At 38.0% G+C, this 71,837-nt stretch overlaps 7 protein-coding genes across 7 annotated transcripts; 4 read left to right on the top strand and 3 right to left on the bottom strand.

The window, feature by feature from the left end:
* Window positions 1–7,620: 7,620 nt before the first annotated feature.
* Window positions 7,621–8,516, bottom strand: LOC141613120 (uncharacterized). The gene is made up of 2 exons (XM_074431857.1): window positions 7,745–8,516; window positions 7,621–7,640 (listed from the first exon to the last, which is right to left on the bottom strand). The coding sequence occupies exons 1-2, from the start codon at window positions 8,514–8,516 to the stop codon at window positions 7,621–7,623; spliced, it is 792 nt and encodes a 263-aa protein (XP_074287958.1).
* A 5,358-nt stretch (window positions 8,517–13,874) lies between these two features.
* LOC141611412 (uncharacterized) lies at window positions 13,875–18,364 on the top strand. Its single transcript, XM_074429939.1, has 4 exons — window positions 13,875–14,307; window positions 15,215–17,121; window positions 17,259–17,825; window positions 18,021–18,364. Exons 1-4 carry the CDS (start codon window positions 14,103–14,105, stop codon window positions 18,087–18,089), a joined length of 2,748 nt encoding a protein of 915 aa, XP_074286040.1. The 5' UTR covers window positions 13,875–14,102; the 3' UTR covers window positions 18,090–18,364.
* A 6,532-nt stretch (window positions 18,365–24,896) lies between these two features.
* Window positions 24,897–26,392, top strand: LOC141613564 (putative F-box/LRR-repeat protein 9). Its single transcript, XM_074432301.1, has 2 exons — window positions 24,897–25,374; window positions 25,727–26,392. The coding sequence occupies exons 1-2, from the start codon at window positions 24,977–24,979 to the stop codon at window positions 26,241–26,243; spliced, it is 915 nt and encodes a 304-aa protein (XP_074288402.1). The 5' UTR covers window positions 24,897–24,976; the 3' UTR covers window positions 26,244–26,392.
* Window positions 26,393–41,124: 14,732 nt separating this feature from the next.
* Window positions 41,125–42,910, top strand: LOC141613558 (putative F-box/LRR-repeat protein 9). Its single transcript, XM_074432295.1, has 2 exons — window positions 41,125–41,618; window positions 41,973–42,910. Exons 1-2 carry the CDS (start codon window positions 41,221–41,223, stop codon window positions 42,553–42,555), a joined length of 981 nt encoding a protein of 326 aa, XP_074288396.1. The 5' UTR covers window positions 41,125–41,220; the 3' UTR covers window positions 42,556–42,910.
* Window positions 42,911–47,368: 4,458 nt separating this feature from the next.
* On the top strand, window positions 47,369–50,642 carry LOC141613554 (putative F-box/LRR-repeat protein 9). The gene is made up of 2 exons (XM_074432290.1): window positions 47,369–47,946; window positions 49,516–50,642. The coding sequence occupies exons 1-2, from the start codon at window positions 47,459–47,461 to the stop codon at window positions 50,147–50,149; spliced, it is 1,122 nt and encodes a 373-aa protein (XP_074288391.1). The 5' UTR covers window positions 47,369–47,458; the 3' UTR covers window positions 50,150–50,642.
* A 10,900-nt stretch (window positions 50,643–61,542) lies between these two features.
* Window positions 61,543–62,568, bottom strand: LOC141613119 (uncharacterized). Its single transcript, XM_074431856.1, has 3 exons — window positions 62,531–62,568; window positions 62,079–62,487; window positions 61,543–61,977 (listed from the first exon to the last, which is right to left on the bottom strand). The coding sequence occupies exons 1-3, from the start codon at window positions 62,566–62,568 to the stop codon at window positions 61,543–61,545; spliced, it is 882 nt and encodes a 293-aa protein (XP_074287957.1).
* On the bottom strand, window positions 62,565–64,895 carry LOC141613118 (uncharacterized). The gene is made up of 3 exons (XM_074431854.1): window positions 64,466–64,895; window positions 62,945–64,174; window positions 62,565–62,839 (listed from the first exon to the last, which is right to left on the bottom strand). Exons 1-3 carry the CDS (start codon window positions 64,893–64,895, stop codon window positions 62,565–62,567), a joined length of 1,935 nt encoding a protein of 644 aa, XP_074287955.1.
* Between the last annotated feature and the right edge of the window lie 6,942 nt (window positions 64,896–71,837).

Below are 71,837 nucleotides of genomic sequence, written 5' to 3'. Positions count from 1 at the left end.
GGACAATTCTACTATTTATATGTAGTATGTTCACCACATCTTATTATTTTGCAATGTGTGACATATAATATACTAAGAATTACATCATCTTTTTCGCACCTAATTCGACGACATCCAATTCGATTTAATAACGTTTTGTTCTTTAGATTTTCCCCCCTTAACTGATGTATGAACTCTTTTTGTAATAAGTCTTTTAATTTAAGTCCATATTTAAACAAAAAAAAGGTTGAAGACGGATAATTCCGTCTTAAATAAAAATTCGTGGATAATATAATACAAATAAATTTGGTATTAAAACTACATAAGCTGTTATGGCCTATGGATTTTTTAGGAAAATATTTTTGTAGCATTTTATCATGAATGTGTTGACAGTTTCTAGAGTTAATATGGTAGCTGAACCTTGAGCTCTTTGCTATACTTGGATTTCTTTAACTGTTGTCTGCTTAATTGTTTGACTAATATTCAGTGAGTTGGTCCCATTGTAATGAAATCATACCTAACTCATTTTTATATTCTCATTCCCATTAAATTGAATTAATCAATATTAATCGCTATTAAAACTTATTAATTATGGAGATCATGCATACTTATTGTTACATTTGTTAGTTAGTCTTATCGGTGTTCGATTGTTATATTAAAGTATAATATAATTAGATAATTGAATCAAGAAAATCAAGGTCACTTGTATCAATTTAATTGTTAGAGCATAACAAATGTAACATATAAGACAACTGTAACAAATAAGAGCTTTTTAAGACAATACTTAAGAGACTCAAAAGATTATGGGTTCATATTTAAGTTCAAAGGATGACTCATATATATAATCATAGGCTCATCACACCTTATGTTAAATCTTTCGATGTGGGATAATTCTATTATTTATAATTGGATGACCACACCTTATGGTAATTTTCCAATATGGGACGATTCTACTATTTATACGTAGTATGTTCATCACACTTACATTATTTTTTCAAAATGCGTGACATATAATATACAAAGAAGCACGTCTTCTTTTTCTCGCCTAGTTCGACATTCTATACTGTCTAATCATACTTTTTTTTCTTTTTTTTGTGTGCAAATGATATGAAATTCATACTCTAATAATTTTCCTTTTTTTATTCCAAATATAATTATATATTTTTTTTACGATAGTTTTTTATCAAATGAAATGTAAAATGTTTTAATATAAAAATTATAAACATGGCTTGGATATATAATATAGGAAATATATATTATAATAATTAAAAAATATCAACTTTATTTTTTATATCATATTGTGGAGATATGATACAAACTTACTTTTAAGAGCTCTTTAAGATAATACTTAAGAGACTCAAAATATTTGGGTTAATACCTAAGTTTCAAGAATGCCTCATATTTATAATCATAGGATTAACCCACTTTGTTAATCTTTCGATGTGGGACAATTCTATTATTTATACGTAGTATATTCTCCACACCTACATTATTTTCCAATGTGGGACATATAATGTATTAAGAACTAAGAGGTACACTATCTTTAGTATGTGCAAATGAAATAAAATTTATACTCTAATAATAGCATTTTTTATCACGAATCTAATTATATTATATTCATAATTTTTTTAACAATACTTTGTTGTCATATGAAATGAAAAAGTTTTTATATAAAAATTGGAAATATCACTTAAATATAATTTAGGAAATATATATATATTATAATAATTAAAAGATTCTCCACTTTATTTTTTACATCAAAAATTATTATTTATGATACTTTCCTAAATTGATTTTTGATGATGTGGACACTCTAGAATCGCTCGAAAAAAGCCTCTTTCATAAATATATACTAGATTTAAAGCCCGTGCAATGCACGGGCCTATTAGTAATAACTCTTATTCTATTTGTGCTATATTAAGGACCTATGTAATTCTCAATTACATAAATAGAAAGGTGACTTTTCAATATCTGAATCAACCAAAACATTTTTGACGTATTCTTTTAAGAACTATTTTCAAAGCGTTATATCCACAATAAATCTCCTTGCATTATTAAAATATTTACAAAAAATGGGGAATAGCGACGGAGAAATTTCCACAAACCCTCCATTATACGTCGCCAAGTGTTGTTTACGATGGACTTGCGACGAATTTCACCCGTGATTAATTTTGTTGTTAAAACTGCGCCGCGAGAACCTATTTCCATCCATTACAAAATAAATTTTTTGACAGTTTTGACGTCGTCTATATGTCGTTAGTGGCCTTGTTTGTAGTGGTGAATAACAACTACAATAAATATAACGGTTTTCATTTATACTTTACTTATCAAAACCTCTATTCCAACATATGAAGCTTATTATAAGCTCATCTGGCTAAGTAGTTTAGTCAATATCACGTATCGTGTGAGGATGATAAAATTTATTACCTAATACTATAAACATAAGAATTTTATTTTTATGGATTAAATTTTAGAATTTGACATCATCTATCCATCAGGATAATAAACTATGTAATTTTTTAAAATTTCTATTTGTATTTTATCCTTTGATTGAATTATACCCCTTAATGCTTATCTTTATGAGTGTTTGGCTCTTCTAACATATATAAAAATCTCATCAGAAATTATTGTATAAGATGGTTTTACAACGTGAAACGGTCCTTGTATATAAACACACTCCATTATTAATAATAGTAATAAACTAATGATTTTCTTATAGAAAAGGTCCGCCTTACATGTAAGACCGTCTTATTCTAGAACTTGTTTACATAATTATATACTCCATAAATACTTCAATAAAATTTTAATATAAACAGTTTGGAGTTTCTCAATTCTCAGTACTCTTTAGTAGCTTTGAACTTGGTAACATCGCTCAAAAGTGTTTTATAGTGTAGGTCGGTCATTTTATATGCAGAAAAAACTCATTGATATATAATACTCCGTAAAACAAATGATAAGACGATCCTATTTAATAATTTATGGCGTATGAGTATCTCTTACTGTATTTTTTTTTTTGGTAAAATGTGAGATATATATATTATGATATAAAACAAGATTACATATGGTGAGTAAGCATCAATTAATCAACTAAAGCATACAATTCTTTCTGCCTTAACCAATCTAAATCCGACTTTGTTAAAACCTTGTAGTCCCTTCCTCGCACTCTAGCTTTGACATCTTCAAAGACCTGGTCTGCTAACCTTTCAGGCCTGATCAGGACCCCTTCCATGTTGCTTTTATTCCTCTGCTGCCAAACATGATAGACCACACCCCACACCAGAGCTGCTTGTATTCCTTGTTGCAGTTTCGTGCCTGTCAGCTGTGTGCACCATACAATCATATCATTTACTGGAAAATTGATTTGCATCTTCTGACTGATAGCCTGTATGACTCTCCTACTGTAACTGCATTCACACAGTAGATGATCTATGCATTCAGGCTCCTGCCCACAAAGCAAACACCTATCATCAATATCCAGACCATATCCAATCAGCTTGTCTCTTGTCCTCAGAGCTCCATGTGCAAATAACCAGCCTATGAACTGATGCTTGGTATCACATGATCATTCCAAAGCCATTTATACCAGATAACCTTTGGTTTTCTCCCCTTTAGCCATTCATAACAGTCACTAGGGGAGTACTCAGTCTGAGCATTCCAGTTACCAGTAGCATAACCAGGGAGCATTTCCTCCTTTACCTTGCATATTCTTCTCCAAATCCAGCTAGAGCTTACAGTAGGTGTATATTCCAGCCAATCCCTCCCTTTTAGATAGTTCTTTTGCACCCACTTCACCCATATAGAGTCCTTCTTCTCAGTTATCCAGTGCACTAGCCTGCCAATCATAGCTTTATTCATGATTTCCTGATCTTTCAAGCCTAAACCTCCCTCTTCTTTTGGTCTGCAAATTTTATCCCAGGCTACCATTGGCACTCTCCTGTATTCTGCACTACTATCCCACAGGAAGTTCCTACATGTGGCTTCAATCCTACTAATGATCCCTTTTGGGATTATGAACATTGAAGCCCAATACGAATGTAGAGAGGAAAGAACAGCCTTGACTAGCACCAATCTCCCAGCATAGGAGAATTTCTTTGCCCCATAATTATGGATTCTGCTGCATATCTTCTCAACCAGGCACTCACAATCACTCTTCTTCATCCTGGTGGTCTGTATTGGCATCCCCAAGTACTTGAATGGCAACCGTCCCTCAACAAACCCTGAAACTCTCAATATATCCTGTTTTATATGCTCAGGTACACCCTGGAAATAAGCATTTGACTTGGTGGCACTTACCTTCAACCCAGAAGCATTGGAGAAGGTGGAAAAAGACTTTAGCAGGAGCATCATGGAATGAGCATCACCCTTACTAAAGAGTAGAACATCATCTGCAAACATCAAATTTGCTAATTTCAGTTCTTTGCAAAGAGGGTGATAGTTGAAATCAAACTTGTTAGCTGCATACTTCAGAGTCCTTGTCAGGTATTCCATGCATAAGGTAAAGATTAGAGGGGATAGTGGATCTCCTTGTCTAAGTCCCCTCTTGCCCTGAAAATACCCAAACATATCCCCATTTAATGAGAGTGAGAAACTGGCAGTGCTGATACATTGCAGAATCATAATTTTGAAATCATCAGGGAATAAGAACTCATCTAACAGTTGTTCAACAAAGGAACACTCTACTGTGTCATACGCTTTTTGCAAATCTATCTTTAACATACACCTAGGAGTAGCATTTGGCCTTTCATATAATCTGATTAGGTCTTGACAAATAAGAATGTTCTCCTGAATGCTCCTATTCTGAATGAAAGCTCCCTGATTTTGATCAATAATACAAGGCAACACCTCTGCTAGCCTAGCACATAGAAGCTTTGATATAATTTTGTAGATGACATTACAGCAGGCTATTGGACGAAACTGCATTACATTTTGGGGTCTCTCACATTTGGGTATGAGTGTGAGAGTTGTTGCATTGATTTGCCTAAGAAGTCTTTTCTGGATAAAGAAATCTTTGATAGCAGTGATGACATCTCCACCTACCACCTCCCAAGCATCTTTGAAAAATTTACTCGTGTATCCATCAGGTCCAGGAGACTTTATGTCAGGTATGCTGAATAAGGTGTCCCTGATCTCCTTGCCAGTGACAGGTCTAGCCAGCTGCACATAATGGTCTGCATTACACCTAGGACCTTGATCAATGATTTTTCTATGAACTTTTTTAGTTTCCTGAATATCCCCAAGCAAGTGTTGGTAGTATTCCAGAAATGCATTGTGCACCTGCTCTGGGGTATCCCTCATTCTACCAGTCCTATCTTCAATCTTGATGACTCTATTCCCACTCCTTCTTTTTTTGAGCAAACCATGAAAGTACGCACTATTAGAGTCTCCTTTCTGCAACCATTGCATTTTAGCCTTCTGAGCTAAGAAACTATCCCTGGCATCACTCATCTCCTTAAGAGTTTTAGAGGTCTTAAATTCTTCTAAGATTAATTGTATATTAGTAGGATCTTTCCCAATCAATTCCTGCAGTTCAGAGACCCTTCTGTGCATAATGGCAGTAGAGTTCTCAATGTCACTATATCTCTCCTTGTTCAAAGTTTTCAGAGCAGGTTTCAAAAGTTTCAGATTCTTTGTTAGTTTATGGGGTATACCTGATGGATTCACTTCTCAGTTTTTTAGAGATGCTTTCTCTGTGGTGGGAGGTGATTTGGTGGCTGCAGTCAAAGAATTTTTTACCTCTGGGAAGCTGTTGCGGCAGATGAATGCTACCACCCTAACCCTTATTCCCAAAAAAGCCAGACCTGTCTCTGTGGCTGATTTTAGACCAATTGCGTGTTGCAATGTGGTCTATAAGATTATTTCAAAAGTAATATGCAACAGGTTGGCTGGTGTCTTGCCTAGTATTGTGAGTGACACCCAGAGTGCTTTCATTAAAGGCCGGGATATTGTGGATAACATTTTAATATGCCATGATCTTGTCAGGCTGTATCAAAGGAAGGCTTGCTCACCTCGATGTATTATGAAGGTGGACCTGAAAAAAGCTTATGATTCAGTGGAATGGTGTTTTATTGAGCAAATGTTGACTGCACTTAACTTCCCCCCTAAAATGGTTCAATGGATTATGGTCTGTGTGTCTACCCCCTGGTTCACTCTGTCTATCAATGGGTCCAACTTTGGCTATTTCCCAGGCAAGAGGGGGATAAGACAAGGGGATCCCATGTCTCCCTTGCTATTCACCCTTTGTATGGAATACTTGAGCAGAATCCTCCAGGAAGTCACAGCTAGAGTTGAGTTTAATTACCATCCTTTCTGCAGAGCTCTGAAACTAACTCATTTGTGCTTTGCTGATGACCTGTTGCTTTTTAGCAGAGGTGACAGGATGTCTATTAAGGTCATCCTCAGGGCATTTGCCACTTTCTCAAGTGCCTCTGGGTTGGACATGAATAAGGAGAAATCTGACATATACTTTAATGGTATGCAACATGGTGAGATTGAGCATATTCTGAATATTTCTGGATTCAATCCTGGGGCTTTGCCATTCAGGTACCTTGGCATCCCAATTTCTTGCAAAAGAAAGGGTATAGGTGACTGTACCAGACTTGTGGAGAAGGTGGTTGCTAGAATCAGAGGATGGGGAGCCAAAAAACTGAGTTATGCAGGTAGATTGGTACTCATTAAGGCTGTTTTAACACAATTGCATACCTATTGGACTCGGATTTTTATTGTTCCAGTCACTGTCATAGATCGAATTGAGGGGATTTGTAGGAATTATTTGTGGTTTGGATCTGAACAATACCTTAGAACCCTCACTGTTGCTTGGGAAAAAATTTGCAGAGAAAAGAAGGAGGGGGGGCTGGGCATTGTGAACTCTAGACATTGGAACACTGCCATGATAGCCAAGTATACTGGTTGGTTAGCTACGAAATCTGACCACCTCTGGATCAGGTGGGTAGATCATATTTATATGAAAGGTAGAAGTTGGTTTGACTATTGTCCTACAGCCAATACTAGTTGGACATGGCGTAAAATCTGTCAGGTTAAGGACCAAGTGAAGCTGGGTTTCTCTAATGGGATTTGGAATTGCACTCAGGGTGAGTATAATGTGGCTAGTGGGTATAAATGGTTGATGGGTCAGCAGCAGCCTGTTCTTTGGTACCCGTTGATCTGGAGCAAGACTATCATTCCTAAGCATGCATTCATTGGGTGGCTGATAGTTCAAGAAAGGTTGCTCACTAAGGACAGACTCCTTAAGTTTGGTGTTTTCAATGATGGATTGTGTGAATTCTGCCAGGACCAGTTGGAAGATCATAGGCATTTATTGTATGAGTGTGCATTTAGCAAACAGTGCTGGGTGATGTTATCTGATTGGCTTGGTATCACTGTACCCAGGGACAGAGTGGTAGAGTGGTGGTTGCAATGGAGATGCTCCTCTTTGATGAAGAAACAGATTGTTTGTGCTGCCATTATAGCACTATGGTACTATATTTGGAATGCTAGGAACGTATGCAGGATTGAAGCTAAGGTCCCGTGTCCTAGATGGATAATTCAGAAGGTGAAATATGACATTCAAGCTAGATGCAGGGACAGGGCTTGGGCGCTCAAAGTTCAGAAGTTTCCGTGGGAGCCAAATTATGACTAGTCTTGTTAGTTGGGTGCTAATGCAACTGTATTTTTTTGATTGGTGATGGTGTTTTGTAAGGAACAATTTTGATTATTATTAATATATTTTCACAGTTCACCAAAAAAAAAAAAATGAATAGAGGAGTACCATGAATGTTATTACTCCAACAACATTTGATGGTAGGCAAGAAATCCTTAGATGCTCCCCACATATTGTAATACTTGAAGCTTCTGGCTTTCTGGCTCTGAGTTGAGCTGCTGATCAGACAAGGGGTATGATCAAGCATGCCCTCAGGCAAAAAATTAGCATATAAATCAGGAAAATGATCACTCCAAACTTGATTGGTCATAAATCTGTCAATCCTGCTATAGATCCTATCTTCAGGCCTTTGCTTGTTATTCCATGTAAAAAGTGATCCAATAGCAGGAATATCAACTACTCCACAGCCCAGTACGCAGGTCCTAAATGGTTCAATCTCAGCATTAGGGATATTGCCTCCCACTCTCTCAGTTGCAGATAGCACACAGTTAAAATCTCCTGCTATGGCCCAAGGACCATCAACCAATCCTGCAATTCTCCTTAGATGATCCCACAGGGAAGCCCTTTCATGAATATTATTGAAAGCATAGATCATTGTTAAATAAAAGACACTTCTACTCACCACTGTCTCAACCTTCATGTGAATAAACTGAGAATTATACTCAAGAAATTGTATCCTGAATATCTTAGGATCCCACAAAATCCAAATTCTCCCACTATTATGATACCCATTATTTGTTGAAATGCACCAATTATTGAAGTTATTTACAGCTCTAGCATAAGCCCTACTTTTTATTTTTGTTTCCAACAAACCAAAAAGTCCTAATCCCTTATTTTGCAAGAAAATTTTTATAAATTTCTGCTTATCTACTCTATTCATGCCTCTCACATTCCAAAACCCTATTTTATCCATAAGAATTTGGAGGAGAGTTACCATTACTATTATCACCACCATTCATTTTTGAAGGAGAGGCCAAGACATCCTTGTAAGAGTGAGCTCCAAATGATTCAGTGTTATATCCACTCTTATCTCCCTCCTGCCTATGCATCCTAACCAATCTTTTGCGAGGTGTAACAGTCCCAGATGCAACCAGAGTTTTCTGAACAGTGTTCACAATCACATTGTTCTCCTGGGGTTTAACACTAGCAATCTGCTTCACCACTGGCCTCCACACTTTCTTGACTGGCTTTTTAACAAAGTTCTCCTGTGTGCCTTTCCTACAGTGCTCCAAATCATGCCCCATACCCAGACATTTAATTTCTTGCATTTAATAGGCCTCCATTCATACTCTACCTCAACTCGTATGATTGAGCCCTTCTCATCTTTGAATGCAATCTGTGAGGGTAGGTCCTGATCCATAACCAGTTCAACCATAACACGAGCATACCCCAACCTAGTTCTCTCCTCAGTGGCAGCATCACTCTTTATAAACTTCCCAAGCAACCCTGCTATTTTAGGTAATCCTTTACCCCAAAACTTCAGGGGTAATTTGTGAATTTGAACCCAAGCAGGAACCGATTTTACATCCTCCTTTGTCATTTCTAAGTCTCTTGTCCATGGCTTCACTATCATAGGCTTATTATCAAATAGGTAGTGCCCTGAACTCAAGACCTTTTCTTTCATTTCCATGGTTTTAAACCGCACCAAAAAAATCCCATTTGGCATGAACGAGATTTTGTCAATATTATACTTCGTCCAGATACGTCTTATGAACCCTTCAACCACCTCCCATGGCGGATTTGCCCCCAGAATGAAGCATACTACTGCCTGGTTCCAAAACTCAATTTCCTCTTCAACATCCTCCGTTTGTAATTGTAACATATCATCATTCTCTGTTTTTGGATCATCCTCACCATTAGGGTTCCCCTGTTCTGCCGTTTCCTGCACTATTTCTTCGTCCTCCTCATTAACAATGTCAATCTCTGTTTTCGTAGCATCTTTAGCATTAGGGCTCCCCTGTTCTACTGTCTCTACCACTATTTCCTCTTCCTCCTCATTAACAATTAGGGATGGCAATGGATCGGGTTGGATCGGGTTTTGCGAGATCCAAACCCGATCCACTTACTTAATGGATCACCGATCCATATCCAACCTCGATCCATATCCAAAATTTTGAAATCCATACCCGATCCATTATACCTTTTTCAAATCCATATCCGCTCCAAATCCATACCCGATCCATTATATAATCCAAAATCCGATCCAAAACTTCCTTTGACCATATAAAAAATTCATCTAATATGGCAAATTTGAAATTTCAAGCTTAATAAAGCCAAAATTTTCAAAAATATTTGAATGGATCGGGTTCGGGTATGAATGGATCGGGTTTGGATTTGGTTCGGGTTTTCCAATGGTGGGTTTGGATATGGGTTTTTAAATAGTGGATCTGTTATGGGTTTTCAAAAGTTGGATTTGGATCGAACTTTTTCCTTCGGTTCGGTTCGGTTTCGGTTCGGTTTGAGCCATTATTGCCATCCCTATTAACAATGTCATCCTCATCATCTTCCTCTTCTTCATCATCAGTTTCTACTACTAGTTCAGGAATTCCATTAATCTCATGAATATTCCTAGTCTTACCCTTCTCTTCAACATTCGGTCCTGTCTGTGCTGCATTAGGGTTTGATATTACCACATTTTCCGTGTTTGGTTCATCCTCTGCTGAAGACTGAGTGCCAGGGACACTCCTTCCTCGTAGCATCATCTCCCTCTGTCTTTGTAGGTTCGATTTTCTAGCCATAGGCTCGAAAATCAATGGCGGCTCTTTCTCTCTAGTTTTCCATCGCTTTCTCTCTCTAGGTTGTTTTTTATTCTTTTTTGTTCATCTCTTACTGTATTACTTATTAGTGATTTAGGAGTTTGGGAGACCTCCCACATAAAGACTTTTTGTCACAATTAAACTGCAAACAATCAACTACCATCGATGAATAAACTCACTAATACAAGAACGAACGGAGTGAACATTAATTTGTGTTGGAGCTTGGAGAAGAGACTGAAGATTGAATACCATATATAGCTTGTCATTGTTTGCACGTTGCGGTTTTAATACCATGACTATTGATAATAAACCAACAACTTTACCATGGAATATATATATAGTCTCCAGGATATTTAACATGGCTTATATATTCACTACTAAAGGAAAAAAAAAAAAGGCCTCCCTCACAAACTCGTAAATTCAAATATCATACTCTAATGGATATTTAAATATTTAGCTTTAATCATAATCTTAACATCAATATCAACTTGTTTTTCCTGCTTGGACAATGATTTTGTAACATGGATATTGGAAACCATCATATACACCAACATAGGTTTAAAATTTGTAATTGTCTATACCCAATTATATTGCATAACATGGTGTTATATACCAAAATATAACAATTTCATGCATCTGTATGTTTTCGAAAAATCAAACTATTTTGTATACACAATTGTTATAGCACATAGATCTCTTATGTTAAATGTATATTCAATGGTTAAATTCTGGTCAATCTCATGCTCGGCCTTTTGTCAATGTTGACAATGTATATATACTTTAGTGCTACACCTCAAACTTTTGTCTCATCGACAATATGGAGACCAAAATCTTACCGTAAACCTCGACTCTCCATCAAATGAACAAATAAATACACTTATAAAATTTTAACAATGACAAAATACAATCATCAAATTAAACACTAAAATAAACTATATTAGGCAATATGATAATATATTTGCTTTATTTCGCCAAATTAATTTCAGCGGCATGCAAACCTGTAGAAGGGGAAAGGCGTATAAGATTAGTTTGATTGATATACTGAAGTAAAGCAAAAAAAAAAAAAAAAAAAACTTGATTTACTAACAAAAGTCGAATCGTATAAATGATAGGAGTACTTTGCAGAATATGCAGCATTGGCCGATCACCGATAAGCCACCCTGATCCGTTTGTCACTATACTGCAAAACATATCATAAATCATTAATAAAACAATTGAGAATTAAAGGGGACAAAAAGAAAACTATGATCAAAAGTAAAGACGTGGATTGAATTGTTTCGTCTCCTGAATCGTCGTGAGTTAAGGAGCATTATATATACACACGTATGGAGTAGTATTGTAGTGTTAGGATTCTAAGACTCGTAGAGCATGTCAGATAGTTCAATTTCCAATTCCAAACCAAATTCATCTTAAGTGTTTAATTTCATAGCAACTTGTTACTCCATGTTTTACGTAGATTGTTACTCCATGTTCTATTTTAATCTTATTTACTTTTTAAGTCTTTTTCCAAACTTTATCAGTTAATTTATTAATACAATTGTAAACTTGATCAGTTAATTTTTTTAATAGTTATTATAATTATTTAGCATTATTTATTTTATTGAGGTGTTTTGCAAATATTGGAGATTATGCAATCGCTCGAAAAAAGCTTCCTTTATTAACATAGATAGATAGAGATAGATATAGATAGACTAGGGCCCTGTTCTTTTGGACTGAAATTGTCTCGAATCGAATCGAATCGAATCGAATGGAGTGAATGAATGAATGAACTTAATGGAGTGAATCTGAATCGAATCAATCGAATCGAATCGATCGATCGATCTGAATCAATCAATGAATGAAATAATAATAAAAAGATTATATTAATAATAATAATAATAATAAATATTATAATAAAAATAATACTAATAATAATAATAAATATTATTATAATATTATTCATTAATAATAATATATTAATATAATCTAATAATAATAATAATCTAATAAGATATATAAATAATAAAATATTAATATAATAATAAATAAAGTAATAATAATAATAATATATTAGTTATAATAATGATAACATTATTAATAATAATATAATATATTAATAATAATAACTAAAAAATAAATAATATAATAATAATAATAATAATAATAATAATAATAATAATAATAGGTCTAATATAATAACTTATTAACATAATAATATTAAATATAATATTAATAATAATAATAATAATAATAATAAATATGTGATTAACAATATTAATATTGAGTATATTAATAAAATAATAAATATTAAATAATAACTTATTAATATAATAATATTAAATATAATAATAATAATAAATATGTTATGAATAATATTAATAATAATAAATATATTAATAAAATAATAAATATAATAAATATAATATAATAATAATGATAATGATAATGATAATAATAATAATAATAATAAATGTATTAAATATAAATATAATAATATAAACAATACAAATTAATTATTAATAAATATAATAGTAATATAATAAATATAAAAATAATAATATAATAATAATAATAAAAATAGTAAACACATTAATATAAAAATAATAATAAGAATATCAATAAGAATAATAATAGTAATGTTTGAATCGAATCGAATCGAATCGAATCAATCGAATCAATCGAATCGAATCGAATCGAATCGAATCGAATCGAATCGAATCAATTGAGTCAATCAATCGAATCGAATCAATGGAATGAATCGAATCGAATCGAATCGATTAGAATCGAAATTAAGTCCAAAAGAACAGAGCCTAGTTCTAAGCTTGTTCTTAATACTCCTGTGGGTACCTCAAAATGAGGCTTGCATTGCTATGTATACTAGTTCTAAGCTTGTTCCTAATACTCCTGTTAAATGTTAATAGCTTTGCATGAACCCTCTTTTAGTTTTTCTTTTAATTAAGATTAAAAGGGTACTTCAAAATGAGGCTTGCATTGCACGGTGGTGTAATAGGAACAAGCTAAGACTTTTCTGTTGATAAACTAAGAAAAATTAAAAGGGTATTGCATAGCTATTTATATTAGTTCTAACCTAGACCATGCCATAGACCGAGCATGGCCTATCCCACCTGGGTAAAGCCGGTCTATTTGGGAGGTGGCCCGGGTCGGACCGATTCGAGTTGGCTTATGTCGAACCAACATGTGGACATGCATGCATGGTCTAGTTTGATAATTGTTTTTATTTTATTTTTTAGTTTTTAGATGGATTTGGAGTGCCTACGAATTTTAGACTCTGAATATTAGGGCGAGCTTATACGCACCAACTTATCTAAATGAATAAGAGCAATGAAAATAAAAATCTGGCCGAGTAACTCGAGGGATCTCATTCAAATACTAGCATCCCCTAACACAACCAAATCCAAGCATCCAACGGCCCCAAACATTTCACCATTAAAAAAGAAGATCAACATAATATATCCCCAAATCCTACCAACTTATAACGGTCAAGAATCCAGCAAATTCAAATTTCAACAAAGCTCACAACTTTCCCACTACTAACAAAAACAAATCAAACTAGCCGTTACACATTTCCTTACTTTATCCTCTGTATTTTCCTTTCCATATCTATCTATCTGCAATTCACCGCAAACCCAAGAAACATCTCATCAAAGATCCTCACTTTCTTAATCTACATTCATAAGAATTATCTGGGTACTGATTTAATCATTCATTCAATGGTGGGTAGTTCACCAATTAGATCCTCTTCACCTATGTTGACGAGGCCGAGCCATAACCCTAACTCGATCCAAAACCCGAATAATCCTGAAAGAAAAGGAACTGGGGTTAGGAAGAGCTTTAATGGGTACCCATTAGTGAAATCTTCTTTAGTTTATCAGCAGAAAGGTCTTGTTCCTAATACTCCTGTTAATAGTCCTGCAGGTACCCTTTTCTTTTGATTTTAATCAAGATTTTGTCATTAATTTGGGGATTAGGGTTTTGTATTAATCTTAATTTACAATAATCTTGTTTTCCGGTTAATCTTGATTAATGGTAGCTCGTTAATTTTGAATTTTAGCTTTAATTTTGACTGTTGATGACATGATGATGTTATATTTAGGCACATTATTGTAGGTTGATTATTCTTAAATTAACTTTCCTTTTATGTATTCCTCGTACCGAGTGATTTGGTTACCTACGATTAAGATACTCTCTCAAAGAATAAAATGAGTAAACAAATGATTGAGATAGAGGCGGTCTATGAATTATGTTGTTTTTGGTGCTTATTTATTCGCATGTAAATCGGGCTTTAGATTTGTTATGTGGACTTGTGAAGAATAAAATTGATTTTGTGAGGTTTTTTATTGATGGTTTGATCTACTCTTTCGCCGTCTGGTCAATTTTATCTATGGTTAATGGTCTTAATTAGCAGTTTAATTTTAATTTATTCGACAAGTACTAGCAAGAAGTTTTACGTTCAAGTTAGCCGACCTTTAAATCATAATTGACTTACGCCGTGTTGTGATGAAATAATCCTATTATGACCTCCCCAAATTGTGATGAATAATCAGGCTTAGGCCGTGTTGTGATGAAGTTTTTTAGTTTGATTTCTTAAGCATTCAAGAATCTTATCTATGGGCCACTATCTAGTATCTACCATAGCAGTATTACATAGCAGAAGTAATTCAATGACAGTTCAAGGTAGCCAACCTTTAAATCATATCAAGACTCGGGTTTTGTTGTTGTTGTTGTTGTTGTTGTTGACCTCTAAACACATTACAACTCGGACTTGGGTTTTGTAGTTGTTGTTGCAATAATATGCTAAATTATAAATTCTACTGTTTTTCAGAATATGCAAGAGGTTTAGATGGTAGGAATTCAGGTGTGGTCTCATTCCGAGACCACGAGCAGAAAGAAAACCAAAATGACCTCAATGTAATAAAGCCAACTGCAAGAGCCAAGTCCCCCTCTGTCAATACAAAGGGGACTAAGCACTTCATGTCCCCAACAATCTCAGCAGCCTCTAAGATCAATCCATCACCGAGGAAGAAAGTCTTAGGGGATCGAAATGAAGCTATCCGCACTTCTGCCTCTCTATCTGATGGCAAATTTCACTTTTTCTCCACAAGTTCGCTAGAATCTGATGATGAACAAGATGAGTCAAAGTCGGCCATGCCCACGAGTTTTGACAAGGCATCAGAACCCGATAAGCATGAATTTCAACATCAAAATGGTTTTGATTCGAGTTGTGGGGAGGTAAAGACTGAAGCATTTGAGGCAGATTTAGTGGTACTTAGCCCTGATGTACCTCTGAATACTGTAAAATCTACTGGATCTTTACCTTTAAGCGAGATGCCTACATTGGTGATTGATGAAGCTCCTCTTGATGCTGATCAATCTCTTCCACCTTATGATCCGAAAAGAAATTATCTATCGCCAAGGCCGCAATTTCTTCATTACAATCCCAATTGGAGAACTGAAAACTATGTTAACCAAGGAATGAATCTTGAAGATGATTTTACCAGTGAAAGCGTTTCTGAGATTGAGAACAGTAGTGAAGAAATCCAGTCTGAAGATTCTCTGAAGGACCAAGAAGATGCTTCTTCTGTCACTTCTTCTAATTCATCAGTGGAGGTATCTCTTGGAGATTTGGCGCCACTATCAGATATGAATACCACTGAAAGTCCGCATCCAGTTGAGATGGTTGAGGCAGAACTCGAGCCTAGGAGGTCTCGGTGGTTTACAAACTGGAAATTTGTTGCTGTGCTTTTGTTGATCTCGCTTGGATTTATGTCGATCTTGTTGACATCTCATCCAGGCATTGGAAATGTTGTTTACCGAGATGAGATTATTTCTCGCGTATATAACAACCCTCACGCAGCTGCTTTGGCTGAACATTTCAGTGAATTAGCCAAAAATGCTAAATTTTGGACAGCTAGTTGTGTTGACTATATGCAAAATGAGATTCTTTCTCGCGTATATAACAACCCTCACACAGCTGCTTTGGTTGAACATTTCAGTGGATTTGCCGAAAATGCTAAATTTTGGGCAGCTAGTTGTGTTGACTATATGTCTCAGATCCTACAGAATGTAGGAGAAGTTGACAGGTTTAGTTCTGTGACATTTAGTAACTTGACTGCCTGGCAAGAAGAGGAGGATTGGGGCTATTTTGTCAAAGAATTTGAGACGGAGCCTTATTTTGGGAGTGTAGAAGAAAGTCAAGGCTACCGGGAGCTTCCAAATGTCCAAACTGTTTTGCAAAATTATGAGATCAAAGACGAAGCTTCTGTACAAATGCAAAGCTATCCTGCACCTGAAGACAACAATGACAGTTCTGCCGAAGTTGCTGACATTGTAAAGCTAGATGATTCTCAACCAGAAGTGGTGAAACAAGATCATGAGATTGAAGATGAAGCTTCTGCACAAATGCAAAGCTACTCTACATCTGAAGACAATGGAAGTTTGAATGGAGAAACTGCACTTGCAAAAGTAGTTGAATCTGAGGATGTGAAACAAAATCACGAGATTAAAGATGAGGCTTCTGAGGAAATGCAAAGCTACTCGGCACTTGCAGACAATGAAAATTCGGCTGGAGAAGCTGAACTTGTAAAGACTATTGATTCTGAGCTTATAAATGAAGAAAATGTTGTGATGGAGGACAGTGATACTGTGAATGCTGAACAAGCATTATCAGAGGATGAACCTGCAAGTATGGTAGATGAGGTCAATGTTGGTGAGCAGCAAACTGATGTTAAGGTAACGTCTTGTATTCCTTTTCGATTTGTCCCTTGTTTCTTTTTTGTATGTTATTTGTGGTCACTATTGTTTGTGATCACGTCTTTCATCATTCATCAGCATCTTATTATGTTCCTTTATTAATTTAAAAAAACCAGGAAGTATCACAAGTTTCAGAGATCCAAAGGGAGGTTATATCCACAAACGAGCCATCCGAGAATGGGGACATGAATAACGATGATGATGTGCAGCCAACAGAGAAAGACGCTACCAAATCAGTTGGAAATTCTCAATTTTGGAAACCAAGTGAGAAAAGTTTGACTCCAATGGCAATGGCAGCCGCTATCACTCTGGTTATTGTGTCCTTACTTGCAGCTTTCATGTATATGAAACCGAAGAAAGAAAGTACTTTGGTTGATCAGAGCATAGCAGAGAAGGAACCTTCGGTTGATCAGAATATAGCCGAAGATGATGAGACCCCATCATCTTATAGCGGTCCAGTTGAGGTTGACATGGTTGGTGAATCATGCCCTTCAGAGATGAGCAGCTTTCACAACTCAGTTTACACCAAGAGTAAACAAATGGACGGAGATGAAGCGCATAGTTTGCAAAAGAGTTCTAAAAGGAACGTCAAGAGAGAATCCCTTGCTTCGTCCTCATCAGAATTCAGTAAGGATCCATCTTATGGGAGTTTCAGCACCTATAGCATCATCCATCCCAAAAAGGTAACAATGCGTTTAGCTAAATCCCAAGCGTGTGAGTCAGCGAGTTAACAAGAACAATGTGTTTAGTTAGCAGCCTAATAAATCCGACTAAACTGACCTCACCCAAAACAACTGATTTATACATGAACAGACTGTGATGACGACTAATTGGGCCCACCTGTAATGACTCACAAGTGAATTTTCCTTATTTTTCAGGGAGATGGTGAAGTGGTGACTCCGGTGAGACGTTCAAGCCGGATCAGAAGCAAGGTTACTTCTCCGTGAGAGTCTTGGAAACAGAAAGCTGATTGTGGTGAAATCAGAAATGATGCTTCGTATTTAGAGCTTACTTAGTTCCAAACCGTTCTTTCATTGTTTAGTTCCAACTTCAGATTAGCTGCTAATGACTACGAAATAGGCAAATCTGGTTTGCTGTTAGTGTTTTCAGTATAGGTTCGTTGAATCTACTTTGTCATCATTATGTAAACTATTCAACTTCACTACCTTCTTTATCTTCAATTTTTTTTCATAATTTTACCCCTATTTGCGGTTTGAGATAATTGTATTATCCATATTGGGTTCTACTTGTAACCAACTTCTCCATCTTAACAAGTTGTAAAACAGGTGGGAGTAAAAATAGTTGGCACTACGAGAGATGCATTGATTGTTTGCTGCTACTCGATGGAATCGAGTTTCAAAGTAAAATTCAAGCAAGCTGACATCAAAAACTAACACTGTCAAATTACATTCCCCTGTTACTCTGAAAATGTAATGCTCTTAAAAGCCTGTGTGTTGTGTGAAGCGTAAAGGGTGTGTTTGGATTGAGTAATTTGGAAGAAAATGGAGGTAAATTATTTTTCCACCAAAATAGGCGAGATTTGCAAGGGAAATCGCCTCCTCCATTCCCCTTCTCCTTCTCTCGCTTTCCCTTCCCCCTCCCCTCTCCTTCCCTCCTTTCTTCCTGTCCTAACAAGGCCTAAACAACTTGCAAGCGGGACTTCCCAACGATTGTGCTGAAACAAGTATTGGAAGGATTACCATTTCTATAAAGGGGTGTTTGGATTGAGAGAATTAGAGGGAAATGGAGGGGAGGGAAATGAGGGGTTTAATTTTCTTTATTTGGTTACAATATATAGGAGGGAAATGGAAAGGGAGGAGAATGAGAGGATTTAATTTCCCTCCTTTAGATTAAATTAAAATCTTTCATCATTGGTAAGATTTGTAAGGAAAACTATTTTTCACTCTCATTTCATCATCCTCCTCCATCCACTCTACCATCTCCCTCTCTTCCTCCCCTTCCATCACCTTCTCATCATTTTTGTTATCCAAACCACCATAATTTATTTTCCCTCTCCTCCCCTCCTTTCCTTCCCCTCACTTCCCCTCCCCTCCTTTTCCCTCCTAAAATGGTATCCAAACACACCTGAGGGTGTCTTTGGATTGAATAAATTTAGAGGGAAAGGGAAGGGAAGAAGAGTAAAGGATTTAAAATCTCACGTTGGATAACAAAGATAAATGAATGGAGAGAGATTTAAATGATACATTTCCCCTCCTCTCTTTATAAGAGCATTCGCAAAGGTGGGAAAATAGCTCCCCATATGCACCCTCTCTCCTCATATGGGCATCCTCATTGTTGCCTCTCCTTTATTTGAGGCTCCACTGTTTTTAGGGAAGGTCCCCCCAAAAAAAAAAGCAAGACAATTTGTGTTACTTTTGGGGAGGTTCCCAAATGTTTGTGTTTGAATTGGGGAGCTTCATTATTGCATAAATGTAATTATGAAATGAGGAGGGTAAATGAAAAAGTTAGTGGAAAATGAGGTGGACAAATAAGAGAAGGAAAGAGAAAATATGAGGAGCCCCATTATTACGGATGCTCTAATAGACAAGATTTGGAGACAAATTGTATTCAATCAACCACATACCATTTCCCTTCCCCCTCTCTCTATCTCCTCCTTTCCCCTTCCCTCCACTTTTACTATCCAAACACACATCAAACTTACAAACCGGTCTTATATTGAAATAAACATTAACATCATAAAATTTCAAACGACATAAACAGGGTCCAAATTTATTGATAACACGAAAATTAACAAGATGAAGAAACTACAAAGATACAACGATGATTGGCGACAACCTATCATTGGTTTTGCCGAAACAGAAAAGGTTGCCTGATAATCCTAAACACACGTCGGATCAAACAACTTCCTTAGTCTCAAATAATTAGTACATGAAAGTACGGTGGACCAACTACTTCCCTAATTAAATAAAATCATATACTCGTGTAAGACCGTCTAGTAAAACTTGTACGCCCTTAGTAAGGACGCGGAGGCGGTGGTGGACCAGGGTGAGACCAAGCAGTAGACGGACCCTGATGAGTATGGTTGATAATAGGTGGAGGTGGACCGTAACCATAGCGATCATCACGGTTCATATTAGGAGGAGGTGGTGGGCCTGGGCTTGGGCCAAGGGGACCATGATGGTAGTTTGAGTGTGGTGTATGATAAGGAGGTGAAGGTGGGCCAGGTGGAGGCCCACCATGAGAATAACGTGAATCATAGAAATTGGGCTGAGGTGGGTAAGGTGATTGCGGCCCATATGCTGGTCGTTTTGTACCATATACATGTGGCGGTGACGGTCCGTATGGATCGTGGTGTGGTGGACCGTAAGGGTCGAGCGGTGATGGTCCGTATGGATCGTGGTGTGGTGGACCGTAAGGGTCATGTGGTGGTCCGGGTTGTGAAGGTCTGTAAGCCATGATTTTACTTGTGTTGGTGTTGGTGGTGTTGTGGTTGGTTATAAGCTAGTAGTAGATGAATTTTGTAAGTTGGATGCTTGTGAAAGAGTTATAGAGGTGTGGGACTTTGGACTTGCGGTAGTTTATATGCTTACGGAACTTGTTAGAGCCGGCCATCTGTGGCTTATAATATCCGGTCACGTAATTGTCATTTACTCTCCTCATCACCTTACTCGGTTTGAGCGCGAATTATCTCAACTTAACTTTTTTCAGAATGGGGTAATTGAATTTTTTAGAGTATATACTTAGATTTCGTTTGCTTGCTATACGAGAATTAATTTTCTATGATTTTATAAAATAGATGAATTGGTCAATTTATGTGAATTGTCCAAAACTCGTTTGATTGATATGTGGGGGTTGAATTGACATAGAAGTTTCTATTTTCCTAGGGGGCTAGGTAATTAAACTCCTCCGTTATATAGGAGTTGGAAATTCATGGGAAAAAAGGAAATCCCATGATTTAAGTATAAATCATGATTAAAGATTAAATGAGTACATTGATTATATAAATAGATACGAAATTACTATGTCACGATTAATAACAAAAAGGTCACGAAATAGAAATAAAATGGTACGGAAGACTGGTTTCTCAGTAACTTATTGAAAGATCGTCTCTCCCAAGTTTTTGCGTTTAGGATAACCAAACATCTGTCATTTTACCGAATCATGAAATTTTCCAATTCACCGATTTTTATGGGGGCAACCAAACGAGACCATAATATTATCACAAAAGTTTACTAGAACCAATTTCTAAAAAAGTTATTGAGAGACTACTTTTTTTCGTACCCTTCACTACTACAAATCCAGACAACTACAACGCCCCTTTAACAACGATTATTCACGAAAATCACAATAGACGTTGTAGAATGTATGACGCGAATTTTACTAAAATGAATTACAACGGGTATGGTTATAAAAACCGTTGTTATAAGTTTTAACAACGGGTAACACATGCACAATCGTTGTTAATAATTTGGCGCAAAATTGACGCAAAGTTAGTGAAAAGTAATCACAAAGGTTACTTTTGAAACCCGTTGTTAAAACTTATTTGACAACGGTTGTTGTTTTACAACCGTTGTTAAAACTTATTTAACAACGGTTGTTGTTTAATAACCGTTGTCAATACCTTCCATACTATAAACCACACAAACACAAATCTGCTACAGCCACAAAACACAAACCTTAATACCCAAACACAAACACAGCAGACAAACACAAACACAAACACAAAACACACACTTTCTCATCGTCTCTTTCTCTCTTTCTCATCGCCGCTTTATCTTCTCGCCAAATCCTTTGTTGATTTCATCGTCTCTTACTTTCTCTAATTATCAGGTAAATCTCGCCGTCACTGTTGGTTTCATCGTCTTTCATCGTCATTATTTTCTTTTTCTAATTATTTCATTTGCATGTGTATGTGTTTTTATCGAACATTATGTTATTTCTTTAAGTATTATTCGCTTAATTAGCTAGTAAAACAAATTAAATAAACTAAAACAAAGAAGAAGCAAGATGATAGAGAAGAATGCATGATAAACATAATTAATTAATTAATTAATTAATTAATTAATTAATTAATATATATATATATATATATATATATATATATATATAATAAATACATAAATTAAAGAAAAAATTGCATTAATAAAAATGCAATTCTTATATTTTCATAGAGGGTCTTATTCTCCTCTATGATATCCGTTCTCTCCTCCTTGGCTATTTGGAGGTTCCGTTCGTGATTCTTTGCTATATCGTCATATAGCCGCAATCGTCGCCGCTTTCCGTCAAGCCATCTTCTTTGGCGTCCTTCAGTATGGATCGAGCATCCGCAAGGTAGCTCCTGAAACTTTCCTCAATGTGGAGCAACCATCGGATGAAACTGTTGTTGTTCTCGATCATAGTAAGAGTCTTAAGGATGATATCATTCATTTTGTTGGAGTTTGGAGTTTGTTTGAAAGATTAAGTAGGGTTTATTTGGAGTTTGTTTTAGCAGTTAGAGTTTGGAGATGTATAGTGAGACAATGGAATGTTAGTTGAGATAATGCATGTTGTTCCGGGTTTAATTCCAGAGCAGGTGTTTGTTACCACTCGTAGCTAGTAGAATGATGTCCTTGCTTGAATCCTCCTTGCGGTCTCCTGAAACGATGAACAAACTGAGGGCTCGGCTTTGGCCGAGCGTACTCACTCCGACGCTCAAGTCAGTGAACTTAGAGAGAAGTTGTTGTAACTTGGCTAAGAGTGTATTGTAGAGAGATAAGCAAGATATTACCAGATGAATAGTGGTTATTAGGTCAATTTATGGATCCTTTCCTCAATGAAGATTGAGGAGTATTTATAGGCTTTCGCCTTTTGTCACGTAGTGGCCAAGTGGCTATCGGTGAAAAGATCGTTATACCCTCGGCCGATGGACTGTGGCGGGCTCGCCGAGGGTCTTGGATATGAGTACGCGGATTTGTGTCCCTGGCTAGTTTGTCCGGCCGAGACCCAGGTGACAGCCGATGGGCTTCACGGCTAGACTGTCTAAGTCGTTGACTTTCTTTGTGGATACCCTTGACTTTGCCCAATATGTTGACTTGGTCAGCGGTGCAGAATATGCCCCATCACATGTATTTATACTAAGCAATGTGTGGTTTGAGTTATTTTTTAATTAATATATATGTTAGAAAGTTGTGCCATAATCATCATCATATATCTCTCTGCCGCTTCAAATCTTATTATTAACCCTTCTCATTCCATATTGTCCGTTCATATGCACAGGGATGTCAGTAATAATGCATGCATTGGAATTATAACGGGCCGTAATTATGCATGCATCTAGTAATATTTAATTTTTTTTTTTAAGAACAAACAACAACGGTTATTTATAAACAACCCGTTGTCTTTAGTTATAACAACGGTTTTGTATATTACAACCCGTTGTTATAACTTTCCCCCCAAAATTGAGTCACATTTTCCACAACGGGTTTTTATACTTAAAACCGTTGTTAATAGTTTTAACAACGGGTTACTTAAGAAAACCAACCGTTTTTAAAACCTCTTACAACGGACGCTTTAACAACGTCCGCTTTTTTATATAACAACGGTTTTTAACCGTTGTTATAGCCTGTATCTGTAGTAGTGCTTTTATATTGATTTCGTGGCTTTTTTTTATTACTCGTTATGACTCAAAATGACTCTTTAATTCTGTCATTTATTACATGTTTTCATAATAGTCGTACCTATTTTTATCATAAATTAGATTGTACGAGTAACAATTTATATTAGTATCCAAATTTATATTATACGTACCTTTTTTATTACTTATATTACTACCATTTATATAAGATTAATTTTAAGATTTAATAAAAGTTTATCTTAAAAGAATATTTTTAGGAATATTTTTATTTATTTATTAGAGGGTAATTTTAAAAATTTAGATTTAAAAATGGATTAATTTCTAATTTAAACTTTTAAAGTTGAGACTTTGAGTACCATGAATATTACCGTGTGTGAATAACACTGGATATTACAATCTCGCTTTCCTCATATAATAATCCAGTAATTCTTAGGTAGGACAACCACTGAAACGATTTCATTATTAGAAGACAACTTATTTATTAGCACTAAATAAATTTTTAAATCTTGTTTACAACCGCTGTAAGTTGTTACGAAGGGGTGGAAAGCACCGTCACTCCCAAAAAAAGTGTGGATTTAGATGGAGTTATACCTTCGTTGTAAATTATTCCTACTTAGAAAGTGTGGATTTAGATGGAGTTATACTTTCGTTGTAAATTATTTCTACTTACAACGGAAGTAAACAAAAAATTTTGCACAAAATCTCATTGAAGACGGCGATATCCGTCACAAACTTGTGACGGATACCATTTCCTCTCACAAAATACCCATGAGAGGTGAGTGGGGAAGCACATGGGGGATGCCCCACCTTATCCCCTCTCCCTTTTTGTGAGAGGTCTTTAGCTTGTGACGGAATTAGCCCGTCACAAGCAAGACGCTTTGAAAATTTTGTGTTTTTTTAAAATAGACCGTCTAGAGGAAGAGACTTGGCCACATGTCTTCCCGTGAGAGGTAACCCCGTGAATTGAGCTTACATGGTACGTGTTGGTTAGCATGGTATTGACGCGTGCCGGGAGGATCCAACCTCCACGTTATAAAAAAAAATAAAAAAAATAGACCGTCACCTAGTGAAGGGAGACGTCTTTTTCTATGTGATAATCAATTAATAATCACGTGTATACAACGTACGACGTTACAAATACCCACGTTCTTAAATCCTAGACCAAAAGTCCAAAACTGACACTTCTTCTCTTGTACTTAAAACCTCAATATCCCTGACTAACCGAGTAACCGCCTAAACCTCGACAACCCTCATCCGACAATGTCGTCAATTTCAAACCCCAATTCATCATCAATCAATCAACCAAACAGCAAGAAACACAAAACCGATTTAATTACTCATCAAACCAACAAAACCCAATTCCCAAATTGGTTACAATTACTAGAAGACATATGGATCGTAATTTTTTCAAAATTGACGACAATTGAAATAATTGAGAACGTCCAGAAAGTTTGTATGTTGTTTCGCAAAATATGTAAACAACCCTCCGTATTTAAAACTATTGATATGAGCCTTCCTCACGGTCAAAGTACTAATAATGTGCCTTATAATCTCCATTTTATGACTCGGTACGCGGTCGATTGTAGTGCCGGTGGTTTGGCTGATATCTATATGGAGTATCTCTGTGACGACGATATCTTTATGTATATCATTGACAGGTATACATTTAATCTAATCTTTTTTTTTATTTGATTTTGGTTTACCGCCTCCATTTTCGTTTGTTTTTATGTTCGAATTTGTACTCGAACTTATTATTTAGTTACTATTTGGCTGCGTTATATTTGACCCCTTTTAAACTTGATTTTTTTACCGGCAATCTGACATCATTAGTTACTCCACGTCCCTCCCATCCAGACCAACAAGTAACATAGATCCACTCTTTCCATCCAAACCAAAAAAATAACGTGGACCCACTTTTCGAGGAAAAAGTGGGTCCATGTTACATGTTACCTTTGGTCTTTGGATGGGAGGAAGGATTGTGCATTCTGTTTTAATATATGGTTGTAACAGATGCAGGAATCTCAAACATCTGCGCCTTGGGCACGAGGTATATGTGTCTGATGAAAAACTGATTGAAGCAGTTTATAAACTGCCAATGCTCGAGGAAATCCAGGTTAAAATCAATTCTTTCTCAGATGAGACAGTTGAAGCAATCGGCCATGCTTGTCCCTCACTGATATCATTCAGCTTAAATGGTGACGGATCTAAAAAAGCAGATTATGTATACAATGGGGAAGCTCTAGCCATTTCTAAAAGCATGCCTAAACTACGCCATCTTCAACTAATTGGGAACGGCATGGACAATGTAGGCTTGAAAGCAATCCTAGATGGATGTCCTCATCTTGAATTCCTAGATATGCGTGCCTGTTCCTACATCAATTTATCAGGGGATTTGGGTAAAAGAATTGAAGCCAATAAGCGCCTTATATGCCTTTATGATTCCGCTGCCAAATATAACCGTGGTACCTGTTCTGATGAAGATGACTATGAAGATGTATTGGAGCCAAATCATGAACGGAAGCCATAATCAGACCGTAAAAGTGAAAAGGCGGGATTGAAGCATTGCAACCCTTCATATTGAAGAGATACAACTGTTCAGTTTTGAAGTCATATTTGTATTCTATAAATATGTGTAAACATCAACACTTTGGAATAAGAATATAAAACCATTATTCATCATCTATTTATCAATTGTGTTGTTGAATTTTATCATGGTATCGAGCCAAAGATTCTGAAAATCATCTAAAAAAAAAAAAAACAGTTTTTTTTCCAGTAACCAACATCTCAACGCCATTTTCAAACCATGGCCAAAGATGCAGAAAACAAAACCGAGACAAAAGTCGATTTGACATACTTTCTCGGTTCAAATGATAATCCGGGCACCACCATTACTCCAATTCAATTACGTGGTCCTAATTATGATGAATGGGCAAGGGCGATTCGCACTTCGCTACAGGCAAAACGAAAATTTGGGTTCATCGAAGGGACTATACCGAAACCCACTACTCCAGAAAAAATCGAAGATTGGGTTGCTGTTCATTCCATGTTAGTTGCGTGGTTACTCAATACCATTGAACCATCTCTTCGATCAACTCTCTCATATTACGATGACGCACAAGCCTTATGGACTCATCTCCAACAACGGTTTTGTGTCATTAATGGAACTCGGATTTGTCAATTAAAAGCGGCTCTCGGTGATTGCAAGCAAAGTAATGATGAAAATGTAGCAACATATTTTGGACGTCTGTCTCGAATATGGGATGAATTAACTACATATATTAAAACTCCATCCTGTACATGTGGGAATTGTACTTGCAATATTGCAACCCAGGTTACTCGACTACGGGATGAAGAACTTGTTCATCATTTTCTTCTTGGTTTGAACAGTACATTCTCCTCTGTTCGATCTCAACTTCTTGCACAAGAGCCTCTTCCCAAAATAGAAAACGCATATCAGAGGGTCATTCAGGATGAAACTCTTCGTCGTAGTGACTTCATTAATAATCAAGACACTCTCATGGCCTTCAAAGTTAATCTAAATGGAAGGCAGAAGAATAAAAACATTGATAAAGCAGGGAAAACATGCGCTCATTGTCATCAAAATGGCCATGATGAGACTACATGTTTCCAAATTCATGGCTATCCTGAATGGTGGAATGACAGGCCACGTGGACGCAATCAGGGTCGTGGAAACACCAAGTCAGGACGTGTAGAGGACCGTGGAAAGGGCAGCATCCCCACCACAGTCCGTGCTAACAAGATAAGGGGTGGTGCATCAACCAGCACTCTTAAAACAGAGGACTCAGTTCCGTCGACCAATCTAAATGGTTCAGGTTTGGCTGGTATCACGCCATCCCAATGGCAACAAATTCTTGATCTTATGAATATACCGAAACCCAAAGATCGTCTTCATGGTAAGAAAACTAATGCTTCTTGGCTTGTCGACACTGGCGCATCAAATCATGTCACGGGCAACGTACAATTCATGACAAATGTGACAAGTATTCCGCATAACACCGTGGGTTTACCGGATGGCAATAATGCCATCGCTACGCATGAAGGCAGTGTCCTCCTCAATGGAGGATTACAATTAGATAAAGTCTTATATGTCCCACAATTAAATTGCAATTTGATTTCGGTCAGCCAATTAATTGATGATTTTGATTGTACAGTACACTTCACTAATACTTTGTGTGTACTTCAGGACCGGAAGACGAGGACATTGATTGGAGCGGGTGAACGAAAGGATGGACTTTACTTTTTCCGTGGGGTTCCAAAAATCAATGTTATGGCTGTAAGTGAAACATCTACTAAGGTCGACCTCTGGCACAAGCGTTTGGGTCATCCGTCAGAAAAAGTACTGAAATATGTCCCTGGTGTACGTTTTACTAATTATAAAAATAAGAAAGCATGTGATGTATGCTCCCGTGCTAAGCAAACTCGAAATAAATTTCCTTCAAGTGTTAACAATGCTAGTTCTGCTTTTGAACATATACATTGCGATTTATGGGGTCCCTATAGGCATTTATCTTCGTGTGGATCTTCCTATTTTTTATCTATAGTTGATGATTTTTCTCGTGCCGTTTGGGTTTATCTATTACGAAATAAGACCGAGGTGGAGGAAAAATTCCTAAATTTTGTTGCTTTTATTGAGCGGCAATACAACGCCAAAATAAAGAAAGTTCGAAGTGATAATGGAACCGAGTTTTCCTGCTTGCGTGAATATTTTTTGAAAAATGGGATTGTTTTTGAGACATCTTGTGTTAAAACCCCTCAACAAAATGGTCGGGTTGAGCGTAAACACCGCCATATACTAAATGTTGCAAGGGCTCTTCGGTTTCAAGGCCATCTACCGATACAATTTTGGGGGGATTGCGTATTGTCGGCTTGTTTTTTAATCAACAGAACTCCTTCTCGGTTGTTAAATTACCTTACCCCCTATGAAAAGCTCCTCGGTAAAACTCCGTGTTTTGATACTATCCGTACTATTGGATGTTTGTGTTATGCACATAATCAAAAGCATGATGGAAATAAATTTGCTAGTAGAAGTCGGAAATGTATATTAGTGGGATATCCTTACGGGCAAAAAGGATGGAGATTATTTGATTTGGAAACCCGTCAATACTTCGTTTCTCGTGATGTCATATTTTATGAAGATGAATTCCCATATGCACCAATGTCAAACAACACCCCTCCTTCACAGCCTTTATTTAACGACATACCATATATTGATAATGATTTTGACCACCCTCAAATAAATTGGCCAGAAACTAGTATTTCAAAAAGCTCACTTCCACAACAGATTGAAGGGGGCTGTTTACAAGAGTCCCTGCAGGAGGACAATTCAGAAATTATTTCCCCTGTACAAAATTCTGAAGACAATGAAATCAGGAGGGAAGAAAATAATAATACTAGTGGCTCTGACCAAATGGGTAAAGGATTCCGCACTAAGATACCTTCAACCAGGCTTCAGGGTTTTGAGCACTACGCCATTCCGTCACACTCCACGCATACTATTAGCACAGTAAAGTCCTCCTCACGGTCACTCATTCCACATCATGTCTCAGGTACTCCGTATCCTCTTAATAACTTCGTTTCATCTGACCGTTTTACTACTGGACATAAGAATTTTGTTGCAGCAATAACTTCAACTCATGAGCCCAGAAACTTTAAAGAGGCAATTAAAATTCCAGAATGGTGTGCAGCAATGGCTAAAGAAATACGGGCTCTCGAAGACAATGAAACTTGGGAACTCACATCACTCCCACCGGGCAAGAAAGCACTTGGTAGTAAGTGGGTTTTCAAAATTAAGTATAACTCTGATGGCAGTATTGAGCGACTCAAAGCAAGGCTCGTCATTTTTGGTCATCACCAAGTGGAAGGCATTGACTATGACGAAACATTCGCACCGGTTGCAAAAATGGTCACCGTCCGCACTTTCCTTGCCGTTGCTGCTATAAAGAATTGGGAAGTACATCAAATGGATGTACACAACGCTTTCCTCCATGGCGACTTAGATGAAGACGTATACATGAAAGTACCTCCTGGCTTCAATAATAGTAACCCGAATTTGGTATGTCGGTTGAAGAAATCGTTATATGGGTTGAAACAAGCCCCGCGATGTTGGTTCGCAAAACTTGCAGCGGCATTAAAGCATTATGGTTTCAAACAATCATACTCAGATTACAGCTTATTCGTATTAAGGAAAGGCGAGATTCACCTTAATGTATTAGTTTATGTGGATGACTTGATCATTGCAGGAAATAATACGGTGGCACTTCAAACTTTTAAAGCTTATTTGGGAGATTGCTTTAAGATGAAGGATTTGGGACGTTTAAAATATTTTTTGGGTCTCGAAATTGCAAGAAGTAAGGAGGGCATATATTTGTGTCAAAGAAAATATGCCCTAGAAATTATTGAGGAAACAGGACTATCAGGTGCTAAACCAAGCAACTTCCCTATGGAACAAAATCACAACTTAGGACTTGCTAAAGGCGAACTTCTCCAAAGTGTTGAATCATACAGACGCCTAATTGGACGTTTGCTTTACTTATCCGTCACAAGACCGGATCTTGCTTATAGTGTACATATCTTATCTCAATTTCTTCATGAACCCCGAACTGAACATTGGGAGGCAGCATTGCGGGTTGTAAAATATTTGAAGCGCAATCCGGGACAAGGAATTCTTCTTCGTTCCGATGGCCCTTTGCAATTGGAAGGTTGGTGTGACTCTGATTGGGCAAGTTGCCCTCGTACAAGGCGTTCTCTGACCGGCTGGATAATTTTTCTTGGCAACTCACCGGTGTCTTGGCGCACCCGTAAGCAACCCACGGTCTCTCGTTCATCAACAGAAGCAGAGTACCGCTCCATGGCAGCAGTTACATGCGAACTAAAATGGTTAAAACAACTTCTTGGTGATTTGGGCATTCAACATCCTCATGGCATCCTGCTTCATTGTGATAATCAATCGGCCCTACACATCGCTCAAAATCCGGTATTTCACGAACGGACGAAACATATTGAAGCTGACTGCCATTTCGTTCGTGATGCCGTCACTGCTGGTCTACTGAAACTTTCTTACATACCCACCAAGACACAATTAGCCGACATTTTTACCAAAGCTCTTGGCAAAACACAGTTTGAGTTCCTTCTCCACAAGTTGGGCATTTGTGATCTACATGCTCCAACTTGAGGGGGGGTATTGGAGCCAAATCATGAACGGAAGCCATAATCAGACCGTAAAAGTGAAAAGGCGGGATTGAAGCATTGCAACCCTTCATATTGAAGAGATACAACTGTTCAGTTTTGAAGTCATATTTGTATTCTATAAATATGTGTAAACATCAACACTTTGGAATAAGAATATAAAACCATTATTCATCATCTATTTATCAATTGTGTTGTTGAATTTTATCAAGATGGCAGCTATTCTGATTACCCTGATTACTGCTCGTGTTTCTCTGGTTCTGATGATGACGGTTTTGACGAGGCTGCATATATTGATTATTATACCCTTTGACAGTTTGACAATTTACTTTACTGGTGATGGTTTATCCTGGTTATGAATCCTCTGCCTGAATTTTCGGCTTTTACATGACATGATGAATATGTGATTGTGTTTCGACTTTGCTGTATTTACATTGTGTTTCCACCGTATTCTCGGGGTTATACGCGAAATTGAATGTTATTAATGTTTCATTTTCATCCTTGTTACAAATTGTCTAGTAGACTCTCATCCCTGAGAAGTCACCGAGTTTTTGCTACCTCCAGAGTCCAGCCAGTATACCGATCTGAGTTCTGAAGATGTAATGTGTTTCGAAACGTTCTCTACTCTAGACATTTATCAATTCATTATCATAGAAGAAATCAAAAGGTCAGGAACTTAAATTGCTCCATCAAATAAGGTCCAATCGACTTTTTTTGGTGGAAGTTTATGAGTCACCCTAGTAAATTGTAAATAGAGACATAAAAGTTAAAACCGATAGTATGTGCAATCAGTGACATTTTCGTAATTTAAAGCACCACTCAATAAGTTTTACTCACGATTCAATTTAGTTAAACACACAGTTTACAAGTTCTGAGCTCAATATAAATATAAATCATAGTTCAAAAAAACTAGAGCAGAGTACTAAACTCAATAAATATAACTTGTAGCTTAACAAAATTGAAGGACGGCTCCATAAAATTCAACCGAAACTGAATATAACTAAGTCGCAGCTCAATACATTAATAAAGTTACATCATAGTAAGAGTCTTAAGGATGATATCATTCATTTTGTTGGAGTTTGGAGTTTGTTTGAAAGATTAAGTAGGGTTTATTTGGAGTTTGTTTTAGCAGTTAGAGTTTGGAGATGTATAGTGAGACAATGGAATGTTAGTTGAGATAATGCATGTTGTTCCGGGTTTAATTCCAGAGCAGGTGTTTGTTACCACTCGTAGCTAGTAGAATGATGTCCTTGCTTGAATCCTCCTTGCGGTCTCCTGAAACGATGAACAAACTGAGGGCTCGGCTTTGGCCGAGCGTACTCACTCCGACGCTCAAGTCAGTGAACTTAGAGAGAAGTTGTTGTAACTTGGCTAAGAGTGTATTGTAGAGAGATAAGCAAGATATTACCAGATGAATAGTGGTTATTAGGTCAATTTATGGATCCTTTCCTCAATGAAGATTGAGGAGTATTTATAGGCTTTCGCCTTTTGTCACGTAGTGGCCAAGTGGCTATCAGGTGAAAAGACTGTTATACCCTCGGCCGATGGACCTGTGGCAGGCTCGCCGAGGGTCTTGGATATGAGTACGCGGATTTGTGTCCCTACTGGCTAGTTGTCCGGCCGAGACCAGTGTGACAGCCGATGGGCTTCACCGGCTAGACTGTCTAAGTCGTTGACTTTGCTGTGGATACCCTTGACTTTGCCCAATATGTTGACTTGGTCAGCGGTGCAGAATATGCCCCATCAATTTGCCCCCAGCGTAGTCTATGCCGTGGTATGGGCTCCGATGTATGTGAACGTATATTCTGCGTAAGTATTTTTGCAAAATTTTTGGTATCGGCTTCTTCTGAAGCATCGGCGTGGTTCTTGTTAGGCCGTACCATATATCCCCCCTCCACATGGATGCGTAAAGGGTATCCGATGTGGGAAATAATGTGACGCTGGCCGAGACCAGGGCCGAGAGTGCCGGTTATTTTTGATTGCCCCGGCCGTGCTTCATGGCTTGGTCGATCATGTGGCCGGCGGGAGAGCAGTGCCTAGGAATTTGTTGAGGGAGATGAACAGGCGAAGAGATGTGAATGGGCGTGTTGAATACGCTTGGTAATCGTAGCATTGATTGACATTCAATCGTTGCGTCGATTGACATTCCGCGGTTGCATGTCCGACACGTGTCCGCTTGCCGATTGGTTGACGCTTCATGGGTCGTGCCCCGATTGGTCCTTCTTCATGGGCTTTTCCTATAAATAGGGTAGTTACCCTGATTTTGGCCATTACTTTCATTTCCTCAAATTTTCAAAAATTCTCCCAAAATCTTCCTCTCTTTAAACTTTCAAGGGCTTTCTATTCTTCCAATCTTCGGTCTTCGATCCGGCGAGTGTATTTCTTCAAGGTAATCAAACAAATTTTCTTTTATTTCGTTAGTAATTTGCGAACATGTCCTCTGTTGATGCCGGGGCTAGTACTTTCTGCGCCGGGGTTCCCCGTCGCGCTTTGACGAGGAGGAGATATTAGAAGTCGTCCCGTTAAGGTTTGGGGGCCCTAGGTCTCCCTCTCCCGCCGTTGGTCCGCCCCTTTCCGGAGGAGTTGGAGGATGAGGATGATGTCGATGATGAGGGGGCTCCCGTTGATGGTGGAAGGACGATTATCCCGGATCATGGTGAGGCTCGCACGACCGGCCTCGACCGTGTATTTACAAATAAATTCGCAAGCGATTCCGGAGAGACTCTTTTCGGAGATCATTTCTCCTTCGGTGAGGGGTATAAGATTGTTATCCCTGGGGAGGGTCAGGGCGTCTCGCTGTCCTCCCCGGGTCATATTGGCGTGTATATTAGGCATCCGGAGTATGGGCTCCGGTTTCCTTTGAATGAGCACGTCATGGCCATTATCAAAGCTATGAACGTCGCCGTGGCCCAACTGCATCCGTTGGCCATGAGGACGATAGTCGGCTTTGTATGGATCTGTCTTTTTAGGGGGAGGTCCCATCAGTTAACTTGTTTCGCCGCCTCCATAGTCTTCGGCCGTCAAAATCCGGCAAAGTGGGATGGTACAGCGACAAAGTGAGCGGAGCCGGAGCCACGTCTCCGTGAACAAACTCACTTCTTGCAAAGACGGCAAGGGCGATGGGTGTACGTCCAGTGCCGGATGACTTCCCATTGCCTCGGTCTTTCCGAGCCCCGTTCACTTACGGTGTGAGACCGGGATGAGTATGAGAAACACATCACCCGGGGTAGCAAGGTTAAGATGGACGCTTCGTTTGTCCCCCCTTATGCGGATGAGAAGCGGGCGATGCAAACTGTTTGATGCTAAGGAGGGATGGCTGCCCCGACTCGGATTATTATCCAGGATGAGTGCTATGCCGCGTCGGCCTCATACCGACCCTCGCCTGGGGTGAGTGGGGTCGGTGTGAGGCCCACCTTGCTTGTTATGTTTCTTTTTCGGAGCGTTGTTTTACTTCCTTTATGTAACTCTTGTTTGATTTCTTGCAGATCGGTTTGGGCGGGATCTGTCTGAGAAGGACTTGAAGAGGCTAGGGCTCGACAAGGACGGGAAGGTTGTCGATCTGCGTCCTACGGGCCGATTCGAAAGATCGCAGGCTATCCCCCAACGAAATCATGGAAAAGCAGACTAGGGGGTTGGATCGGGAGACGGCCCATGCACAGTTCTTGTAGGCGTGCGAAAAGGTCGAAGAAGGCGGCGTCCAAGTCGGCGGCGGTTTCAACGCCAACTCCTCTTCGCCCCGGTGGTCCAAAAGGATCATGTGGAGGTGATCAACATTTGCGAGGAGGAGGTGACCGTTGCTAAGGCCCCTTCTCCGAAGAAGAGGAAAGACCCACCGTCTGCTTCCACCGATGCCGGGGAGAAGCCTGCCTCTACCAGCCCCTCCAAAAAGAGGGTCCAAACTGGTACGGATCTAACTTGTGGTTCGGATTTAGCCGGTTCGTTGGGCGTTCCTGATGACAGACTTTCTGATGTGCCAATGCACGGTGACATGGATGCCTTGTGTAAATTTTTTGTAGATACATCATCGGCAATGGCGTTCTCAGCGTTCTCACCGAACGGCAAGCAAGGGGAAGCGACTGAAAAGACGATTGAGAAGGCGGGTGACAAGAATGTCACCGTTGACTCCTCACCCTGAAGGCTACTCCTACCGAGCTCGTGGCGGAGGGTGAGAGAATATATAAGAGGTTGGGGAAATGGAGCCGTCTAGCCGCCTCCCTCATCATGGAGCAGGAAAAGGCCGCGGCCCAACTGGGCCACGATTGCAAAGCTCAAGCTTGATCTCTCTCCGCGCGAGAGGGAAGCCGGAAGGCTAAGTGGATCTTCGTGTTGCCGAGAAGCGTGCGGAGGAGGCCGAGAAGCCGCTGAAGGCCGAGAGGGCCAAGGTTGAGGAGGTGATGGCGCCACGGCCAAGATGATGGAGGAACGGAGAGATATAAGGGTGCCTACGACGCCGTGGTTGCCAAGAGGGACGAGTGGGAGGATCGGTTCCAGAAGCAGGCGGAGGTGCTCAGGGACACACAGGCTATCCTTGCTCAAAAAGAGAAGGATATTGACATGCTTCAAGATGATCTCCTCCCAAAAATGTGCGTTCAATTCCGGGACCAGGCCGAGGAGGCGGCCAAGGAGGCAATCAGAAGGCTCGATCCCGACGGCGTTTTCCCGTGGGATAAATATGACCAGCTCCTCCGGATGAGATGGTGAAGCTCGCGGAGCGCCGGCCGCTGAGAAGGCGGAGGCGGCGAAGGCAGCTCAGATAGCGTTGGCCAAGACGGCCTATGATGCAAAGGAGGCCGAAAAGGAGGCCGAGAGGCTAAAGGTGCCTGAAAATGTCGAGCCTTCTCTTGAGCCGGGCACCGTGGATGCTGCTGCCTCTGATGGAGGGGAGCAACAGGCATAGGGAGACGGGCGGTCGTCACCAGACTCACCCGGCATCTCGGATAGCCTTAGCTGTTCGGGGGCCAACTATTGAGCCTTTCCTCCCCGCCATCTTTTGGCGCTTCAAATGATATGCTTGTAATCTTTTGCTTTTCTTTTTCCTTGTTTGTAAAAACTTTCTTGGTAGGTTGTGTTTAGGCTTACCCCTATGGGGACGGCCGTCGTCTGTATTCTTCTTACAACTCTTTTAACAAAGTTTATCCTTTTGGCCTTTGGCTTGGCCGAGGCATTGATCAAACATCTTTGTTTGTCCTTTTTGCGTTATTAATTGAGTGCCTTCGTTTTTACCTTTGGTATGGCCGAGGCAGTTCGAATGTATATCTCAACTGCGTAACGTCTTTGGTGTATCGACGGTGCGTCCCCGTCGCTCTCGGCAAGTTGCGGAGGTAACGGGGTTACGGCTTGATAGCAATTCTTCTAGCGTAACGGTCATTGTGTCCCCGTCGCTCTCGGCCAATTGCCAAGGTAACGGGGTTATGGCTCGGTAGCAATTCTTCTAGCGTCCCGGTCATTGTGTCCCCGTCGCTCTCGGCCAATTGCCAAGGTAACGGGGTTATGGCTCGGTAGCAATTCTTCTAGCGCACGGTCATTGTGTCCCCGTCGCTCTCGGCCAATTGCCAAGGTAACGGGGTTATGGCTCGATAGCAATTCTTCTAGCGCATCGGTCATTGTGTCCCCGTCGCTCTCGGCCAATTGCCAAGGTAACGGGGTTATGGCTCGGTAGCAATTCTTCTAGCGTACCGGTCATTGTGTCCCCGTCGCTCTCGGCCAATTGCCAAGGTAACGGGGTTATGGCTCGGTAGCAATTCTTCTAGCGCACGGTCATTGTGTCCCCGTCGCTCTCGGCCAATTGCCAAGGTAACGGGGTTATGGCTCGGTAGCAATTCTTCTAGCGCACGGTCATTGTGTCCCCGTCGCTCTCGGCCAATTGCCAAGGTAACGGGGTTATAGCTCGGTAGCAATTCTTCTAGCGTACCGGTCATTGTGTCCCCGTCGCTCTCGGCCAATTGCCAAGGTAACGGGGTTATGGCTCGGTAGCAATTCTTCTTTCTGGGTGGCGATTATGGAGGACAGGCACTTGGATGGAAAACTTGGTTGTTTCTTCATTTAAGATCACGCGTTGGGGTGTCCACATTGGGTTTGGACACCTCCGCCGCTATACAAAGTACTTTCTTAAGTTGTCGGTGTTCCAATGGCTCATCAAAGGCACACCCTCCATGTCCGTCAGCCGGTATGTACCCGGTCTCATTTCTTCAATCACCTCATAGGGACCCTCCCAGTTGGCCGTTAGTTTACCGTGAATATTTCCTTTGTTGGTGGCGGCCGACTTTCTTAGGACTAGATCTCCTACTTTTAAGTCCCTCTTGTGGACTCTTCGGTTGTAGGCTCTTCTCATCCGGTTTTGGTATACTGCCAAGTTGAGGCGTGCCGTATCTCGGCTTTCTTCGACTAGATCCAGGGAGGCTTTAAGGCCTTCCTCATTTTCGACTGGATTAAAGGTAGCCGTTCTGAATGTCGGCACCGTCGCTTCAATTGGTAGGACTGCTTCGGATCCGTAGACATATTGTCGCCGCGGCGTCTCTCATCCGGGCTATCATCCCGGCGGCTTTTCCTCTCTGAGGGCTCGGCGTCGCTGGGGCCTACCCAGGTCTTGTGGTAATCTTCTACCTTGATGGCCTGATCGGTCATCTTCTGGCGGCGTCTGTGCCCAAACCCCGTGCTTGATGAGCTCGTCTTTTAAGTTTCCCTTTGGGAGGCCCTTCATCAGTGCGAAAGCCGCAAGTTCGGGGTTGATTTCTCGAATCTGCTGGACCTTGTCGTCGAACCTCTTCATATAGCTTCGTAGAGACTCGCCCTCCTCCTGCTTGATAGTCAGGAGGTCCGACGTCTCCACGACCGTCCTTTTGTTGCAAGAGTACTGGGCTAAGAAGGCGTCCTTTAGGTCGGCGAAACAGTATACCGAACCGTCGGGAAGCCCCTTGTACCAGTTTTGAGCCATCCCATGCAGAGTCGTTGGGAAGACTCGGCACCAGACCTCATCAGGCTGCTCCCATACCGACATGTAAGACTCGAAAGCCTCGGCGTGGTCGTGGTCGGTCGGGTCATTGTCTCCTTTATATGTGAACGCCGGCAACTTGACTTGGTTGGCACGGCGGTGTCTAGGACATAATCACTGAGGGGCTGTTTGACCACGTGTCGGATGACACGCGGCGACCGACTCCTTGCGTTCCTAGTCCGGCTTCTCTCCTCGTAGCGGGAAGGACTTCTTCTCCGGTTCGGGCTTCTTCTCCGCTCTCCGAGTCGGGCCACTGGTTCCCGGGGGTGTGCCTCGTCGGTGTTGCGGCGGCGATGTCCTCTCCCGAGTACGAGAAGGACTTACGTTTACCACGACCACTTTGGGCTCCTCCGGCGTCTTGGTAGGGTCTGCTTCTCCCAGTGCTCCGTTCAGGTTTCTTGGAGTCACGTTCTGAGCTGGTGCACTCCCAATTAGGTCCAGGAGTGTCTTCAGTTTTGCTACGTCAACCACCTGTCCCATGATGGTGACCTGGTTGGCGGGCGGCGGCGTGTCCGATGTTATCGGCATTCCGAATTCCGGTTGGACTACTCCGCCGGTGGAGGGTTGCACTACTCCAGAATGGTGAAATGTATCATCTTGGTAGAATGTGGTTTCGTCGGTTGCGACTATCTCTTGTTGTTTCGACATCCTAGCTTTTTGGGTGGGTTTTTTTTTGTGTTTTTGTTTTTGTTGTTTGGGAATGAATGTGACTAGCTTCTAGTGTCTTTCCCCACAGACGGCGCCAATTGTTCCGGGTTTAATTCCAGAGCAGGTGTTTGTTACCACTCGTAGCTAGTAGAATGATGTCCTTGCTTGAATCCTCCTTGCGGTCTCCTGAAACGATGAACAAACTGAGGGCTCGGCTTTGGCCGAGCGTACTCACTCCGACGCTCAAGTCAGTGAACTTAGAGAGAAGTTGTTGTAACTTGGCTAAGAGTGTATTGTAGAGAGATAAGCAAGATATTACCAGATGAATAGTGGTTATTAGGTCAATTTATGGATCCTTTCCTCAATGAAGATTGAGGAGTATTTATAGGCTTTCGCCTTTTGTCACGTAGTGGCCAAGTGGCTATCAGGTGAAAAGACTGTTATACCCTCGGCCGATGGACCTGTGGCAGGCTCGCCGAGGGTCTTGGATATGAGTACGCGGATTTGTGTCCCGGCTGGCTAGTTGTCTGGCCGAGACCCAGGTGACAGGCCGATGGGCTTCACCGGCTAGACTGTCTAAGTCGTTGACTTTGCTGTGGATACCCTTGACTTTGCCCAATATGTTGACTTGGTCAGCGGTGCAGAATATGCCCCATCACATGTATTTATACTAAGCAATGTGTGGTTTGAGTTATTTTTTAATTAATATATATGTTAGAAAGTTGTGCCATAATCATCATCATATATCTCTCTGCTGCTTCAAATCTTATTATTAACCCTTCTCATTCCATATTGTCCGTTCATATGCACAGGGATGTCAGTAATAATGCATGCATTGGAATTATAACGGGCCGTAATTATGCATGCATCTAGTAATATTTAATTTTTTTTTTTTTAAGAACAAACAACAACGGTTATTTATAAACAGCCCGTTGTCTTTAGTTATAACAACGGTTTTGTATATTACAACCCGTTGTTATAACTTTCCCCCCAAAATTGAGTCACATTTTCCACAACGGGTTTTTATACTTAAAACCGTTGTTAATAGTTTTAACAACGGGTTACTTAAGAAAACCAACCGTTTTTAAAACCTCTTACAACGGACGCTTTAACAACGTCCGCTTTTTTATATAACAACGGTTTTTAACCGTTGTTATAGCCTGTATCTGTAGTAGTGCTTTTATATTGATTTCGTGGCTTTTTTTTATTACTCGTTATGACTCAAAATGACTCTTTAATTCTGTCATTTATTACATGTTTTCATAATAGTCGTACCTATTTTTATCATAAATTAGATTGTACGAGTAACAATTTATATTAGTATCCAAATTTATATTATACGTACCTTTTTTATTACTTATATTACTACCATTTATATAAGATTAATTTTAAGATTTAATAAAAGTTTATCTTAAAAGAATATTTTTAGGAATATTTTTATTTATTTATTAGAGGGTAATTTTAAAAATTTAGATTTAAAAATGGATTAATTTCTAATTTAAACTTTTAAAGTTGAGACTTTGAGTACCATGAATATTACCGTGTGTGAATAACACTGGATATTACAATCTCGCTTTCCTCATATAATAATCCAAGAATTCTTAGGTAGGACAACCACCTGAAACGATTTCATTATTAGAAGACAACTTATTTATTAGCACTAAATAAATTTTTAAATCTTGTTTACAACAGCTGTAAGTTGTTACGAAGGGGTGGAAAGCACCGTCACTCCCAAAAAAAGTGTGGATTTAGATGGAGTTATACCTTCGTTGTAAATTATTCCTACTTAGAAAGTGTGGATTTAGATGGAGTTATACTTTCGTTGTAAATTATTTCTACTTACAACGGAAGTAAACAAAAAATTTTGCACAAAATCTCATTGAAGACGGCGATATCCGTCACAAACTTGTGACGGATACCATTTCCTCTCACAAAATACCCATGAGAGGTGAGTGGGGAAGCACATGGGGGATGCCCCACCTTATCCCCTCTCCCTTTTTGTGAGAGGTCTTTAGCTTGTGACGGAATTAGCCCGTCACAAGCAAGACGCTTTGAAAATTTTGTGTTTTTTTAAAATAGACCGTCTAGAGGAAGAGACTTGGCCACATGTCTTCCCGTGAGAGGTAACCCCGTGAATTGAGCTTACATGGTACGTGTTGGTTAGCATGGTATTGACGCGTGCCGGGAGGATCCAACCTCCACGTTATAAAAAAAAATAAAAAAAATAGACCGTCACCTAGTGAAGGGAGACGTCTTTTTCTATGTGATAATCAATTAATAATCACGTGTATACAACGTACGACGTTACAACAGCAAGTCTTGCTGATGGCAGACATATTTGGTCTTCAGCTGAAGACGGGCAAAATGTCACCCATTTAAGATGAAAATGTAACCATTTTAAGGTAAATAATTTTTAAAGCTATAATAGTTTGTCATTAAAATGGTAACATTTTGTAGTTAAAATGGCGACATTTGGCCCGTCTTCAGCTGAAGACCAAATATGGCTGCCATCAATGAGAATTTGTGGACGTTACAAATACCCACGTTCTTAAATCCTAGACCAAAAGTCCAAAACTGACACTTCTTCTCTTGTACTTAAAACCTCAATATCCCTGACTAACCGAGTAACCGCCTAAACCTCGACAACCCTCATCCGACAATGTCGTCAATTTCAAACCCCAATTCATCATCAATCAATCAACCAAACAGCAAGAAACACAAAACCGATTTAATTACTCATCAAACCAACAAAACCCAATTCCCAAATTGGTTACAATTACTAGAAGACATATGGATCGTAATTTTTTCAAAATTGACGACAATTGAAATAATTGAGAACGTCCAGAAAGTTTGTATGTTGTTTCGCAAAATATGTAAACAACCCTCCGTATTTAAAACTATTGATATGAGCCTTCCTCACGGTCAAAGTACTAATAATGTGCCTTATAATCTCCATTTTATGACTCGGTACGCGGTCGATTGTAGTGCCGGTGGTTTGGCTGATATCTATATGGAGTATCTCTGTGACGACGATATCTTTATGTATATCATTGACAGGTATACATTTAATCTAATCTTTTTTTTTATTTGATTTTGGTTTACCGCCTCCATTTTCGTTTGTTTTTATGTTCGAATTTGTACTCGAACTTATTATTTAGTTACTATTTGGCTGCGTTATATTTGACCCCTTTTAAACTTGATTTTTTTACCGGCAATCTGACATCATTAGTTACTCCACGTCCCTCCCATCCAGACCAACAAGTAACATAGATCCACTCTTTCCATCCAAACCAAAAATAACATGGACCCACTTTTCTGAGGAAAAAAGTGGGTCCATGTTACATGTTACCTTTGGTCTGGCTGGATGGGAGGAAGGATTGTGCATTCTGTTTTAATATATGGTTGTAACAGATGCAGGAATCTCAAACATCTGCGCCTTGGGCACGAGGTATATGTGTCTGATGAAAAACTGATTGAAGCAGTTTATAAACTGCCAATGCTCGAGGAAATCCAGGTTAAAATCAATTCTTTCTCAGATGAGACAGTTGAAGCAATCGGCCATGCTTGTCCCTCACTGATATCATTCAGCTTAAATGGTGACGGATCTAAAAAAGCAGATTATGTATACAATGGGGAAGCTCTAGCCATTTCTAAAAGCATGCCTAAACTACGCCATCTTCAACTAATTGGGAACGGCATGGACAATGTAGGCTTGAAAGCAATCCTAGATGGATGTCCTCATCTTGAATTCCTAGATATGCGTGCCTGTTCCTACATCAATTTATCAGGGGATTTGGGTAAAAGAATTGAAGCCAATAAGCGCCTTATATGCCTTTATGATTCCGCTGCCAAATATAACCGTGGTACCTGTTCTGATGAAGATGACTATGAAGATGGCAGCTATTCTGATTACCCTGATTACTGCTCGTGTTTCTCTGGTTCTGATGATGACGGTTTTGACGAGGCTGCATATATTGATTATTATACCCTTTGACAGTTTGACAATTTACTTTACTGGTGATGGTTTATCCTGGTTATGAATCCTCTGCCTGAATTTTCGGCTTTTACATGACATGATGAATATGTGATTGTGTTTCGACTTTGCTGTATTTACATTGTGTTTCCACCGTATTCTCGGGGTTATACGCGAAATTGAATGTTATTAATGTTTCATTTTCATCCTTGTTACAAATTGTCTAGTAGACTCTCATCCCTGAGAAGTCACCGAGTTTTTGCTACCTCCAGAGTCCAGCCAGTATACCGATCTGAGTTCTGAAGATGTAATGTGTTTCGAAACGTTCTCTACTCTAGACATTTATCAATTCATTATCATAGAAGAAATCAAAAGGTCAGGAACTTAAATTGCTCCATCAAATAAGGTCCAATCGACTTTTTTTGGTGGAAGTTTATGAGTCACCCTAGTAAATTGTAAATAGAGACATAAAAGTTAAAACCGATAGTATGTGCAATCAGTGACATTTTCGTAATTTAAAGCACCACTCAATAAGTTTTACTCACGATTCAATTTAGTTAAACACACAGTTTACAAGTTCTGAGCTCAATATAAATATAAATCATAGTTCAAAAAAACTAGAGCAGAGTACTAAACTCAATAAATATAACTTGTAGCTTAACAAAATTGAAGGACGGCTCCATAAAATTCAACCGAAACTGAATATAACTAAGTCGCAGCTCAATACATTAATAAAGTTACATCACAGCTCAATATATACTCGCTTCACACTGCTTTCGGATGGTTGAGTTCAATGTATTTTGGATGAGCTATTGTAGATCAATCAAACATCAGTGTGTACCGGACTACCAGTCGTTTCAGTTTATAACAGTTTAGGACTATTTTGCATACGGGTTATTTCTAAATCTTACTATTTTGGTTGCATCATTAGGATTAGTTAAGTATTGATTAGGCTCTAAAAAGTTCGAATCAGCAACTGACTTTTATATCGTATTTTACTTCGAGTCTCTTGAATCTTGATGTCAGATTCTTTTGGTTGGACTTAGAGCTGGTCATCAGAACATGCTGACCTAGACCCAGTCCGTCTTAGCCCGTCATTTTATGCAATTTGGCCTGACCCGGTCGTGACCTACCCTTGCCCCGGGCCTGGCCCGGGTCCTGAAATTCCAGCCCGGCCCCGGCCGGCTTTGGCCCGCCATTTTAGCAAAATAGTAAGAAATAAAAATAAATTATATTTTTCTCTCTCTCAAAAAACTCTCTCTAAAAAAACCCTAGCCTCCATCATACTATACAGGGGGCTCCCATCGATTATCAATTGATCGATGGTAAGCCCCAAAATTGTTTCAAATTTCAATCAATAGTATGCATATATATCTTCTATTCAATAAAAGTCTCCCTTTTGGTGAGAATTATTTTTCCTTCCCTTATTTCGGGGTTTTTCCATTTATTCGTGGGGTTAGTTTCATCAGTAATATAGTCAAGAGTAGTTTGTTGATGGTTTGCAGCGTGTTCTTTCAAAGGGTAAAAATAATTTGTCAACGATCTTTGGAACCAGTCAGAGGTAAATTTTATCTCATAAATCAAACGAAGGATCCCCTCAAAAGCTACATGAAGATAGCAATAATAGGACGAGCCGAATTGTCAGATGCTGTTTTGAGATCCCTAGTTTATAAGAAAATTATTTTTCTTTGGTTTCCATTAGATTTGTTTTCGATTATAATTATTCTTTGTAAGTGCCGTATGACGTTCTATTAGTGAATTGTTCTTTTCTCTCAAAAAAAATAAATAAATTGGTTAGGCCCGTCAGCCCGGCCCGGCCTTGGCCCGTCAGCCCGGCCCGGCCTTGGCCCGTCACGGGCCTAGTCCGGGACAAGCATATCCCAGCCCGGCCCGGCTTGACCAAGCCCGCCCCTCCCCCTGCCCAGGGTCTTACCAGGAGAGCCTGGCCCGCCCCCTGGCCAGCCCGACCCGGCCCTAGGCCGGCCGGGGTACAGGTCTAGTTGGACTATTTGAAAAGGATTGTTTTGTCAAATCTAACTAATCGAAAGAATAGAATATTACATATATTATACCAAATTTTTTTTACCAATTTAGCACAATCTTTTTTTTTGTTATCACATATTCACATCATGAAACCAAGGGACTTCAATGTAATTAAAGAAAGTTATACAAATTAATTATACTATATAGTTTTAAATCACTTGCACCATGTGATGGACCCGATTAAGGGATCTCAATGCAAATATTATATAATTTGGGTTAAAATTAAATTATATAGAAGCTTGTTAATTTTCCTAAACAATTGTAAGAGACTAAAACATGGTCAACTTCCTTAAAATAAAATAATTAATTAATATGGTCAATTTCCTTAAAATAAAATAAAATAAATAATTAAGATGGTCAATTCCAAGGAGACTAAAAGAAAGAAGATGTTTGGTAATTTTCCTAAATATTTATAGAGACTATAAGATGGTCAATTTCCTTAAAATAAAATAATTAGTTAATATAAACATGCAGACTTATGGTATTAATTATTATCATCATAAAATTATATATTAAATTTAAAATTTATGCAATTTTATTAAACTTTATAGTTTATTAGATGTATAGAGATGTTTATTATTTAACATACAAAAATATAATATAAGTAGGTTATACATAATTGAAGTTAGATTCCATAATATATAATATTGCATAATTCTTTCGATTTGATTTAATGTGATAAGTCCAAATTATATACATTTTTACCTCTTATTTTAGCTCCATTTTGTATGACATTATGCACTAACCTTAGTGATTTTGAGTTAATATTATATTTCTAGTTGCATTTGCATATTCTATCATATTTTGTAGGTACTTAAAAATTAAGGAGCTTAATTCCACATATTTGCAAGCACTAGGATACAAAGCTAAGTTGAAGAGAAGAATGGACCAACAATGAAATAAAGCATCGACTTACATGAGCAAAAGTGTTGGACTAATGTGAGAAAATGGAAATAAAATGCAAATGAAAGTCAAAACCCAAATTGCAAAGTCCACAAAAATGTTATAAGATGCTTGTCATAGGATGCTCATGGGATGCCAAAAGAGTCTTAATCCGGAGATTAAAGGAGGCATTAACAACAAACTTTGGATTCCACAAAGACTTTAATCAAGCATTAAATGGAAAATACCAGGGTAATGCTAACCCCGATTGGGGTTGGGTGTCTCCGATCGGGGACGTGTGTTTTTGGCTTGTTTACGTTACACACTCAAATCCTATAAATAGGGGACTCGTCACAAGGCTTTTGGACACCATTCGCATACACAATTATTTCTCATAATTCTCTCTAAGTTTAGTAGTTAGATTAGTTTAGTTATTAGCTTAGCTTAGTTTAGATTTACTTTATGTTATAAACATTTCAATACAATTTCCATTCAAGTTATATTCCAAAGTTTCATTTCAAGTTATTTCATTACAAGCATTGTTCTTCCATTTCTAGTTCATTTCCATATTGCAAGGTAATTTCTATTTATATTTCCATTATGCTTATCATTTTAATTATCATTAGTGTAGTTTACATTTTTCATCATGTTTGAGTAGTTACATTTGTCTAAGGAGTAAGGGAAACCATGCATGACTAAGTAAATTGTAAATGTTAAAATGAGGCTAAGTTAAATTGATAAATTGTCTCTATCACATGTTTGCATCGTCACGTTTAATTAATCTATGTTTAAAGGCCTTATTCATTGATTAAGTTTGTTCATTTATTCTAAAAGTCGAGAGGCACGGAATTGAATTAGACTAAGCATGTGTAGTAGGATGACCTAGTCATGGACGAGAGTTTCTCTAGGACCCCGTCTATGGTTGACACTAATATCGTAAGGTGGGTGTCTTTAAGCCTAAACATTATCGTAAAATCAACTTCCTAACTTGACATGAGCATTTACATAATTAACATGTGTGACCCGACCTCCCTAGACATTTTCTTTATTATTGTTTTATTATCACATCAAATCAAACCAATCAATCAACTGTTAACCTACCGAGATAAAAGTTCAATCCATAACAACTAATTAACAACTCCCGTCTCTCTGTGGTTCGATCCCTACGTACTACATTCATTTGTTTTGTTAGGGTATAAATATTATCTTTGCATAGGTGTGCGATAGCCTATCATAATGCATATATGTAATATATTTATATAAATATATAATCCTCTTAAAATTACATGCCTAAGTAGTAAAAGTAATTTCGTCAATAAAGAAAAGAAAAGAGCTGTAATAACATTGGATATAGTTATATGATAGTAATCACTCATATGAATGGTAAAAGTAACAATATTATCAGCGAGATTAGTGAAAGTGGTAGAAACAATGAGAGTAGTGAAATAATCAATATTAATGCGGCAATAGTGAAAGTAACAATAATTACGGCGGGAGAAGTGAAATTATCAATATTAATGCGGCAGTAGTGACAGTATCAATAATTACGGCGGGAGTAGTGAAAGTAACAACGATTACGGGTAATGAGTGAAATGTTATTGCCATTGTTTCATTAATAAGAGTAAAATATTAATAGCGGGAGTAGTGAGTTTGACTCAAAATTTATTTCATTGTAATTGTAAGATATATCATAAAAAAAATATATTAATGATAAATTTATGGGTTGTGCAACTTTAGTAATTTTATTTAATGAAAAAAAAATCTAATAGTAAGTAAATGTAACCCGAACGAAGCTAGACATCAATACTAGTTATATAATATACGTATATTAAACCAAACAGTCCGTTATTCTCATGTAAGGTCGTTTTACACTGACATTGTGTAAAATCGATCCTAATACTAGATTTGTACTCCTGCCACGTTACTTAAACCCACGACCTCAGAACCTAAACAAAAACTGACGCTTCATCTACATTTTTTTTTTTGGTGCGAACACTTCATGTACTTAAAACCTCTACATCTAACATCCCTCGGTAACTTCGTAACTTCCACAACTTCCACTCCGACAATGGCTTCAATTCCAAACCCTAATTCATCATCATCAACCAATCAACCCAAAAACAAGAAACAAAGAACCGATTTAATAACTCATCAAACCAACAAAACCCAATTCCCAAATTGGTTAGAACTACTTGAAGACATATGGGTCCTAATCTTTTCAAAATTGTTGACAATTGACTTAATTGAGAATGTCCAAAAAGTGTGTATGTTGTTTCGCAGAATATGCAAACAACCTGCTACGTTTAGAACCATAAATATGACCGTTCCTAAGCGTCATTATGTTAATTTGCTGTGGAGTCTCAATAATTTGACTCGTTACGCTATCAATTCGAGTGCTGGTGGTTTGATTGATGTCTATTTGGAGTATCGATCTGGTTATAAATATCATGATATCCCGCATAGGACCTTGACGTACATCACTGAAAGGTATGCTATATTCTCTTACTGCATTGTGTAATCGTGTTGATAGGTTACTTTCTTCGTCTCAATCATTTGTTTACGTTTTCTTCTTTATTTTTTGTGAGACCTATTTTAATAGGTAAATAAATGATTTGCGATGGAGAAAGATGTTTTAGTTTATAATACTCGTAAATGATTGGGATTGGGCCCTCTATTTCGTTGAATTGCTTACGTTTTTTTTAAATCCAACTGGGTACAGTCATTAAATCAACCAACAAGCCGATCCGCTACCTCAAGGCACCTTGCCAATCCAAATAGTTTTTCCAACACAGCCAGTAAAACATGCGCAAGAGCATGAGTTGCACGTATATCAATGTTCATTTTTCTCGTCATATTTTTAGTTACATAAGATCTCACGTGATTATCTTTTATGTTATTTGCGGTATTGTAGAGTTCTATTGAAGATTCTTCTAACTTATTTAGAGCATCTCCAATGGTAAGCTAGTTGGTACTAGCTTACCTTTGCCACATCATTTTTTTGAGCTACAACATTTTCAAGCTACAATTTACTCCAATGGTGAAGCCAATATACTACTAGCTTGATTAGACTCATTTGTCATATACTCTTACTTATTTATTCAATTTTTAATTTCTAAACATAAAATTAAAATTAAATAAATGAGACCACTATTTTCCTATTGACTATGTTTTTCTTGTGGGTCCATTTAAGCAAGTAGCTTCATAGAGCTACGAGCTCAAAATTATTTGAGCAAAGCTAATCTACATGGACAACTCCAATGGTTGAGCTATTAGCTTGCAATTTCTTAAAATTGCAAGCAAGTCCTTTTTGCCAACCATTGGAGATGCTCTAAATAATGTCTAAAAAGCAAACGTAAGGAATTCAATGGAATTAGGAAGTAATGGTATTTGTTGTTTATATGTTGTTTGTGAATTGACGCATATCCGATAAGGCTGAGTAAAATATCCGGATATTCGATTTGATTTAATATCCTACCGCATTTGATTGGCCTGGGGTTTTTGATATCCAATCCTTTGTTTAAAAAAGCGAGCCTCGGATGCGTGTATGGCCGCTTGGATAAGGCATTGAGGTAACACCTAAAATGCCTCGGTGCATATTAGGTGCCTCTTTTAGATGAGTCGCATCTTTTCGATGAGTCTCACTTAACTAGACTCGCCAGTATGCACTCTCCATATCTTTTTCATGAGGATCTTTAACTACCTATGCCATTTCTATTCCCCTTTATTCATGTTAGACAACATCAAATTTGTTACCGGATACCTCTTCCTTGCGCTTTGCGCCGCTCCACACTAAGATCCAATCTGCATCGGATTTGAAACTTGGATATCTAATTTGATTTTTGGAGATTTGGATTGAATATAGATATTAGTTTCAAAAACAGAGTATCTAATTTGATCCGACTGATCCACATTCGCTTTTTCTCGTGCTGGTCTTCAGGTTTTCGATTGTAGCTGGTGGCAATTTTTTTATTGGATTTATGGACTAAACATTCAGCCCTATATTTTGTGCATCCTGTCTTTTAATACATCTTTGTATTTCTGAAAACATTTTAACAGATGCAAGAATCTTAAACATCTGCGTCTCGGCTATGTGTATAATTTATCATTGACTGCTGAAAGACTGATCGAAGCAGTGAAAAAACTCCCTATGCTGGAGGAAATCCAGATGATACATTGTTCGTTCTCACATAAGACAGTTGAAGCTATCGGCCATGCTTGCCCTTCATTGACATCATTTGGCTTAAATGGTGTCTGTTGTAAGTTACCAGATAACACGTCCAATGACGAAGATTACTGGAGTAATGACGAAGATTACATGAGTAATGACAAATACATATGCAATGACGAAGCTCTAGCCATTTCTAAAAGCATGCCTAAACTACGCCATGTTCAACTAATTGGGAACAGCATGAACAATGAAGGTTTGAAAACAATTCTGGATGGATGCCCTCATCTTAAATCCATGGATTTACGTTCTTGCCTCCACATCGATTTATCAGGAGATTTGGGTAAAAGATTAGCGAACATGCACCTTCTATACCCTAACGATTCCACTGCCGACTATGGTCATTCGTCCTATTATATTCCAGATCCCGACCATATTGATTACTCTATGTGCTACTCAGGTTTGTCTGATTCTGATGATGACAGGGTGTCCCTTGATGTGCTTATTGATTATTATTCACTTTGATGATCACTTTACATTGGTCGTGGTTATGAATCTTCTAACGATTTTTTTTGGCTAAATGAGGTTCTTTGACAAATTAATTGGTGTTTTGGTGTTGATTTCAAACTATTTGGAGCCAATGGATCCATGTCATCAATTATATTTTTTTTAACTGAATTTTCAACTTTTACATGATCATGATGAATATGTGATCATCTTAGTCGTACTGATAGCGACACTGGAGCTTTTGTTTGAACTTGATGTATTTACATTGTGTTTTGCCGTATCTCTTTAAGGTTATTTGCTCGTATGTTGAGTAGTATCTAATGCTCCATAGTAAATCAATATTACCGTTTCATTTTCAGTCCTCTTGCAATAATTTGTCTAGTAGCCTCATGGTTGAGGAGTGAATAACTTATGTAACTTTTGGTAGTTGTACAGCCGCTCTGTGGATTTCTGTTCTACAAATGTAACATGTTTTGGAACCATCTTTAGATATCGATTTTATGATCTAAAAGTCTGGCAATTTCCTTCCATTTTTCTTTTACCAATTTGATAGTTTGACCGAACATTATTGATACCAATAAGCGAAAAAGCTCCATCTGCCGCGCACTACGTTCAGTTGGGAATTACGATAGGTGCGAGTAGCGGTTTGATGGTGATAAGCGAGTATGAGACTACGAGTATTAGCCTTTGCATTGTGGATGAAGAGCATGAGTGTATTTTTTAGGGTTATTTAATGGAAATATTCGTCCTTCTCAAAATAATCCATACTTCAAATTAACTAGGAATATAAACAACTAGTGTACCCCTTGCCGCTAAATGAAACATGTGGAAGGACTACCTGTTCTATCGGTTACCTTAGGTTAATATTTTTTTTTTGTTGTGATTTTATTCACGAATGCTAGTGGCGTGTCTATTCCGTTTATTAGCTTCGGTATGGTATTCCAAGCCTACGTGGACACAATTTTAACAAATAAGTTTATTTACGACCCAAAACGATAAATATTTTATTTTTCAACATTATTTTAAAAAAAACATTCTTTATTCACTCCAATTTTTCTTTTACCTTCAATATTACCTCCTTTAATATCCTCCCTTCTACATTAAATCTCTCAAGGTCATTGTTTATCCTTGATCAATAATCTCCAAGACGCCATTTAATTTCGCCCTTAATTAATTATACAATGGGTTCGGGTGTGCATTACACGACACACCCACCGACCCACGACTGTACTGGTTCCTGTGCTCTACATGACACCCATGGCTTCTTTGTGTTTTCCATTGAACCCTCGTGGCTGCTTACTCAATGGCGCATACTAATCCTGCTGCGTTAATGGAGGAAAATCCCAGAACAACCCACAACTTGTTATACCATTTCCCCCCCAAAATTAAGAAATTTTCCAGAAAATTTGCTACACATAATTTGTCTCCATTTTCACCAACTTTTCAGAAATTTTCTAGCCTTATCATGAATGAGAGGAAATGAACAGAAAAAAATAAGTTTGGTTTTTGTTCCACTTTCACCAACTTTTTATAAGAGAATGAATTCGGTTAATGAATTGCTTGCATAAAGATGAGGAATTACAATGTTTATATACTATAAGGAAGATAGTAGAATTACATAAAAGAAGGAACAAAGAACTACATCATATTCTAAGCCTAAAACTAAGGAAACAAAATGATCACCAAAGATTACAAAAGATAATAATAATATTAACAATAATATTGTGGGATTAGGAGAAGGATCACATATCCTTAATACGCCCCCGCAAGTTGGACAAGCCGGAGGATAGATCAATCTTGGATAGTAAAGAGACAAAACGTGGTCGCGGGAGATGTTTAGTTAGAGCATCTGCTAGTTGATCACTAGTGTGGACATGTTGAATTCGAATGTCATTGTTGCGAACATGTTCACGCACAAAATGAAAGGAGAGAGCAACATGTTTCATACGAGAGTGAAATACCGGATTTTCCGAGTAATGTGTGGTACCTAAATTATCACAATAAATAACAGGAACGGAGGTGCTTGTGAGACGCAATTCAAAAAGAAGAGAACGAAGCCAAATAATTTCAGCTATAACCTCAGCAACTGCTCGAAATTCCGCTTCAGTGGATGAGAGAGCAACGGTTTTTTTTGTTTGCGAGAGACCCATGAAATAGGATTTCGACCAAGATATACAAGAAAGGCCGTTGTTGAAACATATTTTTCCTTGTCACCCCCCAATCAGCATCACAAAAGGTAAAGTTAGGGGTGAGCTAGAGTGCAATTGTAGACCAAGATCACAAGTACCCTTAAGATATCGTAACAGACGTTTCAGTGCGGACCAGTGACACTCTTTAGGATCGTGAAGGAACTGGGCAAGTTTATTCACAGGAAAGGAAATGTCGGGACGGGTACGGGATAGATATTGTAGTGACCCAAGAATAGCACGATATTCAGAATGATTTGCAAGGGTAGGGCCATCGGAATAGGTGAGAGAAGGATACGGGTTTAGTGAGGTGGGTGTCGGTTTACAGTCGGTGAGATTGTAGCGTGTGAGAAGGTCAGTGATGTATTTAGTTTGGGTGAGTAGGAGTCCAGTTTTATTGGGTGTGACCTCAATTCCGTGGAAGTACGATGGTGGGCCGACATCTTTTAAGGAGAAGCGATGATGGATATGTTGAAGAAAGGCCGTGAGATGAGTTGCAGAGAAACCTGTGACGATTATGTCATCAACATAAACAAGAAGGTAGAGAGAATGAGAGGTGCGGGTGAGATAAAAGAGAGATGGGTCAGAGATGGAGTTGATGAAACCGTAGGATAGAAGATAGGAGCGGAGTTCATTGAACCACGCACGAGGTGCTTGTTTTAGCCCATATATGGCTTTATGAAGCTTGCAGACATGAGTAGGGAGGGAGGGATTTGAAAAACAAGGAGGTTGAGACATGTAAATAATGTCGGAGAGAGTACTTTGAAGGAAAGCATTGTTTACATCAAGGTGTCAGAGGGGCCAGGAATTAGCTAAGGCGAGAGAAAGATTTTAACGAATTGTAGTGGGTTTGACAACAGGGCTATAAGTAGCGGTGTAGTCAAGAACCGGTCTTTGATGAAAGCCTTTGGCTACGAGACGAGCTTTGTATTTGTCGATGGTATTATCGGGTTTGTACTTGATACGGAAAACCCACTTACAACCTATGGTATTAAAGTTGGGTTGAGAGGGAAGGAGAAACCAGGTATTATTTTTAGTAAGAGCTTTGTATTTATCTTCCATAGCAGCTCGCCAACGTGGATCAAGCAAAGCTTGTTTGACAGTGGAGGGTAGAGTATGAGATGTGGGATTGAGAGTAGCGACTTTGGCATACTTGGGGTTCGGCTTAATAATGTTATTTGTTAGACGAGTGATTACACGAGTAGAGGTTTGAGGATGAGATGCAGGGGTGATAGGAGAGTCGGGAAGATAGGAGGAGTCGGAGGAGTGGGAGTCAGGGGAGCTATATGAAGGACTTGAGTGATATGAGTCAGGAGAAGGAGAAGTGGTGACTGGTGATGCTGGGGACTGAACTGGTGAGGCAGGGGTTGTAGGCGAGACATGGGAGTCAGGTGGAGTAGGCAAGACATGAGAGTCAGGTGGAGTAGGCGTAGGGGTGCGGGATCAGAGGGGGAAGTGGGTAAGATAGTAAGTGAGAAATTGCACCATTGAGAGGGAGAGGGCAGAGAGGAGGAAGCCGTGTTTTGAAGGGAATGATAGGGAAATTTAGTTTCAACGAATTGAACATGACGAGAGGTATAAATTCGATTTGTGGTAGGGTCGAGACAATGATAAGCACATTTGACGAAGAGAAATAGCCAACAAAGACACATGAAATGGAGCGGGGATCAAGTTTATGAGAAGTGTAGGGGCGGAGCCAAGGGTAACATAGGCACCCAAAGCTTCGCAATTTAGTGTAATTGGGTTGAGTTTTAATAATTTGAAATAAGGAGATTCATTATTGAGAGTAGGAGTAGACATTCTATTTATAAGATAGGCAGCGGTAGCTAAGGCGTGAGACCAGTGAGTCGTGGGCAGGTGACCGTGGGAGAGCAGAGCAAGCCCAGTTTCAACGAGGTGCCTGTGACGACGTTCGGCATACCCATTATGCTCGGGAGTGCAAGAAGGGGAAGTAAGGTGTCCTATACCGTGAGTACCAAGAGTTGAGGTGAGTTTGATGTATTCACCCCCATTGTCAGAATAAAGTTGTAAGATGGGGCGATTAAAGTATTTTTCCACGAGGGCTTTAAAGCGAAGAAAAGTAGCGTGAGTGTCGGATTTATGTTTGAGGGGATATAACCATATATATATTTTGTGTAATGATCAACGAAAATAACATAATACTTAAAGGAATCATAAGCTAAAACCGGAGAAGTCCATACATCGGAAAAAATAAGTTGCAAAGGAGCAGTAGAAGATAAAGATGAACTAGAAAAGGGGAGCTTATGGCTCTTATTAATAGCACGTGCAGAACACGACTTGAATAAGGAGTCTTTAAAAGAAAATTTACCAAAATGACTAAGAGTATTGAGAACTTTGGAGGACGGATGACCTAGGCGATGATGCCAAAGCTCAAGGGAGACGGTGGAACTGGAGTAGACCTTCGGTGAGGAGGGTGAACATTCGAATAGACCATTGCGTTTAGTGGCTTGAAGAAGAAGCGTTCCGGTCTGAATGTCCTTGATAAAACAAGCTAAGAAGAAGGTGAGAAGAGAGCGATAACATTATTATCAAAGCAAAGTTTCGGAACTGAAATAATATTACATGATATAGTTGTAACATGAAGAACATCGTTAAATTGTAGAGGAATAGTGGAAGAAGAGTAAGAGAAAGAACCTATATTTTCAATGGGTAAAGAGGAACTATCGCCAATGATAAGATCATTGGCACCATCGTACGAATTGTGTAGAGCAAGGTTGTTGAGGTCAGTGGTAATGTGATGGGTGGCACCGCTATCAAGGAGATAGGTGTCGCGGTTTGACGAGGCACCAGCTGTGCGGCGGTGTGAGCTTGGGGCTGATTGGTGTGGCGTGGCATGGGAGGGAATCGTATGTTGGGGAAGCGACGTTTGAAATCACGACAGATTTCAACAAAATGACCAAGTTTATGACACCATTGGCATCGTCCTTTAAAATTGGTAGTAGGGTAATTGGTGAGATTTTGATTGTAGGAGAGAGGGGCAGACAGTTTGGGTAGGAGACCAGGGGTGTTTTTGGGTGGTGGAAGGCGGCGATAATTGGCAGCATAGTGACTAGAGGCAGGGAGAGAGGGTGAGGGAGGGTCCGGTTTGTAGGTGAGGTCGTGGTATACAAGTTTTTCATGAAAGGCATCAAATGAGATAAGAGTGTCACGGGCACGTACCGCGTCAATTACGGGTTTGTATTAGCGTAATCGACTCCTTCAATTATATGTGCAATGATGTCTTCGGCGTCCATCGGCTTTCCTAAGTGAGCGAGATTATTCGTGGAGGTACGAATGGCTTGCATATACTCGGTGGCAGATTTGTCACCCTTGAAGATAGACTTGAATTCCTTAACTTGCAGAATATAACTCCGAGACGCCTTACCGTATGTGGTACGAAGAGTGGTCCACACAGCATTGGAAATCTTGTCATTGAGAAGAAGAGGTGTTATGGACGGGTTAATTGTGCCTAGTATGGCACCCTTGATAAGGCGATCTTGACGAACCCAAGTGTGTTAAGCCGGGTTCGACCCTTCTTTCTTTTCGGCATTAGTTATGGTTGAAGATGGACATGGGTGAGATCCATCAACGAATTTGAACAAATCGAAACCAATAAGATGATCTTTTATTTGAGTAGTCCAAGAATGATAAATTTGAGGAGTTACTTTGATGCATTGGTTCAAGTTGAGAACGAGGAAGGGAGAAAGTGGTTCATACGGGTTTGGAATTGTGGAACTGGGAGAGGCCATCGAGGAAAAAATTTTGAGGGAGAAATGATCGTAGGCTCAATACCATATAAGAGAATGAATTAGGTTAATGAATTGCTTGCATAAAGATGAGGAATTACAATGTTTATATACTATAAGGAAGATACTAGAATTACATAAAAGAAGGAACAAATAACTACATCATATTCTAAGCCTAAAACTAAGGAAATAAAATGAACACTAAAGATTACAAAAGATAATAATAATAATATTAACAATAATACTGTGAGATAAGCAAAAGGATCACGTATCCTTAATACTTTTGTTCATTCCCATTTTATTAAATAAGAGAGAAAATGGAGAGAAATAAATTTTATTAAATATAGAGCAGTAATACAATTCTTATATCCTCAAAATAATATGTAGGATACACCATACTCCCTTAAACTCCCCCCACTCATCCTCAACTTCTTTTTATTTTTTATTTGTTTTTTCATTTTTTTTAAAACAAAAAATTAATTTCCACATTTAAGAAAGTTACCGCTGTATATTCAGTTTAAGTGTTACATTCATGATATGACACTATTATATTCATCTTAAGTTTAGTGAATATGATAATGTTGTTTAATGAATATGTGCTTTATAATATGATATTCACAACATATATTTGCTCAAACTACACTCCTTTATAGCTGCAAAAAAAAAAAAGACTTTATTTGCTCAAATATATTGCACAATAATCATGAACGTTTTATCCACATCAAAACCGTATAATACAAAATAATTTAAAGAAATGGAAATAATTATGTGATATGATATGAACATGTCAATTACATGACGTGAATATGTAAGGAAAAATAAAATAAGAAAACAAAATATATTAAATATGATCTTAATTTGTATAGGAATAAAAATTATGAATAATGATATCTTTTTTTATTATTTTCTAATTTATTAAATTAAAGATTTATTTATTGTAAGAAAAAACTAAGAAAATAGAGTACCATGCACCATACTCCTGGGTGCATGGTATAATTTACCGCTGTCATATATGCCAAAAATTTGCAACACATAATTAATGAACTTTTAGTAATGAGATTTGGTAGGAAAAATATTATTAAATAAGTTTAAGAGGGAAATGGAGAGAAAGAAATGTAGAGGATCCATTCTCATAACCTACTGCTTTAGGTAAAAATGAGAGCAATTTCATTAGATGGGACGAGGTGCATTAGTTGGTTATATTCTCAGTTAATTTATAATATGAAGTATTTTGAGAAGGTCTCTAATAGTTTAAAATATTCTCATTAAATAACCCTATTTTTATCGGTAAAAGATTCCCTATAGTTGAAAAAAAACTATAAAATGCAAAGTTTTCTTTCATTATGAAAGAAATTATTTTCTTTTCCTTTTGCAACTGTAACCACAATTTCGAGATTTTGTCTATGGATTAGCGGTTACGAATTTACGAGAATCAGAGTATGTAAGATTATAGGAACATGTTGCAGGCTCATTTGGGCTATGAATATTTCCTATACCTACATTGTGTAAAATTGATCCCGTCATACCAACATCATACCTTATAAATAAAAAGTAAAAAAAAAATTAAAATAAATAACTCTTCCATCCAGATTATTTGTTTATCTTTTGTTTTAGCACATAGACTACCCTGTTTTTTTGGACTTAATTTCAGCTCATTTTAGTTTAGTTCAGTTCAGCTTCATTGAGTTTAGTTCAGTTTTGTGACACCCCCATACTCTAAGTGCCTTACCAGGTCCACTTAAGGTATGAGAACGCCACCATCTCGGTTACTCGAGGCAATGATAATCAAATAGATAATAACGAAACGTACTTTAATAATAATAAAGTTTAAGGCGATACAACCAAGTCCGAAACTGATAAAAGAAAATACAAAGGTTCTCAAATGTTAAACCAACTAGCTAAAGAACAATGTTCGACACAACGGAAGACTTCTAAAATAGCTCGTGATGACTCAACCCAGCTATCTCATGCGCATCAACCATACCTGCTCAATAACTGCTCACCACCCCCGAATGGATTACATAAAACAAATACCATAAAGGAACAATATCACAAACAGCTTAAACAACTCAAACAAATCTCCAGTCTCCATCTCCAATCTCCACACAACTGACTACACACTAAAGTGTGTAGCCCTGCCAGAGTACCCATCACAACAAGTACTCCACGCCGCCAGTGGGGGACCGCAGCCGTACCTACCAAATCCCCGCTCATCTCCACCGAGCGATAACCCAAGTTCATTAATGTGCACATCCCTTCTGTGGCGGGTTCCACAGAAGGCGAATCAAGGGCGTGAAGCCACTCCCGCAAGTGACTCCACTCAGCCAGGGACGCGCCCCGAAGATTAGAGACAGATGCAAACCAATCAACAGTATACAACCAACAACCGTCAAAATCAACCAACAATATAATTAACCAATAATCACAACAACAATCACCACACATTATATAGCCAATACTGAGTAGGGAAACCCTACCTGGAATAGCAATCGCCAATATCGTCACAATCAGCTAATCAAAATCGTTCTTCAATGAAATCACTTACTATCAAACATACAATCATACAATCACAATCTAACATCATCAATACTCCCAAAACCCCCAAATTACCCAATTAGGGTTAAACCAAAGTTGACGAATCAACATAAAAACGGTACAAGATCTTACCCACAACGCTACGGACTCAACGACGCAAAGAACACTGAATTCCGACGACTCAAGCCTTGAGATTTGATAACAATGCGAAGAAGGAGAAGTACGTAACTTGTTTTTGTCTTTTATGAAACTTAGAATAGGGTAAAATGAAAAGAAATTGACGAAAGATGCTTTTATATCCTTCTCGCGTTACTATCAAAACCCGGCAAAATAACCCGTAAGACTCACTTACTCGATCGAGTAAGTGACTTACTCGATCGAGTGCCCCTTACTCGATCGAGTGCCTCACCTACTCGATCGAGTACCCATCAGGCAGACTACTGTTTCGTATAAAAACATACTTACTCGACAGAGTAAGTCCTACTCGATAGAGTACCCAAAGACATAGAGAGCCGTAGTATTACAAGTTTATTTCGGCTCTTCTTTTCACAAATTAACTCTTACTTCAGTTCAGTTCAGCTTCAATAAGTTCAGTTTAGTTCAGACAGTTTCAGTCCAAAAGAACAGAGCCTATCGAAAGAGAAGAGAGTCAATTAGCCTTTGTTTGGTAAAAACTAGCTGAAAAGGTGTCTGAAACCTGAAAAGCTAAATAGTTGATAAGGTAACTAAAAATTATACGGAGTAGAAGCTGATAAGGTAACTGATTATATAAAAAATATTTGGCAAACTAACTGAAAATGTAGCTGATTTTTGGTAAAATGCCGTAAAAGGATACAATAATTATTTATTTTTATAGATTGAAGGGTAAAAACTAGAAAATAATTTATTTTAGGTAACTGAAATTTCAAATGCTACTCTAGATAGCATTTTATTTCAGGTAACTTATTTAGCCAAATAAGCTAATTGTTAAACACTTGTATAAAATTCAAGTAGTTAAAATTTTGGTCAAATAAGTTACCTGAATTGTCTTGCCAAAGAAAGCCTTATTATAGACAAGTATAAACAAATTAGGTGCGGATGATCAAATTGCTCATCAAAGATTTTGCTAAAATAGAAAGATAAATAATTGACTTATGCACCCCAAAATAGATTATGACACTGTTTGGTAAACAAGTGAATATTGGCAGAAACAGGTTGAGAAAGCAGAATATGTTTAGCAGATTGTATTACCGGGTTTGACCAAAATATATAATTAGCAGAATTTGTTAATAGTGCTTGGTAATCAGCAGTTTCAGATTAACAGATTGTTTTTTTTTTAGTAAAATGACTAATATGGATATGGAACAATTATTGGTAATTATGGTAACATATTTTCTCAAAGATAAATATGTCAATTTGCATATTCTCCAATTTACTAATTGAATATGCTGGTAAAATAGTAGATTGCACCAAACTTTACTATTCCAATATGCTGCCTACCAAACACCTCAAACAACATAATGATTGGTCAAACATGCTAAAAAGATGGTCTTAATATGCTAAAAGTTCTCAATCTATTGTTTACCAAACGCCTCCTAATGTACACAAATAATCGAGCAGAGTGAGTAATCTACATAGTATAAAAGCTAGGTTTTTTCCTGGTTTCTCATCGGCTCCTGATTTTTAGGGCTTGCAAAAAAATGTTTTTTAGGTAGGACCCCCCATGTTTTCATAACCATTTAATTACCCTGTATCAGATTTCACGTAAATACAATTCAACGTAAATACAATTCATTTCATAAATTGTCAGAGTAGTAAATAAAATTGAAATTTATAGTATAATTCTTTCCTATAAATAATAAAATTAAATTTAAAAATAATAAATTCAGATACCTAAAATTTTTGTAAAAGAAAATAATAACGGAAAGGAAAAACTTGATAAAATTAAATTTGGTTTGTAAGTGTGTTTGTACTTGAACTAGAACTAAACCACTTCGATCCAAAGTTTGAAAACAAATATATCCTTAAAAATTTGTCATTTATATATTTTAAGAAATTAGTTAAATTTTAAAAAAATTAATAATATAAATATATGATAAATAGATAAAAAAAACTTGAGAAATTGAGAAACGAAAAAAAAAAACATAAGAAATCGTATTCGTAAGTACATTGATACTAAGAGAAAATCTATCAAAATCGGGAAAAAAATCACAACAATAATATTTAATGGTTCTGAAAAAAAGGTTGTAGATTATCACTATTTGGGGATAGAAATCATACCAATATCATTTGTATGCATGGGACGTAGTAACAATCGCTAAAATTAGATACGGAAGCATATAAATGAGCATGATTAAATTTGCAATCTCGTGACAATTTAAAAAATCCACAATTGAATATTCGACGTATATGTTATTACGATTGTTACTACGCTAATCACTACCATACGATACAAATTATCCAACAAATGTATAAGTAATATGAACTTTACAAATACTCAAAAATTTCTTGGTAAACTACGTTGGTTGTAATATTCTATGTACGCTTGTTACTATCGCAGTTTAATAGTTTAAGGCCTTGTTTGTTTGTAACCCTCGAGATCGCGACATAAAGGTGTCCATGACTGAAGACCGGTCTTGGAAGATAAATGCTCACTTGAGATAAGGACTGACCCTTGCTTTTGTTTATTGTCATGGCAAAACAAACAACAATGAGAAATTATCTTCTACTGAACCGGACTGGAAATTTACTGGAATCTGAAGGAGTGAGCGTAATGCGGGCAATGTGCACTCTATCGCCTTTATGACTACCAGTCAAAACTGTACAACATATTACGCGTCTCCCTAAATTTGTTACTATTAATCTGGTACCATTGCACAACCCACACGATTGATCAATATTTCTAAGGAGCATAACCATAGCACCGACTTTCATTCTTAATTCATGGTTAGGGAGGCCAGAACATTTAATCTTTTTGTTCAAGAATTGCAGCAGAGTAAAGGTCAGGCTCGCCCATAGTTCTATCATCTCTACTAACCTCATCAGAGCTTAAGTAAATTCTCTCTTGCTCATGGATAAGAGATAACACATAATCATTTACATCTTCAACTATTTCGTGAGTGGGTGCAAGAATTGCCCTTTCTTGAAGATAATTTGGGTCCCATAACCAGTTTTGAAGATTAGGATAAGTGATATCTACTAAGGAGGCAATGGGATCAGTCACGTGTTGAATAAGTAAATCGTCGGGGAACTCTATGTCAACCTCGGCATCACCATCATTTGGATCCCTGACCAACCCATCTCCAATTTTCAAAATCCACTCCGAGGATTTCCTTATCTCATCTACATTAGTGTCTTCACTTCCGGCTTGTAAGCGCATATTTTTAGTTAATGTAAGCACCTGAAATTTAAGACATACACATATCTTAAAACAGTGAAAGAAAATATAAATTAATTGAATAGCGTTTTAGTACCCTTTTGGAAACTAAGTTTTGAACATACCTTACATGAACTCCACAAATACGACGAACAAAGAGAAGCATGCACAACATCAGCTCTGCTCCCTTTGGAAACAACTGGTAATGTTTGGCGAAAATCGCCACCAAAAACTACCACTTTCCCGCCAAATGGTAGTGTTGCATTACACGCATCTACAACACGCATGCTGTCTTCCAAACTTCTATCAACAGCCTCGAAACCATGTTTATGAGTCATCGGCGCTTCGTCCCATATAATGAGCTTCGCTCTGATCAGCAATTCCGCTAAATCACTACCAGGTTTAATTCTGGGGCAAGTGGAGTTCTCGGTGAGATTGAATGGAATGCCAAATCTCGCGTGCGCTGTTCTACCATCAGGTATCAACGTTGCTTCAATTTCGCTAGATGCAACAGGCAAAACAATTTCACCCTTGCTTCAGAGGGCAGCACATAAAGTTCGCCAGATGAATGTTTTACCAGTCCCCCCATAGCCATACACAAAAAACACCTCTCATTGATCAGATGAAATAGCTTCCATAATTTCATTATAGACCGTCGTCTGGTCATCAGTCGTTGAAGATAGTTGAGACGCGTGTTCTGCCTGCAACGATTCTTTGTCATAAGACAACTCATCCATAACCATCGTTTTCGCGTGATGTGTTGTTGACGATGTATCGGGTAGGGGCATCCCTTCAAATCTTGCTAAACTACTCCCATTTAATTGGAGTGATGCTTCTATGTCGATCAAAGCATAATTTTTCAATTCCTCATCAGTTAGTTCTAAAACTATGATGATGTTTGCAGTGTCATCATTACGTATTGATAATTATTATATGTGCAAAGAATATAAATTAGATGAACTAAATACAAAGCAATATATTAAAGTAGTACCTCGGTTTTGAAGAATATTACGTTGCATGTGAAGGATATCATCCGCTAGAAGACTCCATGTTGCCTCCCAGACTCTATTTGGCATGGACAACGTCCCAGATAAGAATAAAGTCGCAAAAAGGTTTCTAAGATAAAATCCAGAGGCCCATTCGCTTGCTTGCTCTATCGCATCAATGTACTCTTTGTCGTCACCGATCAAGCCATATACATAACACGCTTCCCTATAAGTGTCATATAGAGTGCCGTTCACCCTTCTTATGTCCTCGTAACTTTTGGGTCCCTTTATATGGTTCAACATGGTTCTCATGAAATATAATTCACCGCAAGTCGGTGGCACATGTTGCAACCTGCCTATCTTAAAATTCTGTTTTCTAAGGGTCCACTCTCGCTGATCTTTATTCCACACAAATTTAGTCGGGAATTGACAGTACAATAAGTCCTTCGCTATCTGCAATTCTTCCTCTTCACTACTGTTAATTTTTATCCAAGATAGAAACTTTGACACTCCCACCGATGATTTCTCTAAGACCTCGTCAATAGGATCTTCATCATGAAACACAACGCTCTGTTCGCCAGGAAGGTGAAACTGCAGCCTTTCGACTGCGGGAGTCCTGTAGTGAATGTCAAACGCGAATATCCTCCAAGCAGCCTCACATGCTGAAAGGTACCTACAATCGTAGTATCGTTTAATCTCATCCACCTGTTCAGGAAATTGGTCATTGCGGCGTCGATAAGAGGACTGCATTGTCACTCGATCAGATCCCTTTTTTATATACTTGAAAAGATACTTGATCGCTTTTGACTGGTTACACCACTCCACATTGATATGTGCACGATATTTCAGCAATAAGTACGGGTTATATGGCACGGCATATCCACTGTCAAGTGCCACTTTGTCCTTATATATTTTTGGTCCCGTTTTACTTCTCTTATAAACAGGATAACCGTCTTCGCCGATAGTTGTTCTTTCGGTACACTTTTTGGGAAAATGTTTTGAGCATGTAGACCCAACCATACACAGTGATCGTGGTTTGGCAGTTCCACACGGTCCGTGAATCATGTGTGTGAAAACGACAGCATGTAACACAGAATTCTCAACCGGATCGGGGATCTCATCTAAAATGACTTTATTGAGATCCGCAGCTTTAGGGAACTTGTCTTCTCGATGTAAGAACAAAAGGATATGAGCATGTGGAAGACCACGCTTCCGAAATTCAATAGTATATACAACTGTGATAGAATTACGCAAACATATTAGATTATATATTACAGCTTGAGAAAATATGTCCAAATATTAAACCTGACAGATGAAAGACTGCGCACCTACTCTAATCCTACCAAAGATATGACGCTCTTTTAAATCAATCATCAACTATTCGAGCTTAATCTTGAATACGCGAGACAAAATATCAGGACGATCCTTGGGTTTAAGTCCCCTATTACTAACAAACCGGGTGATTTCCGGCCACTTAGGATTGCATGTAAACGTGATAAATAGACCAGGTTAACCGAACCACCTACAAATGGTCATAGTATCAAGGTAGTTTACTCTCATATATGGGCCACTTCCCACCAAAGAAGAAGGAACAATAAGACGACTACCGGCGGAAGACGGCTCAACGTCCCCTCGTTCAACAGCTCTTCTAAGATTATTGTAATTGTCCACGTGAAGAAGATCTTGGTTGTAGCGTATAAACTTTAGTCTATGAGATTCCACCGATGCAAATTCGTCAACTAAAAACTGGTGATAGGCTTTACCGGATTGTAACAGAGTTGGAAATTCAACTGACAGTGGTCTATCCTGAATACGGAATGCATACCACTCTCTAAGTGTTAATTTATCATGCGGATTTTCAGAATTGCTATTTCGAAGAGAATTTTCAGAGTGAGAAATTCCCAATCGGTAACCGTCTTCCCCGCACGGAAATAATAAAGGATACTTGAGGGCCATGAATAATGGGTGTAACTCAGATATACGTTGTAAACTTCCGCATCACTTTTGTACAATAATATCTCGTTTATCCATATTTGGACCTAAACCACCCTCGATCAATGCTGCTACCTCTGAAACCGTTGGACGATTATACGTTCTCCCATCTCTGTCTCTTCTACAGATGAGTGTGATACTCACGTCGACGTTTTCATCGGAAGACAATATGTCCCTAACCATCCTAAATGTCTTTGCAATAGGATTATGTGAGTCGACCATCTTTTGCAGCAATTCAATCAGCTCATCGCTCTGTCCCTCCGGAGTATCGTGGCTACATTCATAGGTAATTAATTATAAGTTGTGTTTATTTATATTGGGTAACTAAATACCAAAAGATCGATCTTTACAAATAATGCTTTAAACTAATATTCTAACGTATTTGTCTTGTATATGACATACCTGATTGCTTTTTTCCGATTTTCAACTTCTTCTTCTGTGTCATATATGTATAACTGACAAAATTTAGGCGTTGCTCCGGTTGACGGCAATAAACTTCCTATTCGGTGAATATTTTGGCCTCCCATCCTGAATGTGTAGGGACCTCGACCTTGATTGACGGAATGATCAATCTTCCCACCCATGGATGTGAAAGAGAACATCCCGTTATAAGCCCGGACATTCTCAATAAAATGCTTACTAAATGGATGTTGTCTACTTAGTAGAGACTTTAGGAGTTGAGGCGGTTCTTTTAACCATGGAAGCTTAACTTTGCCATCAGAGCAACACAATGAGAACTTTGGGCATCGAGTACCCTTTTTTTTTTCCCTTTCTTGAAACCACATTTGCGCTCTACATTTTGTGCACTCGTATTCTGGGTCACCAATATCCCAATATCCTTCGAGTACTAAAACATTAAATGTCACAACAATATAGAAAAGTTAAATAGTTTGATTTATATAGCTATTTAAATAAAGTTATAATACATCGATCATTAGCAAAAAATAAAATGACCTCCGTTGTTCCCCTGGGAAGATTGATTTTGTTGACTTCGGGAACATTCTCCGTGTGAGCGAAATGAGCCCGTTTCACGTCCAGTGAATACTTCTTGGTTTTCAGAAACTAAACCATTAAAGTCATCATAAGATTCGCCAAAGTCAGAACATAAATCTCTTACTAATCGCTCCACCGCATCTGGTGGACTATCGATACCTAAGTAGTCATGTTATAAACAACGGAGTTAGGATAAAAGCACGTAATAACAATAACGATTGTTATATACAAATTGTTAAGATAGTATTCAACAATAATTTAAAACAAAATAACCATCGTTAATGAATTGGGAGGATTAATTTTCTTGGCCGAAGGAATATTCTCCGCGTAAGGCAAAAGACCACCTACCATGTCCGGTGACAGCTACTTGACTTTCTGGTATTGAAGGTCTACATTCGTCGTATAATTCGCCAAAGGTTGAACATTAGTCTCTTACTAATCGTTCGACTACATCTGGTGGACTATCGGGACCTGTGAAGTAATGTAATAAACACCAGTTTAGAGAGTAATAAAACTTATACTCGATTTGTTAAATATTTTATTTATAATAGACGGCATTTTATATACCTGTGGTAGTCGAAGTAAGTGGCATGGTTGGAGTACAATATTGAGGATCTATTTGCACAGATGCAACTGATGTCACTCGTCTTGCTTGTCGTCTAGTCGAAGCTAATATATATGAAATGGCTATTAGAGTAGTTTCTTTTTGTTATAGCCATTAAATAATTTTTTTTCATGTTAATGACTAATACACAAAATTAAATTTATTTAATATTTTAATTACGAATAATAATTAAAAAAATAAATAAGACAAAAATAGTTGTATTTATGTAAATCATATATGTACTGGTCCAATTTCAGATAATTTGTTGGCCCATTATTTTTTTTAAGTACAAACAAAGCCCAATAAACAACAATATTGGTAAGAAGAGCCGGCCCAATAATACCCTAATATGTGTAAATAATGACCAACCCATCTATACGATCCCATAAAACCCTAATTAAAATCCCCTTATATATATACTCAGTTCAACCCCTCATTACACCTTACCCTATTTTTCGGCCGTCACTCTCTATAATCACCCCTTACCCTATTTTTCACCTCACATCTCGCACTTCTCTCTGATTTCTCATAAATCTCCTCAAATGAAGCCGCTCTCTGATTTCTCATCAACGATTAAAATCATGTGATCATCGTTTATTTGTCGTCGTCTACTGCCTTTCTCAGTTGCTTTCCCGTCGTCTCTGCCCTTTATTCGGTATGTCAATTTCATTTTCGTTTAACTATTCCTTTTTTCATGTTGATTTTGTTGTAATTATCATGTTTCTTGATAGTTTTTTCAAATTTTCGATTGAATTTTGTTAAAGGTTTCATAGATCTGTCCATATTTCGTTTTAATTTCAATATTATGATTGAATATTGTATAAGGGTTTGTTTATGTTGTTTATCTTTGTGATAAATTTGTTGATCTTAATTTTTGTCACATGTTTGATAATGATTTTTGACTTTTTTTCGTCTCAAGGAAGTTAATTTATCCGATTTGTTCAAATTTGTGTATACATTGAATTTCTGTGATTTTTTTCGTCTCAAGGATGTTAAGTCATCAATGATTTTTGATTATCATTTTCGAATTAACAAATAAAATTTTGTGCATGTTCAGTTTATGTGATTTATTTGTTATTTCATGTTCATTGTATAATTTTTGTGTTAATGTCTTGTCTTCACCTCAATTTGATACACTAATTTCTGGGTTTGAAACACAGATATTCAACCCCAAATTTTGAAATCAGCAACCCGACTAAGAAGCCCGAGTCTGAACCCGAGTCTGAGCCCGAGTCTGAGCCCGAGTTTGAGCTCGAGTCAACCGAGTCAATGCCCGAGTCAACCGAGTCTATGCCCGAGTCAAGCGACTTAATACCCAGATATGCGAACTCAAACTTAAACTGACCCAAACCATAATCCTAAAGAATCTGAAAACAGACCCAATTCTGTCTAATTATTTTTAAATCTTCTGTTCTAACGATTATGTTTTGATTTCTCTTAGGTTGTTTCAAATGGTATGCCTACACTTATTGAGATAACTACAATTACTGTCATTTACATTGAACAATTGTTGAATTTCATTTTTTTTTTAAATTTGATTTAATATTCTGATTCACCCATACTAAGTATTTTTATTTCTATGCCTCATCTACAGCATAAAGAGGAATGGGAGTAATGATGATTTATTTGGGATATTTTCACCAAAGTTAAGTCACACTAATTTTCATTTTTTTTTTTTAATTTGTTCCCTCTAATTTAATTGAAGGAATTTGCCAATCTAATTACTATTTTTATTGATTTTTCAGGTTGTCTTATAAATATATATAATGATAATGATATTATGGGATATTGACTCAAGTATTCTAAGAAGATCTACTTTTGACATAATTTTTGAAGCATAGAAATATAAGTATCTAAAACTTGATCTTATGAGATGCTTACTTGTGTCTTTTCCTTTGTAGTTTTTCTGCTTCTGCTTTGAGTTTGAGTTGTTGCCCTGTTCCATTGCTGAAAATTTAGCACATCTAAGGTTGTTACTTGCTGATTCCTTGTCTCTTTTCTTATTTGTTCTTGTTTGTTTCCTGGTTTATTATGCTTTGTAAGCCGAAAATTAACTTACTTTAAAAATCTTTTCTCTGAAGTAATTTTTTTTAAGGACCCTAGTAAATGAATGAATGTTTGTGAACTTGTATTTTTGGAATATATAATGGGTTAAAGCTGTTGTTAGTGGGGAACATGTTAATTTTTGCAGTTAGTTTCTTTGTTTACCACCTGCAAACAAACTTCTTTTTGCGCATTTTTTTTGAAATTTTAATGAAAAATTCTTTCAACGCATTATTTAGAAATTTTCCTGGGTTTAAATTACAGAATCAGTTCTACTCTTGTAATTAATTTGAGATCATAATTAATTTGAGACCATTATTTTAATAAATTCTATTTTGGAACCAATATGAATGTTTTACTAAGTATTCTGAGACGATTATGTTAATAAATTTAGTTTTGGCTGATGTTAACTATAATTTTAATTAGTTGTTATTTTGGCATGTTTTTTGAAGGGCTTATTTTGAGACCCGCTATTTCGTTAGTAGCATGATTTTTCCGAAGAATCTAATGTCTTTATTATTATAATATGGATTTTTGATTAAAATTAGCGTATGAATGTTAGGCTATTTTTGGTTGTCTTCTTTTTATTGTATTGCCCAATTAAGCAATTATTAGGCCAGGAATTCTGAAATAAACTTGCGTCGTCTAACATTGAAAAGAGAAATTACAACTATTGTTCGAGTTAAATAAACAACCATGCTAAACTACTTGTAAATAAAAATATATTATTCGAACTACTGTTGAATAACGTGAAACTAAAATAAAATATAATGCTTGTTTTGCTTCTTATGCCATCTAATTCTTCGCTGATTTCCCTTTTTTTTGCTGATGCTTCGTATTGCACATCTCCGTCCTTGTCTGTTGCACATAAAGTCCTCTTGCTTGACGGTGTCGATGACTCCGTGTTACGTCCAGTTTTATTTTCTCCATCCTGCATTTTTTCCTCTTTGCATAAGTTTAAGTTCTAATAGATCATAGCCTATGATAATTTGTATTAATTTTGCGTGTAATTACAATATTGGACTGAATTTCATACCAGCAAAGAGTCTGATTGTGTTTCACTTGTGACGACACTTTCCTGTGTGCAATTATTACATATACTTTAAATAATGATAGTCATAAATCAAAGAATTATTAAAGAAAATCTGTCAAAGACAGAACAGAATTGATGTTTTACCTGTGTCATATTTATTGTTGAAAGTTTGTCCACAGATTCATCTTTATGTATTCCCTTGACAGCACTATCATAGAGGTGATCATGGGCCGGGCCAGTGCGGGCTTGGGCCGGGCCTTTCTATCCAAAACGGCCCATTTGTGTGGGTCGGGCTGGGCCGGGCCAGATGTGTGGGCTTATTTGACAAGCCCAAACCCGGCCCTTATGGGCTAATTTGGGCTTTTGGGCCTAAATGGGCTTTTCGGGCCCTAAAATTTACGACTTACATTAGAAAATAATTAGCAGAATACCTTCAATTACTACTTTAAAAACATACGTAGTTTATAAAATTGTACAAAATATGATGTAATGCTTATGAATTGCTCTCCAAAATAAAATAAAGACAAACACCCCCACTTTAGAATGCTTAATCATGCAATAGTGATATGATTTATATTATATACACATTGTTTTATAAATCTAAAAAAATATACTTGAGTTTTTAAAAAGGTGTTTATAACTTAAACACTATTGATGGGGCATATTCTGCACCCGCTGACCGAGTCAACATATTGAGCAAGGTCAAAGACATCCACAGTAAGTCAACGTATTAGACAAACTTAACCGACGCGCACTGTCGGCTGTCACTGGGTCTCGGCTAAGCAACTAGCCGGTAGGAGACATATCCGCGTACTCACATCCAAGTCCCCTCGGCATGGAGTCAACCAGGCCAGCCGGCCTGTCATGGGTCCCTCGGCCGAGGGTAGAACAGTCTTTCCACCTGCTCTGCCACTTGGCCACTACGTGACAAAAGGTGAAAGTCTATAAATACTCCTCAACCCTCATTGAGAAAACGATCCAATAATCGACAATTCATCCGAAATATAACCTAAACATCTCATAATCTGGTAAAAACTCTCTTATCTCTCTACAATATACTTTGCCAAGTAACACACAACTTAATCTCTTTAAGTTTACTGATTTGAGCGTCGGAGTGAGTACGCTCGGTACCAAGCCGAGCCCTCAGTTTGTTCATTGTTTCAGGAGAGGCCGAAAGGAATAGTCAAGCAAAGACATCATTCACCAAGCTTACGTGGTAACAAATCCTGCTCCGGAATTACACCCGGAACAACTATTTTAACAGGTTTTATATAAAAAAAAATATTCATTTATTAATAAATATGGGCCGGGCCGGGCCAAAATTTGGGCCGAATGCTTGGCCCAAACCCAGCCCAAAAATATGTTGGGGCCTTTTTGGGCCAGTCCATGGGCTTTTTTGGGCCAAAACAAAAGGCCCAAGCCCTTCTAAAAAGCGGGCCGGGCCGGGTAGGGCCAATGGGCTTGGGCCATTTGATCAGCTCTACACTATCATCTTGTAATGGTTCACAGATTTTGCACAATTGCTTAAAAGTGCGAACATAATTCATTTTTTGCGCTTAATCTTTTAGGGGATTGTTATGTTTTACCTCTGCAATGCTGGCTGCTAACACTTCATTCTCGTACTGAATTTTCTCCTGCACATATCATTCTAATATTTTAAGCTCTTTTAAGTAGAGTATATTTCCAGAATGCAAAAAATTATAAATTTACTACCAAAAGACAGCCCATTGAGTCTGGTATTTCACTTGAGGTAGCACTCATTTCCTGTTTTTAAAATGTTAAAATTGTTAGCTAAACGATTTCTTATATTTGGTAAAATTTAATAAACAATTTTAACTGCTTTATTACCTCTATCATTTTGTATTGTTTAGTCCATGTTTCTATATGTCTCAAATCATCACTGTAGTCCACAACAGTGTAGCACCTTGAACTTAATTCCAAGTTGTACCTTTTGTCAACTATTAACTTGAGTACATACTTCTTTCGTAACATTGAAGTTAGTTCTTGTGACACTTCTCGCACATCTCCTATCTGTGTATATTTTAATGTTTAGAGAACTTTTTATGTTATGATTAAGATTATATGTAACAAAAAAGTATTAGTGTGTAATGTAATTTAGTGGTCATACCTGTTTTAGTTTGTCTAAACATTCCAAAGGAGTCTTTGCAACCTTCTTTTTTATGTTTTTATCATACATGATTAAGTTTTCCTTTGCTCCACTATCATCGCTGAT

Source organism: Silene latifolia, chromosome 11 (genome assembly GCF_048544455.1).
Source record: "Silene latifolia isolate original U9 population chromosome 11, ASM4854445v1, whole genome shotgun sequence".
NCBI lineage: Eukaryota > Viridiplantae > Streptophyta > Magnoliopsida > Caryophyllales > Caryophyllaceae > Silene > Silene latifolia.
This window is presented reverse-complemented; position numbering and strand designations above follow the sequence as displayed.

Bases quoted from the DNA above. Each gene is read 5' to 3' on its own strand.
- LOC141613558 (XM_074432295.1), top strand. From the start codon at position 41,221: ATGTCGTCAATTTCAAACCCCAATTCATCATCAATCAATCAACCAAAC. The intron at 41,619-41,972 runs GTATACATTTAA...TGGTTGTAACAG, and splicing joins TTTATGTATATCATTGACAG to ATGCAGGAATCTCAAACATC.
- LOC141613118 (XM_074431854.1), bottom strand. From the start codon at position 64,895: ATGGCCCTCAAGTATCCTTTATTATTTCCGTGCGGGGAAGACGGTTAC. The intron at 64,175-64,465 runs GTAGGTGGTTCG...ATTCTATCACAG, and splicing joins CCTTGATACTATGACCATTT to TTGTATATACTATTGAATTT. The intron at 62,840-62,944 runs GTACTACTTTAA...ACATCATCATAG, and splicing joins TAATATTCTTCAAAACCGAG to TTTTAGAACTAACTGATGAG.
- LOC141613119 (XM_074431856.1), bottom strand. From the start codon at position 62,568: ATGAGAGGTGTTTTTTGTGTATGGCTATGGGGGGACTG. The intron at 62,488-62,530 runs GTAAAACATTCA...TGCCCTCTGAAG, and splicing joins GTATGGCTATGGGGGGACTG to CAAGGGTGAAATTGTTTTGC. The intron at 61,978-62,078 runs GTATGTTCAAAA...CTTAAATTTCAG, and splicing joins ATTTGTGGAGTTCATGTAAG to GTGCTTACATTAACTAAAAA.
- LOC141613564 (XM_074432301.1), top strand. From the start codon at position 24,977: ATGTCGTCAATTTCAAACCCCAATTCATCATCAATCAATCAACCAAAC. The intron at 25,375-25,726 runs GTATACATTTAA...TGGTTGTAACAG, and splicing joins TTTATGTATATCATTGACAG to ATGCAGGAATCTCAAACATC.
- LOC141613120 (XM_074431857.1), bottom strand. From the start codon at position 8,516: ATGAATAGAGTAGATAAGCAGAAATTTATAAAAATTTTCTTGCAAAAT. The intron at 7,641-7,744 runs GTACTCCTCTAT...AAAAAAATACAG, and splicing joins TTGGAGTAATAACATTCATG to TTGCATTAGCACCCAACTAA.
- LOC141611412 (XM_074429939.1), top strand. From the start codon at position 14,103: ATGGTGGGTAGTTCACCAATTAGATCCTCTTCACCTATGTTGACGAGG. The intron at 14,308-15,214 runs GTACCCTTTTCT...ACTGTTTTTCAG, and splicing joins TCCTGTTAATAGTCCTGCAG to AATATGCAAGAGGTTTAGAT. The intron at 17,826-18,020 runs GTAACAATGCGT...CTTATTTTTCAG, and splicing joins GCATCATCCATCCCAAAAAG to GGAGATGGTGAAGTGGTGAC.
- LOC141613554 (XM_074432290.1), top strand. From the start codon at position 47,459: ATGTACTTAAAACCTCTACATCTAACATCCCTCGGTAACTTCGTAACT. The intron at 47,947-49,515 runs GTATGCTATATT...ACATTTTAACAG, and splicing joins TTGACGTACATCACTGAAAG to ATGCAAGAATCTTAAACATC.